The sequence below is a fragment of the Macadamia integrifolia genome, chromosome 14 (genome assembly GCF_013358625.1).
Source record: "Macadamia integrifolia cultivar HAES 741 chromosome 14, SCU_Mint_v3, whole genome shotgun sequence".
Lineage (NCBI taxonomy): Eukaryota > Viridiplantae > Streptophyta > Magnoliopsida > Proteales > Proteaceae > Macadamia > Macadamia integrifolia.
Window position 1 is genome coordinate 1,034,431 of NC_056570.1, and position 62,883 is coordinate 1,097,313.

A 62,883-nucleotide genomic window follows, 5' to 3' on the forward strand; every position below is an offset into this window, starting at 1 on the left:
CATGTGATCCCGGCAGGTTTTGGGTTAACAAGTGTTAACTCGATCACCGGTCCGGTTCTGTATGGAACTGGGTGCGATAGATGCGGTCCTACATTGTTAATAAAAGAGATTGTCAACATGGGAACCGCTACCCTTAATTGAGGAATATCAAGGAAAGAGAATGTCTGTGCTTGATGGGGCAGAAATCTTGTAACAATGTTGTTTTTATAAATTGTTTACAAAGTTATTTTTTAATATGAAAAAATAATATTTATTTAATAAATTTTATTTCAAATATTTTTTTCAGCGTCCGATCATGTTCACAGAATCTCAAATAGACATGTAAAATGGGTTAAGGTTAGACAGTGTTAAATTACATGCCCTATAACTTTTTATGGGATATTGAAAAAGTGGAAGGTCTTATGTGCAAATTAAAGAGTTAATATTGCATAACCATATTTGGGAATATTAAATGGTTAATTATCTTTTTATTTATAGTAGTGGATAAAATATAATCTGATTATATTTGTCACCTATAATAAGAAACATAGCAATCACTTTTAGAATTTACATCTTCCCACTTTTGAAGCAATGTAGTTGTTCAATTTTGGAAACTATTCTCTACCATAAAGGCTTGGCTTGCTTTGTTTGGGAAACAAAGATTTGACCAAAAGAGAAAACCCTGAAAGATATTTTATTATATAAGGGACAAGAGAGAGAGAGATTTAAGTTTTTTGGAACTTCCTCTCTTCTTTCCCATGCTTTTTCTCTCCCTTCTTATCTCTTTTGTGAGTGAGTGTGTGTGAAGGAGAAAACTTTAATGGTGGATTGCTCTTCTCCAATTGAACATGGATCGTAGTTTAAAAGTGTTGAGATCGATCCCTACGGTTGCTCAATTGTTGTTCTAAGGTAAACCGTTTCATTCCTAATCCGATCCATTCCGTTGCACAATTGGGTTCCAACTAACAATTGTTTTTTTTTTTTTTTTTAATCCACAGCTTTTTTTTTTTTTTCTTTTTCTTGGTAGAAAGAACATATATTGATGATCATAGATTACATGCCTACCTGTTGAAAATGAATCAACAAAGAAATAAGGGATCAGAATTGGGCCAAATTATCCTATCCGTAATAGATAGGGTCCTCCTAGCAAGAGAATCAATGGTACAATTTACATCTCTTAAAAGAAACTGAAAAGTACACTGATCAGGATAAGTTGTGGGATGACAGGTATCGTCAACGTTCATCTTGATCGACAGGGCCGATCTTCAAATGATGTTTTGTAGACAAAGTTCGTCGTCATGATTATCACACTCCCTAGTAGTTGATATGCGACTTTAGGTATGGACTCCAAGAGACCTTCCGTGATAGCCAGTGCCTCCCCAACAAGAATGTCATTGGAAACAGTTGGATTAGATATCGCCACTCATAAAAGACCATAATGTTCCCTAATAATAAAACTATGGCCACTAAGTTTCTTCTCAGGAATCCAAGAAGCGTCACTATTCAACTTAAACCACCCTATTGGTGGAGGAGTCCATGTCAAATTAGGAATATAACTAATTGTACTAACTTGAGGTGCCAAGATGGATGGACCATGTGGGGCATTCTTTCCAATCGATTGAAACTCAACCCATGAATTCTAAGTAGCAACAATAACTTTTGTTGGAGACCATGTACGCTTATCAAGAATTAGATTATTACGTGCACACCAGAGTTGCCAACAAATGAAAGAACACAATGAGCTTGTTTCTCTTGCTACCTTCTTCCCTAGGGATGAAAAGGCAAACCATCCTCAAATCCACTGATGCAAAATAGCCTCTGCATGTACTACATAAGAGAGATTTCACCCAAACCAACTACTTGTACGAAGGGCAGTTGAGCAAGATGTGGTCAATCGTCTTATATGTTGCACGACACTGTAATCATTGGACATCAGCTAGAATCATCCACTAGTTGAGTGCAGATGTAGAGGCCATGCCATCGGCACAAGCCCGCCATAAAAAGTTTGGTGTCTTTGGGAGAGTGTTGTAGCTCCAAATAAACTTCCATACAACTTATGGTACTTCCTTCCATTTATGTCTAGATGCTAATGATGGCATAAACAACTCCTTTTCAACCCTCTGGTTGCATAATAAATTATAAGTACTTCTCATCGAGAAGATCCCTAACTTAGCAGACCCCCCATACTTGGTAATCAGTAGTAGCGAAGAAACCCAGTTGCAATTGTAGAATGGGTTCCATATCACTGGGATGGAAATAGTGCTCAAGGACTAATCTTTTCCAGCAACGATTAGACTGGCCTATGAAGTTAGACACTAGGGTAAAAGGGCAGTCTTCCAATGGTAGATATTGTAATTTCAATCCAGGTAAGGTTGGAATCCAATTATCTGACCAAATGTGCACCTTTTATCTACTTCCAATATGCCATAAAAGACCAACCTTGAGAACTTTACACCCTTTCATAATACTCCTCCAAGCAATGATGGGTTAGAACCCATATTTGCTTCCAAAAATCACACATGGGAAAATAGATCTCCTTCATAAACTTCGCCCACATAGAAGAGGGTTCACTCCACCATCTCCAAGCCACCTAGGATGGGTCTCTAAACCCCAGTTCCCTTCTTTTCTTAGACTGACAAATACTTAGCCAAGAGAACCAATGAATTTTCCTCCTGTCAGTACCATACCCCCAAAAGTAATTAGCCCCAACTTTCCTTAGATGTAGGTGTCGCCTCTTTGATGACTGGAATTTGTTACACCTCGCTATGCAATGAAGCAACCACTTCAGCGCTCAAACTTGTTTGCTCCTACAGACCTACCACTATGCTACTTTTTTTCTTCCTCTTATGAGCCCCCTTAGCACAATGGAAGAATGTATCATTTCCTCTTCTTAGACTTTGGAGGCCCAAAAGATGACTTAGAAAACATAAAGAAAACATCTTACGAAATAGAAAAAGGGTATTAAGAAAGGTGAAACTCCACCTGGACTCAAGCCAACATCATGTGAGAATTTCTCATTCACCAAATTTATTGTCTTTTATCATGCCAAGGTTTTCATGATCATCAACATCAAGCATCTCACATCGGGTGCAAAGACTAGGATCAGGTGTTGTCCACTCTTTGGGAAGGCAAGAGGGCACATTCCCGTTAGAGAAAAAGAAGTTGCCTTTCCAATCATACACTTTAAGTAGGAGTTCAACAATTTGACTTCGACATGGTGGTGATGACATACCAGGCATGCAGTTTCTACTTCCTCTTCAAATAAAACTAGCAAATGAAAATGGATAATACCAGGCTCCTCCCCAACTGGAATAGAGAGCAATAAATCCCAAGATGGACCTCCATGAGTTTGGAGTGAGCTGAGCGGAATCAATACCATAGTAGTTCAACACTATTATGATGAAGGGGTGGAAAGGAAATCGAAGCCTAGTGACTAGGGCATTTCTGTATAGGCAAATCCCTCATTAAAACTCATCGTAAGCTCTCTCGTCATCCGAGGGTAACCTCAAACCTATAGACTCTGGAATTTTATACCTCCCTCTCAATCCCACAATAGTTTTAGAACCCAATCGATAATACTCACCTTTAGGACCCCTTTTCACAGTTATGACAGACCCTATGTCCATCATCCTCACCTTGTCTGAAGTGCATTCTGGTGGAGCATTATTAATTTCACTCGAGTAATTGGCTATAGAGTCCTCCATTCCCCCCTCACCCGACCCGCGATCAACCAATACCACTTCCTTGAAAATGGATCTCTTGTTAATGTTGGGACCAACATGGATAGGCCATGCAACAACTTTTCTAGACATCCTCAAAAGTTGAATAGGGGAACCAAAGAAGAAGATCTATTGCAGAACAAAATGGAAGAAGATGGAATATGGAAGGAGAAATCTACTGCGAAGCTCTTTGAATAAAGAAGAAGTTTGAAGGAAAAAAAGTGGAAGACGAGTTGGGGTATGCGGCATCAAAAGAAAAGCATTGAAAAGACCTTAAAACCCACTTAAAATATTTGAATCGAAGCATTCGGCAATAATCCCTCTGAAATATTTTGATACATGTTACTGCTGAGAATCTGTATGAAGCTGAGCATGGATCCTGCACAAGCACAGAAGGCAGAGGCTCGGAGGTGGCTCCGGGATTAGGCCTCCGACACCCAAGTTAGAGACCCACAGAACAGTGTTTTTCCAAGAGTAATGGTGTGAGTCTCGTCACTTACCCGTTTGTCTTTTAGGGTTCCCTCTTATAGGATTACCTCTTTTCCGAATCCTATTGGGATATGTCTTCCTACCCTTGATGTGGAATATTCCCTATCCCAGTATCTTCTCCTCTTCATATAGTTAGATTCCTCGTGGCCTTTATTAGTTAAGGGGGACTCCAGTCTCCCCCCTCCTGGTCTCTGGAGTTATGGTCATAGTGGATATCCCTCGGTTGGGTGCCACGTGTCCTTCCCTTGGATGCCACGTGTTTGTTCTTGCTTCATTGGGTGACTAATTTGAGCAAATTAGTAGCCCCCTTACTCCCACTAGGAAGCCCTTTCAGTGGGAGTAACCACGTCTTCTGTTATTTTCCTTCTCTTTCATATGCTCCTTTGGCCTTCTTCCTTCAGCTTTGGCCTTCGTCCTGCTCGAGACAAAGACCTTCGGTCAAGTCTGCTCGGCCTTGATCTGAGCCCCCAACCAAGTATTGGACCTTCGATCAGGTCTGCTCGGCCTTGGCCTGAGCCCCCAACTAAGTGTTGGACCTTCGGTCAGGTCTGCTCGACCTTGGCCTGAGCCCCCAACCGAGGTGTTGACCTTCGGTCAAGTCTGTTCGGTTTTAGCCTGAGGCCCCAACCAAGTGTTAACCTTCGGTCAGGTCTGCTCAGCCTTAGCCTGAGACCCCAATCGAGGTGTTGACCTTTGGTTAGGTCTGCTCGGGCTTAGCCTGAGCCCCCAACCGAGGTGTTGACCTTCGGTTAGGTCTGCTGGGCCTTGGCCTGAGCCCCCAACCAAGTGTTGACCTTCGGTTAGGTCTGCTCGGCCTTATCCTAAGCCCCTAACCAAGGTGTTAACCTTCGGTCACGTATGCTCGGCCTTGGCTTAAGCCCTCAACCAAGTGTTGACTTTTGGTCAAGTCTACTTGGCCTTGGCCTGAGCCCCCAACTGAGGTGTTGACCTTTGGTCAGGTCTGCTCGGCTTTAGCCTGAGCCCCCATGTAAGTGTTGGACCTTCGATCAGGTATGCTCGACCTTGGCCTGAGCCCCCAACCGAGGTGTTGACCTTCGATCAGGTCTGCTCGTTCTTGGTCTGAAACCCCAACCGAGCTGTTGAGCTTCGATCAGGTCTGCTCGGCCTTAGCCTGAGCCCCCAACCGAGGTGTTGACCTTCGGTCAAGTCTGCTCAGCTTTGGCCTGAGCCCCCAACTGAGGTGTTGAGCTTCGATAAGGTTTGCTTGGCCTTGGTTGAGCCCCCAACCAAGGTGTTGACCTTTGGTTAGGTCTGCTCAGCTTTGGCCTGAACCCCCAACCGAGGTGTTGACCTTCGATCAGGTCTGCTCGACCTTGGCCTGAGCCCCCAACCAAGTGTTGACCTTCGATCAGGTTTACTCAGCCTTGGCCTGAGCCCCCAACCGAGGTGTTAACCTTCGGTCATGTCTGCTCGGCTTTGGCCTGAGCCCCCAACAAAGTGTTGGACCTTTGGTCAAGCTTGCTCGGCCTTGGCCTGAGCCCCTAGCTGAGATATTGACCTTTGGTCAGGTATGCTCGGCCATGGCATGAGCCCCCAACTGAGGTGTTGACCTTCGGTTAGGTATGCTTGGCCTTGACCTGAGCCCCCAAACCGAGGTGTGGTCCGAGGTACGGTACTTCGCTCATGTGCTTTGCTTGTATGTGCTTCGGGAATGTCACACAAATGACGTGTACTGTAATTAATGAGGCTGGGGAGTCGTATCGCCGCCCCCTTGCCTACAGATAGTGTCACTTTCTCTCATTTTATCATCTTCTCCTCATTTCTCAGACCTTTCGTCCTTCATCCTTAATCATCCTTTGATCTTCGGTTCGGCCATAGTGATTTCAGAAGTAAGTTAATGTCTAGTTCTTTAAGTAGTGGTCCCTCGTTTTCCAAGGGTGCCGCGTTTAGGCACCAAAGTCCCGGGCGGATTCTAGGGATGACCTCGGACTCGCCCTCCACACCCACATCTTCGGGTGCCTCCTCTTCTTCCACCGCCAGTGACATGAGTGGTGAAGGTATCAGGGAGGGGCTTCCTAAGTCCCGAGCCCAGGAAAATGAGTCCCTGGTAGTTAAGGCCAGGACATTGTGTCCATCATGACCGAAGATAAACTAGTGGAGCTTCGTGCTTCCTGTAGTATCCTAGACGAGTTCATCCTTCGGATACCGAGGCCCGAGGATAGAGCTAGCTACCGAAACCCTGAGGAGCTTTGCTTTTATCGGGATGCCTTTAAGGCTGGGCTTCGGCTTCCTCTCCATCCCTTCTTCAGCCAAGTGTTTTGGCACAATGGCATCTGTCCAACTCAGCTTACCCCAAATTGGTGGCGACAGGTTCTCAGTTTTATAATCTTCTTCTCCTGAATGGGGAGACCCCTCTCCCTTCCTCTCTTCCTCAATTATCTATCTCTCGGTTCTAGTAAGAGGGATTCGGGCTGGTACTACTTCTGCCCTAGGAAGGATCTCCAGCTTTTGAACCGATACCCGACCACAATAAACGGTTAGAAGCTAAAGTTTTTTTGTGAGGGCGCTCGAGGGGTTCCCCCTCGGTAATACTTGGAACATCCCTGATCTGAAGGACATGAACTCTGCACCTGCCCTCTTCGGGATAGATGCAGAGTCATTGTCGATTGCTAAGGACAAGACACTCCGTCGCCCTGTCGAGCCCAATAACCTCCAATTGGATGCCTTTCTATTCTGGTTCAGGCTTAGCCCGGGTGAGTCCTAGGTTTGCCCGAGACTGTTTTTTGCTTCAGATTGTGTTTTCTTTTTATTGATCTTGACCATCTTCATTGCAGTGCAACTCTCTAGAGCAGAAGCCAGGGCGGCCACGGCCGAGAGGCAGGCGCAACTGAGGGAAGCCAAGGCCTAAGATGCCCAGCAAAGACAATAGAAGAAGGGGAAGAAGAGTGGGGCTTCTACTTCTGATGCCCTCCCAAAGATGAAACCCAGAGCTGACGGTCCCATTGTTGATGCCATCCAGGCTCTAGCAGCCCCAGACGCGGTATATCCCCTCCTTGGACTGCCTCTCCTGATATTGATTTTCGAAGCCCAAGAGCGAGCCAATCTCGAGCTGAAGTAGGTTTCGTCCCTCGGTGGTCCATTAAGGAGGATGAGACACTGTCCATCGGGCAAGTTGCCCAAGAGCTCATGTAGAAGGGGAGCCTGCCTGAAGATGCCATCGAGGCCCAAAGCCAGGGGACCAAGGCCATGGTCACCAGCACTTGTGTGTTTATGGCAGTGGTAATCTTTAGCTTTCGGCTTTGAATTTTTTCTTTTTTCATTATGATCTTTTTCTAACTGTTGATCTCTTTCAGGCTCAGAACTAAGTGGGCCAGCTGACTATTCAAGCAGAGGCCCTGGCCCGGGAACTTGAGGTCTCCGAGCTCGAGAATTCGGCCCTCGACAAGGAGTGTACAATCCTCCCGGAGAAGATGGAGCATCTGGAGGCCGATCGGAAGCTCAAGGAGCTAGAGGCGCTGATGGCCGTAAAACTAAAGGAAAACGAAGCCCGAGCCATCGAAAACTACAAGGATTCTGAGGATTTTTGGTAGGTGGTCAAGCGTGCCATTGCCCCTGGATTTATCATGGGTGCTACTGACGTTCGAGGCTGGGTCCTCGAACATCACCCCGAGATATCTTTTGAGGGGAGTGGCCTCATCTTCGAGGAAGAGGATGTTGGCACAGCTCCAACTGCCACCGAGGTCGCAGATGACGGAGAGAGTGGCAATGAGGGAAAGGGGATCCAGTTGTCTCATGAGGTCGCTCTGACTCCTGGGCATGGAGACTCTGATCAAGATGTCACCGACCCTATCAAGGATGAGGCCATCCTCCCAGCAGATGCTCCATGAGGCACTTCTTTTTTTACTTTGGCCTTCGGCCCTTTTTTTATAACTTCGGCCTTCGGGCCATTTTGTATTTTTAGTCTTCGAGCCTATATGAATGAACTTATGGATCTTCTAGTTTTTCACATTGTCTTCGTTCCCTCTCTTTCTTGCGTTTCCATCGTTTAGACTCGAATCCACAGGACCGTCAGGGTGCCTTTGGCCCATAGATAAGGTTGAAGGCCGAAGTTTTTATGCCAATTTTTGCCAAGTATAATTTGTGCTTCGGGCTATCCGAAGCACAGAGAATGCCCTGGCACGCTTTTCGATATGATGAAAGCCGAAGCTCCCTCATAAGTAGTTTACCAAGTCTTGGGTTTCCACTCGGATTCAACTAAGACTATTTCCTTCGCGTCCGAAGGTTAAGGGATGCAACTAAGATGTGGACCTTTGATCAGTTTATCTTGGCTTTGGCATGAGTCCCCAATCTGAGGGAAAGACAATGAACTTCGGCTTGGACCTTCTGTTTGATCTGCTCGGCCTTGGCCGGAGAACCCAACAAAGCCTTGGACCTTCGGCCTGGTCTGCTCGGCCTTGGGTTGAGCACCCGACCGAGGTACACTTTTTTATCCCCAACTATTACCTAGAATCGATTGCCGTAAACCAGCTTGTATAAAAAAAATCCCCTGAAACCCTCGGGGATGGAACACTGCAAATTGAAAGTGTTTAAGAAGCCGCAAACATTAAGTGTAAAATGGAAAAATGACTAACAAAACGACTAAGCAAGCATATAAATGTGCACGCCACTGCTACTGATAGAATTTCTCAAGTTCTTCGAGTTCCATGATCGGGGTACCCTTTCTCCCCCCATAGTCTCCAGGTGATAAGACCCTGGTCGTATTATCCTGGTGACTCTGTAAGGTCCTTAATTTGGAGCTGACTTTCCTTGATGCTTCGGGTCTGATACTTCCTCCCTTCTTAGGACGAGGTTGCCCATTCTGAACTCGTTCCTTCGGACTTTTGAATTGTAATGCCTCGCAACCTTTAGCTGGTAGGCTACGATCATTTCTTGCGAGGCTTCTTATACTTCATTCAGGAGGTCTAGATTAGCACGAAGCCCTTTATTCTTTTCTCCTTCATCGTAGTACTAAACTCGATGGGTCATGGCTCGTACCTCCACTGGGAGCACAGCTTCGGTGCCGTAAGTTAGATTGAAGTGTGTTTCTCCAATGGCGGATCTTTCAGTTGTGCAGTAAGCCCGAATTATGTTGTTAGATCTTTTGCCCATAACCCCTTGGCATCATCCAATATTTTCTTTATTCCTTGGAGCAGGGTGCCATTGGTTACCTTTGTCAACCTGTTGGTCAATGGGTAACCGACGAATGTTTTCCTGTGGTCGAAGAAGTCCCTTATATTCTTTTCAGATATCGTAGTACTTTGGCCTCGGCCCACTTCGTGAAGTAGTCTACCATCACCACAACAAACTTTCTTTGCCTCGTGGCTAGGGGGAATGAGCCCAGGACGTCTATTCCCCATATGGCAAATGGTATTGGGCTTGATAGGGAGGAAAGCTCGGTAGCATGCTGCCGAGGGACAGGGGCAAACATTTGACACTTAACGCACGTCCTAACGAACTCTTCTAGGCCTTTCCTCATGGTCGCCCAGAATAGGCCCTACCTCAACACTTTGTGGGCAAAGGCCCGGGCTCCCAGATGTTGGCCACATATCCTTTCGTGTACTTCTCAGAGTGCATATTCAGCATCGATAAGGTCCAGGCGCTTGAGGTATGGTGTGGTGAACCCTATATTATACAGCGTCTCGTCCTTCAATAGGAACTGTGTTGACCGCATTCGTACCTTCCTCACCTCTTCCCTATCCTCGGGGAGCACCCCTTCCTTCAAGTACTTGATTATGGCATCCATCTAGCTATGGCCATTCTCACCAACGGGTAACACCTCTTGGGCACTTTCGATGCTTGGTTGGGGTAACACTTCAAAATACACTGATCGTTCGAGGTCTGTGAAGTCAGAGGTGGCCAACTATGACAATGCATCTGTACTGGCATTCTCCGCCCGCGGCACCTACCTTATCTCAAACTCCTTGAAGGATGCCACTTTCTCTTACACCGTCTTCAAGTATTCAGCCATCCTTTGTTCCTTGGCTTCATACTCTCCATTCACTTCACTGTGCACCACCAACTCCTACACCATCAAAGCCCGTGCCAAATTAATTACGGCTGTCAGTGCTTCATACTCAGCTTTATTGTTAGAGGCACTGAAGTCGAATCGTAGGGCATACTCGATCTTGAATCCTTTGGGGCTAACTAGTATGATCCCTGCACCGCTTCCCGCTCTGTTGGATGCACCATCCATATACAATATCCAAGTATTTTTTGCCAGAGCCTCGATAACCCCCTGGGTTCATCTGGGAGGTTATCTCGGCTATGAAGTCTGCTAGGGCATGTGCTTTTATCGTGGTTCTCGATTTGTATTGAATATCAAATTCTCCCAACTCTATGGCCCAGTTTACCAGGCGACCGGACATATCCGGCTTCTGCAGTGTCATCTTTAGGGGTTGGTCCGTGAGAACGCATATCGCGTGTGATTGAAAATAGGGCCTCAGCTTTCTTGCCGCTATCACCAGGGCGTATGCCACCTTCTTCATCTTTCTGCTTCTTGTTTCTGCATCCAAAAGTGTTTGACTAACATAGTATATTGGCCGTTGTTGTCTTCCTTCTTCTTTTATCAGTACGACGCTTACCGTCACTGCCGATACAGCTAGGTATAACTGCAAGGTATCCCCAGTGTTTGGCTTCTTTAGTAGTGGGGGCGTCACTAAGTACTCCTTCAGCTGTTCAAAGGACTTCTCGCATTCCTCCGTCCACTCGAACTTTTTGGATCCCTTCAAGGTTTTGAAGAAAGGAAGGCATTTATTAGTTGATTGAGACATGAAACGTCCTTGGGCGGTGACTCTACCTATCAGCTCTTGGACTTGCTTCACATTCTGAGGTGACCTCATATCTCGAATGGCCTGTATTTTCATCGGGTTGGCTTCAATCCCCCTCTCCGAGTTGATGAAGCCAAGGAACTTTTCCGATGCTACTCCGAATGCACACTTCGTTGGGTTCAGCTTCATGCCGTATTGCCTCAATACTTGGAATGCCTTCTTTAAGTCTCTGATATGGTGTTCTGCCTTCAGGCTTTTCACAAGCATGTCATCCACGTACACCTCCATGGTCTTGCCAATTATCCCCTTGAAGATCTTATTCACCAACCTTTGGTAAGTGGCCCCCATATTTTTTATCCCAAAGGGCATTACTTCATAGCAATACAATCCCCCTTCGGTTATGAAGGATGTCTTTGGAATGTCGACTTCACACATCTTGATCTAATTGTACCCTGAGTACGCATCCATGAAGCTCAGCACCTCATGTCCCGAAGTGGCATTGATGAGAAGGTTTATCTTCGGCAACCTCTTCATCTATCTTCTGCTGCCTCTCAGGGGTAAAGGTCCTCTTCTTCTGTTGTACCGGCTTCTTAGTTGAGTCAACACTTAGATGATGCTCTATTACCTCTCGGGCTATTCCAGGCATGTCCAAGGCTGACCAGGAGAAGATTTCAAAATTGTCTCGGAGAAAAGAGACGAGCTTTTCTCGTTGTTGCCTTGGCATTAGGGCCCCAACTTGGAATTGGAGAGTGTTATCCCCTTCTTCGGCATCAACTTGTGTCAGCTCCTCAGTCAGTTCCCCCCTCTGATAATTGGTGTCATCGCACAAATATTCTATCAGGAGTGCCTTGCCTGCATTTTCTTTTCCCCATAAGGTGGTGGCGTAGCACTTTCGGGACGTCTCTTGATCACCTTGACATTTGCCAACCCCGTTCTTGGTTGGGAACTTCATCTTGAGGTGTGGTGTAGGGACGACGACCCTTAGCAGGTTTAAGCCAACTCTTCCTAGTATGATGTTGTACGCTGAAGTGATGTCCACTACTAGGAAGTTGATCATGATTGTTACTTGGCAATCTTCGGTGCCGGCCCTTACTGGTAATTTGACCGGCCCCTCTACTTTGACCGGGGCACCCGAGAACCCTTACAATGGGTGTTCGACCTTCTTTAACTTTTCTCTATCTAGGCTCATCTTCTGAAAAGCTTCGAGGAAGAGGATATTAGCTGAGTTGCCGTTGTCCACCAAGATCCTTTTAACTCTGCAATCGGCTAGGGTCATGGTGATTACCAGGGCATCGCCGTGTGGCATCTGCACCCCTTCCAGATCGTCATTCGAGAAGGAGATAACCGTCCCCGTCTTTGCCTTCTTGTTTGACCATTCAGCCACATACACTCTTCTTGCATAGGCCTTTGCTTTCCTGGCCGAGATAGAACTTTCTCTAGTGGAAAAGCCTCCACCGATAGTTGTTATAACCTTGGTTGGGCTTCTATGATCATCTTGGGGGTGATGTTCAGCTTCATCGGGTGTCTGATACCTTTGTCGTTCCTTATTACCTCTGCAGTCTGGCCCCCTTTTTCACAGCGGCCTCTACCGTCTCTTTGGCGGTTATCCTTGCGGTCATTGTCGTCTTGGGCATCCTCCTTTTCGCGGTCTACGAATCAGCCCAGATATCCTCTTCGGATCATTCCTTCTATTTCTCCCTTCAGGTGTCAACAATTTTCGGTATTGTGGTCGTGGTCCCTGTGGAAGTGGAAATATTTGTCCATGTTGCGCCTCTCAGGATGTCGTCCCATCTTCCCTGGCCACTTTATGCCTCTGGCTTCTGGAGATTCTTTTATTTGTATTAGCACGTCCGTCCATCTCCGGTTTAGGGGCACATATCTTTCAAACTTCTTCGATGGACTGGGTGCCCGATCACGTTTGGACTTTCGTCTCTTGCCCTCAGAAGGCTTGTCATCACCTATTGAGGTCCTTTTCCTCCCCACCTTCCCTTCAGCTTCTTCGTCAGCTTGAAGGGTTTCTTCCATCTGAATGTACTTGTCGCACTGAGCCCTCAACTCAACGAGGTTCCTCGGTGTATGCTTCACTAAAGACATTTTTAGCTCTTTGTCTTTGACACCTCCCAACAGGGCCGTGAACTCTTCTTTCAAGTCCAAACCTCTGATAGTGATCTTCTCCTACTAGAAGCGCTTCATGTAATTTCGTAGTGACACTCCCTCATGCTGTTTGATGTTGGTCAGGTTCAATATGGTCTTTTGAAGGGGTTGGCTACTGCAGAATTTCTTCACAAATAAGTAACTTAAATCACCGAAGCTGTGAATTGATTTCGTCGGTAGGTGATTGTACCATAGCCTTGCCGCTCCTCTAACTGTCAAAGGTAAGGCAAGACACATGATGTTTTTAGAGACTCGGTGGAATTGCATTGTGACCTTAAAGCCTTCCAGATGTTGATGGGGTCCCCAGGCCTGTCATATGTGTCATACTTGGGCAGACGAAACCCGACTGGGAGCGGATCCCTCATGACCTCATCAGCTAGAGCAATGTCATTAGTGAGGTTCGACACCCGAGTTCCTGTTTGGTTTTCTGCTACCTTCCGAATTTTGTCATTCAGGTCTAGGATCATCTGCTTCAACCCTAGGTCTTCATGTCTCTGACCGTCTCCTTGGCGTGGTTCTTCATGCCTAGCCCCTATGGTGCACCGCATCTTTTCTTTAGGTGTGGGGCATTCCCTTGTTGCTTGGTTTCGAGGATTTTGACAGATCTTATCGACCCTGAGCTACTTCGGTCCTAGTCTTGAACTCGCTCTAGTTGGACATGGGAGCCTCGCGCTGCTCTATTGGTCTTTTGAGAGATGGCCTTGGAGACCTCCTTCATTGTCTCGGCTATTCGGTCATACTTCTCCTGAAGGGCATTGAACTGCTCCTTAGTCACATATTCCTGTGCCCCAGGAGGGGGTGGAGGATTACTATCTCTATGCATCGATTGTCCGGTCGAGCGCTGGTCCCTTGCGAAACCTTCCCGATCATTGTTTCCCCATTCTTCACCGATGTCTGCCAAGGGGGGAGAGATTCTGAAGGTTCCCCCTCATTCATATTTATACTCGGCACTGCTCTTGTTTTCTTACAATTGTTGGTTTTCCCCACCATTGCTCTGTCGTTCACATAGATGATGCCAATCTGTTACTGCCGAGAATCTGTATAAGGTTGAGCGTCGATCCTGCACAAGCACAGAAGGTAGAGGCCCAGAGGTGGCTCACACCATTACTCCTGGAAAAACACTATTCTTGCGGGTCTCTAACTTGGGTGTCGGAGGACTAATCCCGGAGCCACCTCCGGGCCTCTGTCTTCTGTGCTTGTGCAGGATCGACGCTCAGCCTCATACAAATTCTCGGCAATAACAATCCACATAAAGCTACTACCAGATGGGCAAGTTGCCACATCTTATTAATGAAAAGTTGAAACCTTAACTGGATTCCCACTAAGAGGATGAGTAAGGAAACTTGTTCAAAAAGACACCCTATCACTCCATTTTCCTCCTGTTGGATTAAAAAGTGTGGGGGCATATGATATGCATCAAACGCATATAAGATCATCGCATGCTAAAGATAGGTGGCACTATCTTGTTAGAACAACGCCACTTGGCAATGGACCAAAGAGAAAGGCCAGCCTCTCCTCCCTACGAGTTTACTCAATCTAACTATGTCGCGTGTAAAGGGACTCACAAGAGAACATACAAGGGAAGAATCTCATAATCAGGCAGTTAAGATATTATTCATTTGGTAGCGACTCAAGGGCAACGCTCAAAGCACATAGGTAAAGATAATTCTCTCTCTAACCCTTTTTCTCTCTTGGTCCTATAACTCACATCTGTTGCTCCATACTGATTTACGCATCAGAGAGTCCCCCTGGAGCACAACTCCAACCATCCGACCATCTCTTATGTCTATTTTTGTCTCCCTTTTTTCAATTACAACTCAGTTATCTCTTTTAACCATTCTACATCCCAAAACCTTTTCTAAAACACGTGTGTTCGAGTAGTCAAGCAATAGAGAAGGTGACAAGGACTAAACTACCACAAAATCACCCAACTTCTTTTTCAAATGAGAGACACGAAACATAGGGTGTATATATTTAAATCCAGGCTGTAAATCCAATTGATAAGCCATTCGTCCTATCTTCTTGATTATTTGATATAGGCCGAAAAACTTTGGGGAAGGATTTCTTTTAAACTTTTCGAGATCCCATTGTAAATTGATGGTAAGGCCATAAACATTAAAAAAAAAAAAATCCCCAACTAAATACTCCCTTTCAATGTGATGGTGATCAACAATTCTCTTCATATGTATTTGAGCATGTAAGAGACTTTCCTTGAGATTTTGCAACATATAATCCCTAAATTGTAATGAACTTTCCACTTACTGCATTTTGGTAGTTCCTGGTATGTAACGTAAGAGAGTAATGAAGGAAGTGGAGTCCCATAAACATCTTCAAAAGGAGATAGTTGGTGGCAGAGTGAGTGGTGTCGTGGCACCATTCAGCCCAAGCAAGGCACCTTGTCCACTCATGGGACGATGACTACAAAAACACCTCAAGTATGTCTCTAAACATCAATTTTAAACTTTTATGTTTTTTTTTTTTTTTTCCTTTTGAAGGTTATAAGAGGTACACATCTTGAGTTGAGTTCCTTGGAGACGAAAGAGTTCCTCTTAAAAAGAACAAGTGAACATCAGATCATGTCACTCACAATAGAGCTTGGCAACCCGTGTAACTTGAATACATGTTTAATGAAGGCTGAGCCATTGCTATTGTTGAATAAGGATGTCCCAAAGTGATGGAATTTGCATGCCTAGATAACATGTCCCTAGCACGTTATGATTTTTTATTTTTTCTTATTTTTATGGGAGAGAGGAAGTCCCTCTATGAAATCCATAGAAATATCAGTCTAGACTTTTTTCTGGAAGGTGAATTGGTTGTAGTAGCTTAGCTGGTGATGTGTTTGTTGGGGAAATAACATGAAGGATTGTCTCCTCACGGTAATTAGAACACACAAATATATAGATTTACCGTATATATGATGATTAATGGAACACACCCATCTCATTAACTATAAATGGGAGTAGAGGAGTACCTGTGTGTAGGTTGGGAAGCCTCCATAAGTGCTGATCATGAATCTAGGTTTCTCGCGCTTGAAGATTGGTCCCACGAACAAAATCACAAACAAAAGCCATCTAGTGTCTTTAGCAGTCTCACACACAGATCTCTCCCACAGCTCTATAAGCAAATTATGTCTCACTATGTGAGTGCAGGGACTATAGAGTCTACATATAGAAGTCCACCAACCCTAACTACTCTCACAATAGTTGGGCTGGGCCTATCCCTCAAAGTGGGCCGAACCAATATGGGCCCATATGGACCACCCATGTTAGTGTGGCCCAAAACCTAGCAGTGTTTTCTACCTTATGCCTCTGACATATATCACACTCTATAATGCATTTCTTCACATCACCACGAAGCCCTACCCAAAAAAATGAACTTCAGAATCTCTTCAAGGTGTTTTGATAACCCAAATGCCCTAGTTGTAGGAGCATTATGTGATTCTTGGAGAATAAGGAAACATAATGGTGATTCTGATCTAACATAAATCCTGCCCTTATGAATTACGATGCCATCATATTACATATTTGTTGGAATCAGATGTCTGTTGTTGACTTTGTAGTTTACTTTATAATATCAATTTTTGTGTGGTTTATAGACTTGATGTCATCGATCCAATTGGGTAGTGGAGCAGACAGAACTCGTAAACTAGCATTGTTAGCCCATCGAGAAAGAGCATCAACAACAACACTCTCCTTCCCTTGTACTTGACATGGTACTTATAACCAAGTAATTTGATGAGCCATTCTTGTTGACCTATAGTAGTTATACATTGCTCAAAGAGGTACTTTAAACTTTTCTGACAAGTCCTTGCGATGAGTTTATGGCCTAGAGTGTCTCCATTTGTGCACTGCAATTGTAAGCGCTAATGGTTCATTTTCATATGTTGAGAGTAGCCAATGGTTGCCCTTCGAGGCATGACTAAGGAAAGCTATAGACTGATCAGATCGCATCAAAACAATGCCCACGCCTCGTCTGGATGCATTGCATTCAACCACGAAGGGTTGTGAGAAATTAGGTAATACAGACACAAGAGGTTGTGACATTGACTCTTTGAGCTCATTAAAAGCAAGCTTAGCTTCTTCAATCTATGTGAAGTTATTATTCTTGTGCATTGATGTGAGGTGGAGGCAACAATCTTACCTTAGTCCTTGATGAATTTATGATAATAACCTGTCAATCCAAGGAAACCATGTAAAGGTGATGGAGTTGACAATAGTGGTTATTCAAACATGCACTCAACCTTAGTAGGATCCACTATAACACCTTGGTTGGAAATGAAATGCCACAAATAATTAATCTCTTAACAACCAAACTTGTATTTGGATAATCACCGTGAGGGGACGATCCTTTGGATTAATTTCCTCAACAGTTGCAAGTGCTCCAAACATTTTATTGTACACCAATATATCATCAAAAAACATAAATATAAATGATCACAGGTGGGGCCTAAAAATGCCATTCACTAGACCCTGAAAAGTGGAAGGAGCACCAAAAACTTGTAGGCTACGTTTGGTAGTCATCATTTTACGGGAACAAGGAAACCGAATCTTCCATTTGGTGTCCACATTTCTTTTTTTAGTTTTTTTTTTTTTAAATGAATGGGATTAAAAAAAAGAAAAGGCCAGAAACGAGAAATTTTGACACACGAAACATTAATTTTGGAACAAAATGACTACTAAATGCAGCCGTAATGTCTTCCATGAATTCTAAAGGTTGTTTTCAAAACATCTTGTTTACATACCCTGATTTGTTGATGTCCATATCGTAAAAATCCAACTCTTGTACACACACTGAATGTGGCATGTATGTGCTGTCAACATGGTGTTGACATTAGTTTCAATAGTGATGTGGTAGAGTGTAGATGTCGTGACAATACAATTAGTATTGGTCTCACAGAGTTTGGCCCTATTGGGCCTTATCCACCCCCGAACAAGGCTTGGGCTAAGGTTTCTGGTCCTTAGTGTGGGTAAAGGTTGAAAAACTTTGGTTGGTGCGACAGCTCCCAACCCGCTCAAGTAGGGGAAGGCCGAAGGGGGAGACCGACCATTATGAATAGGGTAATTTACAATGCCACCCCCTAGAGAATGCCAATATTAGAAAGACACTCCCTGCATAATACCAAATTATACTCAGACCCCTACCATCAGTCGTTGTTACAGAATATACCTTATATGCTGATGTCAGCTAGTATATATATATATATATATATTTATTTAAATACCAAAATACCTTGCAAATGAAGTACCTCTCTCTCTCTCTCTCTCTCTCTCTCTCTTGTTTTCTTCCTTTCCCTGAAAACCAAAGAGAATAAGCTAAAAAATGAAACCTCTCCCCCATCTCTATCCCCTTCTCTCTGGTTTCATCATTGCCATTTCTAATCCTAAAAAGAAAATTAAAAATCGGATTTTTTTTTTTTATGGTAGAAAAATCATATATGGTTTTAGCTTTGCGAGAAGATAATGACAAAAATGAATACAAATTTGATTAAAAAACAAAATCAATGTGGTTTCATCTCGACCTCTCAAGGCATGAGCATCTTGGGAATAACTCTACGAGAAGACAATAACATGAGAAAAGTCAGTTGTGGTTGTGATTAAGAAACAAAATAAAAAACAACTACTCCAAAGGCTCACACCACTACAAATTTTCCGTCCAATCTGTATTATCTGTTTTTACAGAACTTTCCGTACAAGAGAAGAAGCTCACCTGAGGCAGAGTACATGCCGACCGCTATTATAAATAGCTTGTGAAACCAAACCCATCAAGCCGATGCTTCCACCTCCATAAACCAAATCAATGTTCCTTGCAACCTTCAACAACCAAGACAACAAATTAGACAAAAGTGAATACAAATTTGATTTTCCTCTTCCTAATGAAGAACCGATTCAATAGAGAGCGTTATCCATGAAAGTACATTTACTTATGTGGGAGACCAAATGTGGACGGTTTCTTCATTAACTTACTTACAGAAAGGGGAAATTCTGCTTGAACAATTTGAGAAAACTAAGGGCCCGTTTAATTTTGTTTCCAGAAACGGTTTTTTCCGTTTTTCTGTGCTAAAAAACGGAAACACACCCTAAAAACCGTTTGATTTTTCTGTTTCGTTTCACTTGTTTTTAGAAACATAAATAGAAATTTATGCCTATTTTTGTGTTTGGAAACAGGAATGGAGAAACAAGTTAGACTTGTTTTTCTATTTTTAGAAACAAGTGGGAGCAAAAAAAATGTGAAAAACCCGATACTTCACTCTACCTACTCAAACCCCAACCCATTGTTGAAACTTCTCACTATCTAGATGCGGCAATTCCAACCTAGTTGTGTGAAACTTACATTTTCGGATTGCCTTCATCCTTCTAAAACTCATCTCCATGAAGCATACCTACAACTCTAACGTTATGCCTTCACTCGTGAATTGCATTCCTATAACGTCGTTCCTTAACTCATGTTTTGAACTCGACTAGACTATTGAAAACGTTTCAGGAAACAGAAAAATCAAACACCATTTTGCAATTCCAAAAATCGTTTCTTAGCACAAATTTTTTTTTTTCTATTTCTGTTGTTTCTAGACACAGAAACATGATAAACAAAATCAAACGAGCTCTAAGAACAGAGGAAACATAACACATTTCAAGAGAACCAACACTCGAAGCAAAACCCATGACGCAATTGGTATAAATAGACCAAACTCAGCTTAACAAAGTAGAAAGCATGAACAAACAAAAATCCTTCAAAGAAAAGCTAAATCCATGATGTAAAATTGATTTTCTATCAAGATCCTAAGATAAGAATAGTAAAATAAATAAATAAAAAAAAAAACTTGAGAGAAGAAAGAACAGAGAGAGCAAAAGAAGTCTGTCCTGGAGATGCATTACCAATTCACTCTCAAGTTCTATAGCAGCATCTTGGTAGCTACTCTTCTTTCCTTGATTACTTCCACAAAAGATGCAAATCCTTTTAAACTGATCAAGATTGGTTGGCAAGAAGGTGAGCTCTTGGAGCAGACTGGACCATCAAAACCAAAATCTGACGCAGATGCTCTGGGAGTGAATGAGGAAGAAGTTGAGGGAATTGAGTAAAAGTCCAATTGGACATGTGTTTTAGTCAAAAAGATAAAATAGTTATTTCAACTTCTCATTTAACAGCAACTGACGGTAGAAGATTTGAGTATAATTTGGTATTATGCAGAGGATGTCTCTCTAATAATGGCATTCTCAAGGGTGACAGTATAAATTACCAATATGACTAATTGACTAGTCTCTCGCCTCGAGGACCTCGCAGGCGCAGCTTTCTCCACCCCGACTCTCGCCATCGGCACAAGCCCTGAGTCCTACACTACGTAAGTTAAAATCTGTCCATATTTTTTTTCCTCCTTCAATCTGTAATAATTTTCATTTTTACAGACACTCTGAAAATCTAGAGAGATAACAAGAATTCTCATCCTCTCCTTTTCGATCTGAGTTATTTAGTTTCTGTACTCCACGCCTGTGCACCGCTAATTCTTTCGGATGAGATAGAGAAGGAGATCGATCTTCAAAATCGCCAATGGTACTTCAAGATAATTTATAATTTATAATTTATTCTTTTTTTTTTTCTTCCACCCCTCCTGACGTTGTCTTAGTTTCTTTCCATTTTGGTTTGCTGAAAAGAGAAAATTCTGTTTCCTATTTGATGTCTCTGAATTTTCCGTGTCGAATTGATTTAAGAAGCTGTAATTTGAATTCTGCTGCGCTACTGGTGTCGGCTTCTCTATTTTGCTGTTATTACTCTTAACATGCGGAGCCCTCAATATATAGATATTATATCTGTAAACAACGTTCATTAATGTCGGATGTACGAAACCAGTTCCTGGAATTAGGTGAGCATTAAGGGCCTGGGGACTTCTTCTTCTTCTTCTTCTCTCTCTATTTTTTAAGGGAATGGGAACACATAGCAAGTAAGGAAATAGTATTTTGTGTGTTTAGCAATCAGTTACTCCAGAAGGGCTCCAGTCTAATTAGTGAATACAGTTTTAGAAGTGGCAAGAAAACCTCCTCGAGGACATTGAGGCTGGACAAACTAGCACAAGCAGAGTTAGAAGGTATAGCATTAGCTATCGAATTAAGGATGTATGGAGATTGGAACAATTTGTCTTCAATTGATGCACTGCTTGAACTCAGAAACTCTGGCCTTGGAACTTATTTGCCTTGCTGTTTGATATCCATTCACTTTTAACCTCTTCGGAGGACTGTAAGATAATACACATAGACAGGAGAGAGAGAGAGGTGAGGGAGGTGAGGAAAAGGAGTGCTGATCAGCTCCACACAAGCTATATTATGCCATATGTGTTTACCTTTTTTTATTTTTAATATCACAAAAATAATTGAGACCCATATATCTATCACTCATACAGTTTCTATCATTCCCACAGTTACTATCAGGGTCAATCAGGGCCAACACTGCCTAGCCTGGCCAAATCAGGGCTAGGTTAGGCTGGTCTAAGTTGAGCTCGGCAGGCTTGGGCCTGGGCTGAGGTAAGAGGACACAAGGTTGGCGTGGGGTTTCACAAAACCCGGCCCAACCGAGCCCTGTTTCACCGCTAGCTGCTGGAAGCTTCAGGCAGAAGCAGCATCAAAGTGCATTGGCAGTGAGCAGAGCAGGCAGTGACATGGCAGTCAAGGTCAGCTTGGTAGTTGTTCAGAGGCTTCTGGATGTGTTGGCTACTTGGTTGTGTCTGGGAGATCTGGCAGTAACTAGGAAGTACTGAGTTATATTAGTAGGGTCAGATAGTACTGGAGATGTTACATAGGTGTTGTAGCTCTACAAATGTGTACTGATGGTGATAAATGCATCCCAAGGTTCACAGAGTGACTTGGCAATGTTAGTCAGTGCCTGGACAATGCGGTGATGCATTATGTTGATGAATTGCATGGCATGCTATAAAGGTCACATGGATGTGATGTTATGATGTGAGTCAATGAGGAGATGCATGTGTAGGGATGTTTGAACGAAGGCATGGTCATGAAGCATTGATGAGGTATACTGTTTTGATGACATAGCAAGGTTGTATGAGGTGGTAGCATGATGAGCCACATGGCGCAGCAAGGTTGTGGCCATATAGCACACAGCCTAGCGAAGGGTACGACGATGCAGCCCAGGCAGCAAGCATAATGGGGGTCATGCATAGCATGTGGAATGGACAAGGCAGCTTGGTACCCTCAACCATGGGGCTTGCTGGCATGGCACCAAGGCATGGAGGTGCTATTGCATAGCGTGTGGGCGCCTAGCACATGAGGTTCACATGGTTTTTGTTGGTTGAAACCAGGTAAATCTCAAAATTGGTTAACTATAGAGTTTATCACAACATGTTCGGTCTTATGCCTTAATGAGGCTTTGATTGTGATACAAAATCGATGCTCTCGGTAGGTTTTTCTTTGAGATTGCATTTTGGCCCTTAAGTTGTTTCTAGAATCTGGGGGACCATAGGATGGATTCCCAATGCAGAAGACACCATTTCGAAACTTTTAGAACAAGGCACAGCCTGTCCTCTCTATCATATCCAGACACGAGGCGCACTATTGGTCCGATGTAGGAATCTATCGTGTGCGGCTCTTCATAGAATCAGATGCGCAATATGGTGTGGCGCGAAATATGGTAAGCATGACCTAGATTGAATAAAGGCTCTTGAGTGGCAGTAGCGGGGTTATGTCATTTTATCAACCGTTCAGGGGTAGATTGCATATGGCTCATATTAAGGCCAGTTTTTGGAGGTGCATCCGACGGCCCACAGTTGAGCCGACAAATCGTGACAAGGATCTCAATTACAATTTTAAAGAGTGCAAGTTCGTAACGTCACCAAATCGGCCTAAAGGTTCTAAATTTCCTTCATCTTTTCTAGGAATGCCTAAAATGTGCCTAAACTTCATTTGGCCATATCTTGGCCAATTTAAGGCCAAATGAGCCCATTCAAATTGTGTGTGCTCACAAAACTGAGAAGAAGCTGCTGGACATGTTAGTGAGAGCTGGTGAGTGCCCCTAAGCCCTTGAAATTACAAACAAATAAGAATGGGGAAGAAATGAGCTTTGAAGTTGAAATAAAGCCATCCAACCTTTTCCAATGGATGTATTGAAGCCATGGTCATGGCCTAAGGAGGTGGGTAAAGCTTATTGAATATCTGGAGTGGTTTGTTGCAAGAAAAGAGAGGAAGAGAAAGAAAAATGAAGAGAGCAAGAGAAGAAGAAGCGTGTGTGCCAACCCCAAGCCCAAAATTGAAGAGAACATTTATGAGAACTTGAAATGAAGTGTGATTCGCATTGAGTCCCCCAACCACCATTCTTGTTGTTATTGAAGGTCCATTGAAGGCACCAAGATGTTGGTGATGCTCTGGATGAGGTGTGGCATGAGTGGAAGGTGAAAGTATTAGAGAGACTCCATGCACCTACAAGAAGTGTATTTGCTCAAGGGGAGATGCCCCAAAACCTCTCAAGCTTCGGTTCTTGTGTAGAAGAGCTTCTTGAAGGTAAGTTGACAGTGTTGGCGTGGGGAGCACACATGGACTTATTGGAGAGACATCAATGCATTGAGGGAGCTGTAAACAACTAGGATTACATCGGGGAGGTAACCTACATTTACAAGTTTCCATTTTCACATGACCAACATTTGTGTTAATTGTGGGGGGACTTATATGGTGATTGCATGCAATCCTTGAGCTTGTATTGGGGCATTTTATGAGCCCATTTTATGTTTGTAATTAAGGGTGTCAAGTGGGGAGCTTAACATGGGTATTGATAACATCCTCACAACATTGACTATGGAAATGTGGGGTTGTTAGACGTTACCATTGCCATAGCATTGGTTGAAGCAGGGGAGAGTGCTCACGAGTTATTTTGTGGCTAGAACACACCATCGAGGTTTGAAACCCTTTGTCACACCCTGCTCCCGCTAGGATACCTGCTGTGTGACTAGGACGCTCACATGACCTCTATCTCTACCAGGATCTCTGATAGTAGTACCTTAACCGTCATAGTCCATTATCAAACCAACTAAAATAAATGTAGCGAAATCAGAGTGTATATATATACAATGTCGACTTTAAGTATTGGGGAAAAGCTAAATATTAAATATATTACATTAACGTGTTATTCTTCTCAAGAGAAATTATCAAGACACACTTATAATATCCAAAATGATAACATCCAAAAATATGGCATTAACAGCAATGGGCGGAATCACCCTCGGCTCATTGTTTAGTGTAGGCACAACTATCACATGCACAATCTACATTCCTTTGGCCTTTGGTGTCCATCAATCATCGCCATACTCAGCCATGGAGGAGGTGTCACTGCTTATGGGCACGATTGTACCTGCATCATCATCTAAAAAGAAACATGCACATGGTGTGAGTTCTAACTAGCTCAATGATGGATGGGGTTCATGCAAGCTGTTACATATAGTCTATGAATGTGTAATGATGTTGTTCGTTTTATTATTATCCACCTAACATACATTTAAGTCGGGTTTATGCTATTACGATGCATTAGGTAGTATCCCTTGTCCTGGAAATTGCACATCAGTACCCTAGTGTATATATATAAGTAAATCATTAGCCCTATCCCTCTGTACAGCCGGATAAAGACCTGTACTGGGTCACAGGCAGACCTTCCTTATAGCCTCACTGAGACCCCACGCACTGACCCCCTTTACTGGGCCAGACATGGGTGACTGGTAGGTGACAGTACCCACTAGTGGGTAGGGCATTGGCTACAAAATCAGTGGTCGCAGAATCTGCAGACATCTCACCAGTAGGTGGGTTGCAGAGCCACCAGCCTGCCGCAAGCACCTGTCGATGGGCTTGTTTTGCAGAATTTTCTGCCCAGCCTGCAACTAGCCTTGCTGTGGCTGATCAGCTTTGGCTGAGCACAACCTACTTTACCCCAGCTCTGAGCAATGTAAGGAGATCCTAAGCCATCTAATAGGGTTCAATTATATACAATTTACTTCCCAATTACAGCATGCAATTAGTCCAAGTAACAACCATGTTGAATTTTCCAGATTTGGAATGCATGCATGTACTCAACTCTTATCCTGAGCTTTCTATCATTTGTAATGACTCATTTGGAGCTGGGCAGCCCTAAATATCGTGGCTGTACCATATTCCAGCTCCAATTGAGTCCAATTTGGAGGAATTGCATGGAGAAGAAAGAGAATTGAGGGATTTACACAATTCTCAACTAAAATTCAGCACTTTGGGTTGCTGGGATGCAAGCCTGGGCTTTCCCCCAAATTTACCTTTTATCTTGGAGCTGGGCAACATTAGGAAGCATGGATTTAGAAAGACATCACAAGAATTAGGAAGAGTTTGAGAAATTTACTAGATTTTCACTTGAAAAATTCAGCAAGAATTAATAGTATAAGTAAAACCTCGAATTGGCTGGTTCAATTTGCAATTCTCAACTCCAATTACTACAATAATAACATGCATGGTCAATTCACAAAGATGGTTGAGAGTAGGTTTGGGTCTTTGAACCCACTCTAAGCTGGCAAATTTAGCAACTTAGGCTGATATGCAACTCTAAGCAGCTATTGCTGATCCCAATTCCTACATGCATGCAACTCCTAACATGATACTAATAGTTTCAGAACCCTACCCAAATTAAGCTAGGAGAAGAAGCTTACCTAATGTGTAGCTTGCCTTAGGGAATCCCAAAATGCCAAGGCAACTCTCTTTTCTTCTTCCTTCTTCTTCTCCTCCTTCTCTTTCTCTCATTGCTGCTCCACCAGAGTTTGGCAGTAAAATGATGAACTGTAATTGAATATGCCCTTTTATAATACAGCCCAATATAGGCCTTAGGGCTTGTTTGGCTAGACTACCTTAAAACTAAAAATCACTTTAATTTTTAATTCCCATTGGTGGACCCCACTGAAATCTGACCTATTAGGTACAACATGGATAGTTTGAGAACCTCTATGTGTTGGGTAAGTCGAGGGCTCTAGGGACTAGCACAGTGGGCACCACAGAGGTTTAATGCAATTTTTCCAGCTCAATCCAAACCCCCGCAGGAAATATTTAATAACTTATCACTTTTGATTCCATTGTTCATGAAAAGCTTTCCAGTGTATTTGGCAGGAGGTGCACTGGCAAATGGGGTCATCTTTGGCTTCCAAGTTCCAAGTACTTCACCACTGCTAACCAACCTTCAGAAGTACTTCTCACTTCCATTTCCTTTTCTGAACAGTTGAAATCAGAACTGTGTTAGACCAGGGTATCACACCCTCCCCAAGGAACATGCCTATTGTTGTCTCTTGGGGCCTTACCTCTTCTTTGCTCTCCCCTGCCCCTTGAGAGTCGTCTTCTCTTTGTAATTAGATTTGTTTCTTCTCTTGCCCCCTTGGGGTCCCTGTTTTTTCTCTCCTTTTGGTAATGAATTTATTAAAAAAAGAAAAAAAAGAAAAAAAAAAGAAGTTGAATCTGAGAAACTGAGCCTGATTTGATGGCTGAAACAGAAATAGGGTTGATTCTTGAATTAGGCCAACAATAGGGAGATTTTCAGATCTTAGGAAATAGGCCTCAACCAAGGCTGATCTGCTTGTCTATGGTGCCAGGCTTTAATGAACCAACAGATTTGGAGATCTTTGGTCTTCAACGTGCTGCCAGAATTCCCCAGGAAACCAGTATCATAGGGACTGGTTGTGTGTGCTGCAGGGCCTTTAATCGAAGGTTTTGTGGAGAATCAGAAGATGATCAAGAGCCTAACCAGTTGTCCTGGTTGGGCAGAAACAGAAAACAAAATGGGGAGAACACCATAGTTGTCACGGCGTCATGGCAACCCAAGGCGGTGGAGGGGTGGCTAATCGATTTGGCAGTGAATCGCCCGCTATGGCGTTGCCATGGCGATCAAATCGCCCATGTGTTATATTTTATTTCCCCTATTTTCTAAAGTTATTTTGTATGTTATAATAAATATCCTATGACATAAAAAACCAATCAACGTTAAGCAACATCAAGTCATAAAAATCAACAGTCACACTCACATCAAGTCATAAAAAATCAACATGACTTATTGATATTTAGAGAAATGCTCTTCTTCTTAATATTTTTTAATGGTCGAATGATTTTATTTTTAGATGAGACTTTTTGTATTAGGTATAAACACAAAACTAGCTTTCCAACAAGTCTAAGATTACTTAAATCTGAGTTGTTATGACAAAGTTATGTTTCGGTCAAACTTATTTTAAAGTATACGAATGTTGTTACTTTGCCTAAATGAAAATAATTCTATTTACATCAAAACAGAAGATTATCTTACTGGACTTTTGATTTTTAGCAATGTTTTACTATGATAAGATTTATAAAATTTTCAGAATTGAGAAAAACCTTAATATTCGAAAGTTGAAAATCCCTCTACAACCAAAAATCCAGTTTTTGTTCTTGGACCGGGGGTTTGACTTTTTATCCTTTTGGAATTTGATTATTAAACTATTTTTATTGGATTCAAATAGGGGGCATTTGCTTATTTATGAATAATATCTTAAGTACTTAAATGGTATTTGGCATAAATAAGGGTAAAAAATATAAGCCGGCATACATTACAACAAGGCGACAATCGCCTAGGCTCCAGGCAAACCGCCTGGAAGCCAAAGTGGTGCCTTGGTGACACCTAGGCGATGCCTTGACAACTATGGAGAACACAAGGAGGATCGAGTGGAGAAGAAGAAGAAAGGAGAAGGGGGGGGGGTAAGGGTCTCTCACCTGAGGTATCTCACCTCTAGCCTCTCAGGACAATAACATTATAGAAAGAAAATTCTATTCAACTTCATTAAATCGTGGTGAAAGGACTAACAGTCCATTACAATTTATAGTGAGTAATGACATTGTCCAACTTGTAACAAAATAAAAGGAAACAAAAGGACTGAAAATAAAGAAGGAAACAAATCCCGACTAACAACCAAAACTTGCAGCACAAGACTTTACTAACTTGACCGAAACTTGCTTTCTAAGAGTCTAAGGCTAACCAAAATAGAAACTTATTGAAAATAGAAACTAAACTAAATCAGCAATAAAATAGGATAATATGGACCCAAATCACTGTTCACATGAAAATGTTCCATGAACAGTAATTCGTGAACAGTACATTTTTCCCCTGAATTCTATCCTGGTCCTCTTCTTCTTCATGCCTTGATCTACATCATCTGGATTGCCAAAAACATCTATCAAAGTTGATGTACAGGTGGTTCCAACAGATAGGGATTCTGAGCCTTAGATTCTTAAACTGGAATGAGGATGATTGATTCCCTTTAGGCCGCTCCCAGATGATGTAATTAGATGCTATTCCCGGAAGTACATCAAAATTAGAAGCTTGTTGTGTAGCTTGGTAATAATCAAAATCATTAATCCTGCATGGTGTGCACTTTAATCTTGACCATTTGAAGCTCTTCTCATCGACATTCTTCTCTCTCTCTATCTCTCTCTTCCAGTTCTTGCATATCAATGAACGTGCTATCTATTAAATTTGAGCATAAATTGGCCAACCATATGGGGATTATCTTGCTAAGATATTGAATTATATGAGAAGTTTCTGCTACATTAGAATGTAGCACATCTGCTTGACTGTTATTTGTTTTCTTGAGTTTTCAAGCAACTTCAACTTCTCAGCTATTGTGTTTCCTGTGCTCTCTCCTATGGTCTGTAAAATATCAAATTGTCAAAGTAATAATTGGTTTATTTTTCCTTTAACCAGTCACTTTGTCTTTTACCACTGTAAAGATGTTCATGGCTTTCCAAAGATTCGTTGTACGTGTTTATTTCGCTGAACCCTAGAGGATGAATGGGCCAGAAGCCAGAGCTTAGACCAAGTTAATTGAATGATGCATAGACTCGCAAATTAAGGTGTAAATCTTATTGATTGGGCTTGATCAAGTCTGAACTCAAAGCCCCAATGGGTTATATGGGTCTTGGGCTAATCATTCTTGGGTTTTCTGTTGTAGTGGGTCGGTTCTATAAGCCCACATGATGGGGTAGCGAGTCCTGTACGAGATTCTAGTTTTAGTTTCTATTTTGTTTAGTGTCTAGAGTCCTTGGTTAGTTTCTATTATCAGTTCAAATAGTTTCTATGAGTTTTATTTTGTGTTTACTTGGTCTTCAAGTCTTAAGAGTTTAGGAAAGTTTTCTAGATTTGGAGTTAAGTCAATTTAGTATGTTCGGGAGAGTTGTGTTCTCACAGCTACTGTTTGCTGCTTTAATCTTCTTTTGTTTCATTGCTATTTTGGTCACTAACAGGTCAGATTGATACTTCTATTTCATCTCCCTGCAATATCCTGTTTTGCGACCTTCTTTCAGTCCATTTCTTCCTATACCTCCTTCAATCCATCTCTGTTTCATCCTATTGTCCCCCTGCCAAACCTTCCATTGAGTCTCACATCCAGAGCCTTCTACTTCCCAAACCAGTACGCTTTCTCTGTTCTCTCCACTGCCATTGAAAGGCCAATTGAACCCTTTGAACAATGATGGATTTCAGCCATATTTTGGGCACTGGTAGACTTTTCCTAAGTGTGGTTCCACACTTCAACCAGAGTTTTAGCCCTATGTGAGGCTTGGTTGTTGAGGGAGATCAATTCTCCTAAATTTTTCCTACACTAGATCTTGTCTTATTACCCTTATTTTGGTGCTAATTCTGTAATTTAGGGATCGGTATTTGCCACCACTCACATTGTTTCTTGTGTATGATCAGAAAACTGGAACGTGGCTAGTGACAACTGCTTATGTGAATCCATTTAGTATGCAATATCATATTGCAACATGTCAACTGAACTGTTTAAATTGGATTGATTGATTATTATATCTTGAAAGATCTTGAAGAATGTGTAGAATTGTGGTCAAAGCCCAACATGTGAAACCATGGTACACAGTTTCGCCGAAATTTCGGCCAAAACGTTTCTTTGGCTGTAGTATTCATAACTTCAAACGAATCATTTGGTTTTGCTAGTGAAGCTTGGAAAACCCATTTTTATGCTTTCTTGGCCAAATCACTATTGTACAAGGGTCCAAAGTCAAATTGATGGACTATCATTTTGGGTTTGATTTTTGAATATCTAAGGGTTCCACTATATTTAGAGGGGCCTAAAATAGGGTTTCAGAGAAGTTTAAGGACCAAATTTGGCAATTTGCAGAAAAAAGTATACATATTTCGACCAGGCTTGAAACCGAAACCTGGAACATTGTGTGAAACTACTCTCGGTTAAATTCAAAAGTAGGCTTACCACTCCTTGTGAGTCTCAATCATGTCCAGTAACTTGTTCTGCCATTGTCTGTTTGAAATGACTCCTAATAAGACTAAGATACTGTCATCATGACAGGTGTACCACTCAAGTTTTGTTAATGAGGAAGCTATAGCAAAAGCTTGTGGGTGTCCTCTGCTTCCTTTGAAAAGCCATATAAAGGGTCCTGCACCAGTTTCAGATCAAGGTTAATTTTTGTATAAATTTTTTTTGAACTGTGGCCGAAGCAATTTTCATCAAGTTTTTGTTGAAGCTATTGGTCACAAATTTTTTTACAGATAAAACTGACATCATTGATGAAGCAATCACATTCTTTCGTGCCAATGTCTTCTTCAGAAACTTTGATATCCAGAGCTCAGCTGACAAGCTTCTCATATATTTGACATTTTACATTAATGTTGCTTTGAAGAGGCTTGAGGGCTGCAGAACACTGGCTGAGGGGACCAAAGCTATCATTAACTTGGGTCTAGAGAAGGTCCCTGTGCCTGGAGAGCCTGGTTTTCCTTTTGCGGGACTTTTCCCACTTTCTGAGTCTCAGCAAGAAGCAGGTAAAGCTCCTTTCTCCGTATCTTGTTATCTTCAGCAGTCCATATGGGAGAGGCATTTGTAGATGAAGTATTCAAACAGAAATATTGACGAATGATACTTGTCAATTAGATTACACTGGCTTCTCAGTCTAGTATGCATGGTCATCTTTAATACCATTGCATCATTATTAAACTGATGGGAGGAGGAACTCTGTCTGTCTAGCATTCCCCACGCCCACACACAGCCCATGTTTTCAGGGGGGCGGTGTGTCTTTTCACAGCCCTCCTGAAAAGAGCGGCTGTGTGTGGGTGTGGGAACGCTAGACAGACAGAGTTCTTTTTAGAAGCATCCTTACAGTGTAGCTTTACTCTTGATATTTGGCCTTGAAAATTTACAACCAAATGGCGTTTAATTATGTAATCCTCTTGATGCAGATGCATGGTACTCCAAGTACCCTCGCAGGAGGAACCGAGCCAGGTCCAAAATTTTTCCCACGGTTCCCCATTGAACCAGTTTTTGGTTCAAATCAAACCATGTGGATTGGTGTTTTCTTGGTTTTCTGAAAAATCAGAATTGTGGTGTTAGATTAGAATTTTATTTCTCTTATTCATAGTTGTCTAGGTATTCTATCTTCTGACCTCACTTATCCAGCAACTAAACCAACTTCATTCTTCAATTTGTGGGGGCTTGAAAGCCTTTACAATATATCTATAAAGCTGTAAAATAAAAGAGAAAAAAAAAATATACTAATTGGCTGAGTTGGCAGTCTATTGACACAAAACTGACCCCTAATTCCTGCTTTGGAAGGTATTCTATCTTCTCTCAACCATCTGATAGCAACCTAATAGATAAGGCAACAACAACAATAACAACTCAGTCTTTTCCCAACTACGTGGGTCGGCTCCATGGATATGTCAAAGAAAAAGATAAAAGGTAGAAAAGAGAAAAAAGGGGGGGGGGGCAAGGGGGGGGATGATCAAGAAAATAAATTAGGCACTGCAACACCTACGGGTCATCCCACCTAAACGCAGTCTGCAACATGGATCTTTGTCCTCCAAACAGCTCTGTTTGATGTCATACTAGGGTCATGACCTAGCTTCTGCATGTCTTACCTTACCAACTCATCAGTGGTCATTTTAGGCCTGCCTCTAGCTCTTCTAGCTCCTTCCATCTGGATTTGATTACTCCATATTGGAGCATCCCAAGGCCTCCTTTGAACAATACCACCTTAAGCGGCATTCTCGGAGCTTGTCCTGAATCCCAAAGCCTCCTAATAGATAAGGCAACCTCTTGCTAAAAAAGAGGAGAGTCCTACACTGAAATAAAAACTAACATCTAGATTTATTTAACAATAAAATAAAAGGGAAAGAAACTCCTTAGAATAACCCATGATATGGAGAAGATCTTGAACCCCTCAAGATATTCAAATTGGCCCCACAAGATAGGGTTCCTGAAATTCAGGAAAACTACAACTACAGGCCATAAAAACTTGTCCAATTAACACCATGAATTCTGGTATCTTGAAAGCCAGATCTGGACCATTTTTTGAACCGCGAGAGTTGGTTTGAGCCATATGAACCAAACCGAACCAAACAGTCCTGGATTACACCCATTGTGCGCATTCGTAGCCTATGATCAGGTTGGACTAGAATACTATTTCCAATACGCAATTTCAGTTTATTTTCTTCAGTTTTTAAGAGTCATTGTTTCTTAGGATTCTCCATTTCTAGGGTGTGTATATGGGAGTTTCCTGTTTTGTTTCTACTTTATTTCTTTTCCTGATGATTAGATTCAGGCTTTCCTAGACTAGTTATCATCAGGGTTTAGATTTTATTTTTTTATTTATTTTTATAAATAGGATGTAAAGCTCTATTGCCCCACGATTTTTGATGAATGATATGTTGGCTGATGCCTTTTGGTTCTGTGAGATTCCGAGTTCTTCTGCTGGGGTGATTCGGTAGAATTCCTGATGCAGTTGGGCAATGGATTATCTAGTAACCTTTTGACTTTGATTTATTTCCATTTTAGAGTTGGAACAATTTATGTTAGCTTGGGATTCAAGTTTATTTGAGTAGGATTTTAGTTTCTAATTTAGAGTGGTTTCCATTTTCAATTAGCTTCATTAATTTTCTTGTTTTTTCCTATATATATATATATATATTTGGGTGAATAAGAAATTCAAGGGGGGGGGGGAAGGGAGGACTATGCAAGCCCCAAGGGGCAAAGAAAAAAGAAAAAATCAACGTAAGGGCCTACAACCCACAGAAAGGGGGGGGGGGAATCAAAATAGAAGATGATAAAACCCCAAGAGGTTAAAATGAGATTGTTCCTGGGGGAACTAACAACCGGGAGGGCAGGATGAGAGAAAGTTGGGAGGAGTCCTCGAAGTAGATGGCATTCCAAATCTTGTCAAAAAACCTGGGGTTGGAAGTCCATCTACGGAGATTTATTTCCATCCAAATGTGGTTAATTACCAACCCGAAGGCTAGTTTTCCAGAATTGTCGCATATGGTATTGCCTGCAAAGGTCATGTCAATCAAAATCCATTCTCTAGAGAGGGGAAGGGGGAATCTCTTGGAAGACCAACAATGGGTAAGGACTCTTTTCCAGACAGAGGTGGAAAAAGGGCAATAAAAAAAGAGGTGTTTAACATCTTCAAGACCATTCCAGGAAAGACAACAAGGATGGGAAACATGGATGTGATGAGAATTGAATGTTTGTTTTTTCTTTTATATTAGTCTTGTAAGATGATGGAGATTTAGAGTTTTTTTGGAGAATTGAATGTTTGTTTTTGTTAAAGCTATGGCTGCCATGAGTTGTGTGGAACTCCCTCCCCTTCCCTGACCTTCTCTTCTCTATCTTTTTTCCTTTTTTGCTTGCTGTCCATGCTCTGTTCTGGGCGGTGATCTCAGGTGTACAGAAAGTGTTTGCTGAACATTGAAAATCCATCGTTCAGGTCTGAGATTTGGACCGAAGGTTGCTACCTCCTAGGCGAGACAAACGCTAGATGATCTCCTCCAAAGTTTGGTCCTGCTGGTGAGAAATCAAAATCAGATTCAGATCTGAGCTTTGTCACTGCCAGACATAGTTGCAGGCTCGAAAAAACACTTCTGATCTGGGGCTGGATTCATAGCAAACTTGCTGTTGCGACCCTTCGACTGAAGTTTCAGCCCAAACCGAACTCTCTTGATGAAGCTCCATCGGTCTGAAGTCCTCCCATCTCTTCCGCCCCTGTTCTGATCCAAGGTTGAAGACAACCCATTGTTAGTTGTTTAAAACCGTTTTAATCTTACTCCCATAGTTATTGCCCTTACGTCTATTGCCATTGAGTTATTGTCCATTCCAGGAATACCCTTTCGTCTTCAAAGCACTATTCCACTTACTAATCTGTCATCTTCTTTTTTTGTCCTTATCTCTTTTTCCATTTGTGTAAGTCTTACCTTTCTCTTATTCCCATATGATTGCCCCCCATTTCCCTCTTTATTACACTATGCCACCAAGCTGTTGCCATTCCTAGTTTGTCCCTGAACAAATAAATGAAAAATTCCTTAAAATCCCTTCGTTTCTTTAGTTGTCAATAGCCCTTTGAGAATTCTGGTATATTACAAGACTGCCATTGGTTATGAAATTTATGCTATTTGTCAACTAAGTGGGCCCTAGGTGATCCGATTCCGATTGTAAAATCCGGATCCGCATCAATTACGGTGGTGATTCCTTTGTCACATATCTTCCATCTTCTCTATCTTTTTTTTATCAGTTTCAAAGATCAGATCTTATTTTTTTGTCTTGCTCAACTCTAATTCCTCTTATGTTTTCTGTTACACTTCAATTTAGCATCTCAGTTCTGTTCTAGTTAATTTTCTTTTTCAAAGTTTCCATCTTCCTATCAACTTTTAGGTATGATTTCTTAAAACTTCAAGTTATGGTTTCTGTTTCGGGTTCTATTTTTAGAATTTTATATAGCTGTTATTACTGAGTCTTTGTTGATACTTATCTTCTATTCTGATCATCATGGTTGCTGTTCTGAACATTCTACAATCGGCCACCATATTCTGGTTCTTTAGTTATCCTACCTCAAATAGGATTTCTTAATTATTGAGAATCAAGACATTTGGATTGTTCTCGTATTTTAATATTCTTTTATTCGACCATATCTTCTGGCCACATCTGACTAGTTGTTTTTGCTGATATTTGATTTCTCTCGAATCTGGGACTTGATCCCTCGTATGCGAGTCTGGGTTTTTGCTTGTTTCTAAACCCTATCTATTACGATTTCTTAATAATTGAGAGTCAAACCATTTGGATTGCTGTAACATTTTAATATTATTTTATTCGACCATATTTCTGGCCACATCTGACTAGTTGTTTTTGCTGATATTTGATTTCTCTTGAATCTGTTAGTCCCGTGTATGCGACTCTGGTTTTTTGCTTGTTTCTAAACCCTATCCATTAGGTGGTTAGATGTCCATTATTTAGTATTAGAGCCATGGCTAGAATAATTCAAGGAATCCTAACATGTTCAACCTTCAGAATTCTATAAATTAGCTAGTTGGAAATTTCAGACAAATGTATTACAATGTTAGCCCTCAGTACGTATTTTATTTACAGATGGTCTCTGAGGAATGTTGATAGTGTTCTGATATCTCTTTGAACCGATCTTTATGATCAACCGTACTAATAAACATTGCTAGTTGCTTGTCAACTCTACAGACCAACTATCTTTCAACGACCCACATTGTCGCATTAAGATACAGAAGTTGAGGAAGATATGTTGTTCTATCTTGTATTGTTCATAACACCTATCTACATGTCTATGCAAGAGCTCATGTAACCGTTCGGTGCTTGTCAATGCATTACCTTGAATAGGCTTTCTAGTGTGTAGTTAACAATATGCAGAGTAGTAGAATCGTACACATTGCAATATCTTCTTCTTTATTGTCACTATCAATCTCATTCGTGTGTGCACTAGGCACATGATCACTATGATTCATTACCACAACAAAATCCTAGGGTCTCATTAAAAATGTACTCAATTAGTAAATTAAATAAGCCAATGGCTCGACCATTCGTAAGTCATTCAAGTGTCATTCATGAAAACTATAAAAGTACTGTAACAGTACAATCATCCATAAACCATCCACACCCCCACCCAAAAAAAAAAAAAAAAAAAAAAAATAGTACAGTCATCCATAAAATCATTCCTAAAAAAAAAAACCACAAAATGCAATATTACAATCATACATAAAACAAAAATAGAGGAAAGACATGATCAGTCAAGCATGTTTTATAAGTATGATCTTCCGGTATGTGGGGCAATGAATGAATGCTTCTCTCCAATTTGGCTGTACCATAAATTTTTTACATTGCCCTGTGCAGGTTTCATCCCCCACATTAGTGACGGTCTCAAGCACATCTATGGGCTTAGAAATGCTAAATGACTGTTCAGGGGTTGGTGTGTAAGACCCACTAGCTTGCCTCTCCAGCCTTGATCTACTGATGTATTGAATAGCTTTGGAGGCCATTATGAACTTGAGCTTCTTGTCATGGCCTTAGAGCTTCCTAAGAAACCGCGACGGCACTTAGCACTCTTGCTAGCACCAAGTCAGCCTTACTATGTTCCTTAAGGGAGTTGGGAATGGAAGTAGTGAACACTAGAGGGTTTGAGTGAAAGAACTTTGTATTACACTAGAGAGCTTTCAGTACAATGCTTGAATGCTCACTTGCTTAGTGCCTTAGCTAAATGAGGCACTCCTATTTATAGGCAACCAAGGTCTCAAAGAATGCTTAGATGTTTACACTTGTCCTTCATCCAATGGTTAGGAATGTTCCAATTAAGGAGACTAGAAACTTCCCACCTCCTTAATGGAGAATTCTAGAATTCTCCCATTCTCTTAGCTATGTACAACTAACCTCTAGACTCTTCCTTGCTTCTAGAAGTCTCTTTACACTACCCCACACAATGGTAGAATTGTCTAGAGAAAGGACATCTCTTTAAGTATCTAAACTTCCTACACTTCGGTAAAAAGATCTAGAAACCTACCTAGCCCAATGAACCAAGTCCATGGGCTGTGAGCTTGGCTCGTGGGGCCTTTGTTGGGCGGGTTGTGACACTCTCCCCCACTTAAGTCGGCGATGTCCTTGTCGTGTCTTCTTCATGAAACCTTTGTATATGGTCTTGGAATTTCCATAGAGAGTTGCCAACTTCCCAACATGCCTCGTTCTCTGTGCCCCTTGCACTTGACTAAGTACTCCCTCTTAGGAGGTACTCATCTCCGAATGACTTGATCAATGATCATGTACTCAGCCTCCTTGTTGTAGGAAGTAGTTATGGCCATTGGTGCCCTTGTCGACGTTCCACGACTTGGGTCTTCCATGTCTTCATGGTAAGACTTCTGTTAGTGCAAACACCAACTAATACGAAAATAAACAAAGACAGATCCACATAATACACAGAGATTTAACAAGTTTCACACACTTTTATGTGTGCTACATCCTCGGGCGAAGAAGTAGATGTTTCACTATGCAGAAGAGATTACACCCAAACAGCGGCGAGAAAACTCGCTCTGAAACCCTAGCTCGGAAAACCCCCAAATTACAATGACTTGCTCAACAAGACGATAGTACATTATATACTCCTCCAAGTCGCTGGTTGATCCATCGGGTGAACCCCCAAATTACAATGACTTGCTCAACAAGCTCAATGATATCAGTGCTGGGCTCCAGGCTTCCAATCACAGATCTCAGAAAACTTCCCATTCGGGTCGCCATCAAAATATGTCGGATCGGGTCATTCTTCAAAACGGGTCAAGAATTCAAGACAAACTTAACAAATCTCCACCTTCGCTTGAATTCTCCTCCAATAGAAAACAATAGCTGAAATCTTCATCTTCTCCAATAGCCCTCTTAAGGGCTGAACTCTAAGGCGGCAAACGCCAAGTAAATTCGAGCATTGCTCGAACTTACCAGCACACAAAGGCTTGATCAACATATCAGTTGGATTGTCTTCAGTACCAATCTTCAACACTTGAATATTGCCTTGAGCAATTATCTCTTTGATGAAATGATACCGAACATCAATGTGCTTTGTCCTCTCATGATACATCTGATCTTTAGTTAAGTAAATAACACTCTGGCTATCACAATGGACAATAGTGACCCCATGATCTATGCTGAGTTCTCCCAACAAACCTCTGAGCCAAATTGCTTATTTAATTGCCTCAATCATTACCATATACTCTTCTTCAATAGTAGATAATGCAATTATAGCCTGCAAAGTAGCTTTCCAATTAACCGTACTTCCTTCAAGAGTAAATACATAGTCTGTGAGTGACCTCTTCTTGTCAAGATCACTTGCATAATCTGAATCAACATTACCAGATAAATTATCACCATTCTTCCCAAACTCTAAACAAACACCAGACGTCCCTTTCAAGTACCTAAGAATCTACTTCACTGCTTCTCAGTGAGCTTTACTTGGACATGACCAGTATCTGCTCACCATACTGACAACATGTGAAATGTCAGGATGAGTGCAAACCATATCATACATAATGGTGCCAACTGCACTAGAGTATGGAACACATGACATGTATTCTGCCTCTTCATCTGTCTAAGGTGATAGAGCAGCTAAAAGTTTAAAATGAGATGCAATAGGATTACTTATAGGTTTGGCATCTTTCATGCCAAAGCGCTGCAATACCTTCTGAGTGTACTTCTATTGAGATAGCCATATGTTCCTTGCTTTTCTATCCCTCTAAATCTCCATACCAAGGATCTGCCCCCTAATATTTTATTTCAAATTCAAAACTTAATTGTTCCTTCAACCTATTGGCATCATTCCTGCCTTTTGCTGCAATCAACATATCATCAACATAAAGCAACAAATATATGAATGACCCATCATAGAGCTTTTTGAAATATACACAATAGTCATATTGACAGTTGCAGTATAAAAAACTAGCCATAACTGAATCAAACCTTTTATACCACTGTCTAGGAGACTGTTTCAAACCATATAAGGACTTCTTCAACAAACATACATGTTCCTTCTTACCTTCAATAACAAACCCTTCAGGTTGATGTATATAAATCTGTTCTTCCAGTTCACCATACAAGAATGCTATTTTCACATTAAGTTGCTCCAACTCCAAATCATGTATAGCAACTAAAGCAAGTAGGACAATAATAGAGCTATGCCTAGCAACAGGTGAGAAAACATCATCAAAATCAATTCCTTGTACCTGACTGTAGTCCTTTGCAACCAATTGTGCCTTATACTCAGCATCTTCAACACCTAAGGCAGATTCCTTCTTTTTGAAGACCCATTTGCAGTTAACAATTTTCTTCCCTGTTCTTGGCTTGACAAGCTCCCAAGTCTGATTTTTATGTAGAGATTCTATCTCCTCATTCATGGCAATCAACCATTTTGTAGAATCAATTGAAGTAACAACTTCATAATATGTTGCAGACTCACTATTTTCAATTGTATGTGCAACAGACAATGCATAAGCAACAATTTCAGCATGCCCATACTTTTGTAGTTGTCTAATATTCCTCCTTGGTCTATCCCTGGCAATACTGTACCGCTCTTCTTCTTGATTCTCTTGAGCATCATCTCCTTCAGTAAAAGTAGGCAACTGAACTGAAGTAGATTGTGCTTTGTTTGAAGATAAACCACCAACTTCATACTCCACCTTCTGTCTAAAATTTTATTGACCTTTATCATGATGAACAAGAGCTTCTTTCCTAGGATGTGTTGGTGTATGATCTCTTGTGTTCCGTCATAATTTAATCCAGGGAGTACTGGTGCAGCGCCTCGACAGGCAGAACGACGGATGTTTCTTTCTCTGTAATGCAAGAAATACTGAGAGGTGTGAGTACGAGCACTGTAACCCTATTCTCCATCGATAGTGAAGCAGGATCTCATCTCATCGAGGACGTAAGCAATCTTGCCGAACCTCGTAAACCTGTGTGCATTGTTTTGTTCTTGTTTTTCCATTATCTTCTGCATCGTTTTAGGGTTGCGTTTCTACAAATTAGAATAAGAGCTCTAGGTTTTCATTTTCTAGGATTTACTATCATGATGGCAAGGAAGGGATCGAATGTCAATTATGATATCGAACGGTTCAATGGGAAGAACAATTTTACCCTTCGGCGTCAAAGGATGAAGGATCTTTTGATACAACAGGGTTTGGCGAAAACGTTGTTGGCGAAGACGAAGAAACCTGCAAAAATTATTGACGAAGAATGGGAAGAGATGGAGGAAAAGGCTATGAGTGCTATTCGATTGAATCTTTCTAATGATGCTCTACAATATGTTGTGGGTATCGAATATGCACTATAGTTATGGGTGAAACTTGAAAGCATCTTGTTCGTGAAGAAGCAATTGTATTCTCTACAGATGGAGGAAGGTACAGATTTATTAGAACATCTTAACACGTTCAATCAGATCGTAAGTAAACTTGCAAACCTGGAGGTTAAGATCGGGGATGAAGAAAAAGCATTACTGTTGCTATCATCGCTCCTAGAATCGTATGATCACCTGGTAACGACTGTCTTGTATGGAAAGGAGACCCTTGAGACAGATGAAGTCGCGGCTGCCCTCATCTCCAATGATACAAGGAAGAAGTCTAGCAACATGAAATCTCAAGGAGAAGTTCTTTTCGGAGGTAACAAGGAGTAGGAAAGAGGGAGATCAAATCAGAAGGGATCTGGGAAGAGTCGATTGAAATCAAAAGGGGCAAAGACAAATGTCTCTTGTTACTATTGTAAGAAGGAAGGTCATCTGAAAAGAGAGTGCTTGAAGAGGAAGGCAGACTTGAAAAAGAAAGGTGTAGATAAGGCATTTGAGGAAGCTAGCGTGGCTGATAGTTTAGATAGAGATGATGGGGATGTACTCTCTATATCATTAGGTAAGAATCAACCTTCTGATTCTTGGATTTTAGATTCTGGATGTTTATATCACATGTGTCCACATAAGGATTGGTTTGATACATATCAACCATGTAATGGTGGATCTGTCCTAATGGGGAATGATGTTGTTTGCAAGACCATTGGGATAGGCACTATCAAAATCAAGATGTTTGGTGGGATAGTAAGAACTTTAGCAGATGTGAGACATGTACTAGAATTAAGGAAAAACTTAGTATCTTTGGGGGGCACTTGACTCAAATGGCTGCAAATTCATAGCAGAAGGTGAAGTTCTCAAAGTTATTAAGGGTGTTATGGTTGTCATAAAGGGATAGCTAACTGGAAACCTATACAGACTTATAGGGAGCACAGTTACAGGTGGAACATATGTGACTATAGATGCAGAATCTGATACAGATGATACTTATCTGTGACATATGTGGTTAGGGCATATGGGAGAAAGAGGATTGATGGAGCTTCATAAAAGGAAACTATTGAACGGAGTGAAACTTGTAAACTGAACTTCTACAAGTATTGTGTGTTCGGGAAACAATTCAAGGTTAGTTTCAAAACTGCAAAACATGAGAGTAAGGGGGTGCTTGATTATGTACACAACTATGTATGGGGTCCTTCAACAACCAAATCTAAAGGTGCAGCAGAATACTTCGTGACCTTTATTGATGATTACTCAAGGAAAGTCTGGATCTACTTCATGAAGCATAAAAGTGAGGTGTTCACTAAATTTAAGGAATGGAAGGCTGAGGTAGAAAGGAAGACCGGAAAGAAAATTAAGTACTTAAGAATAGATAATGGAGGGGAGTACACGTACAAGCCGTTTTTAGAATTGCGCAAAGCTGAAGGGATTACACGTCATTTCACGGTTCCAAAGACGCCACAACAAAACGGTGTAGCTGAAAGGATGAATATGACACTTCTAGAAAGAGCTCGGAGTATGAAGCTGAATGCAGGGTTGAAAAAGAGATTTTGGGTAGAAGTAGTAAATATGGCATATTTTCTCATTAACAGGTCTCCATCAAAGGCGATTGATTGTAAAATTCCCCAAGAGGTATGGACAGGAAAACCTGTAGATTATTCTATTAAAAAAAATATTTGGTTATCCAGCCTGTGCTCATATAGAGAGTCAGCAACATTCCAAGTTAGACTCAAAGTCTATGCAGTGTATCTTTCTTGGTTTTGAGAAAGGTGTAAGGGGATTCAAGTTGTGGGTTCCAAGTTCATAGAAGGTTGTGGTTAGTAGGGATGTGTTTGATGAGTCCTATATGGTGAAGTCAAATTGCAGTTCACAAGCAGTTGATGAAAATAAAGAAGGTTCTACTGTGTAGGTGGAGTTACGTGAGTTAGAAACAGCAAGAGAGAATAAGTCATCCAGAGACTTACCAGGACAACATGAAACAGTAGAAGTTCCTTATACTGTGGCAAAGGGTAAATGGAAGCGAACTCAAAAAGTACTTGTGAGATACGGGTTTAAGGACATGGTTGCCTATGCCCTCACTATGGGTATAGGTGATCCATCTTCCTACCATGATGCTTTGAGTAATGCGCAACATGATGAATGGATGGTAGTTATGATGGAGGAGATGATGTCTCTATAGAAGAACAAAACTTGGGAGATTATTGATAAACCCAAGGGTAGAAAAATCATTGAGTGTAAATGGGCCTTTCGTAAGAAAGAGATAACATCTGAGGAGCGTGAAAGGTATAAGGCTAGACTTGTAGCCAAGGGCTATACACAGAAGGAGGGGATAGATTACAATGAAATATTCTCTCCAGTGGTGAAACACACTTCAGTCCGGGTACTACTTGCTTTGGTGGCCATGTATGATTTGAAGCTTGAATAGCTTGATGTGAAGACTGAATTTCTTCATGGTGACTTCGAGGAACAGATTTATATGGAGCAGCCTGAAGGTTTCAAGGTGTAAGGAAAAGAAGATCATGTTTGTCTACTTAAGACCATAAAGCAATCTCCTAGGTAGTGGTATAAGTGCTTTGATTCCCATATAATGAAGTTTGGCTACACAAGAAGTGAGTATGACAGTTGTGTTTATTATAAAGTGTCAAGTGATAATTCCATTATTTTGTTGATGTTTTATGTTAATGACATGCTCATTGTTGCAAAGAATAACATGATATAGTCTCTTTGAAGTCTTTGTTAAGTGCTAAATTTGAGAAGAAGGCTCTTGATGCTGCTAAGAAGATCCTTGGCATGGAAATCCTTAGAGATAGAAATGCAGATAAACTTTGGGTAACTCAGAAGTGGTATAGTGAAAAGGTGCTAGAGTGTTTCAACATGGAAAAGGCTAAGCCGGTTAGCACTCCGTTAGCTAACCGCTTCAAGTTATCTGAAAGGGAATGCCCTACAATGCATGAGGTGGAGCAGATGTCTCAGGTCCCCTATGCTAGCGCAGTTGGGAGTCTCATTAATGCTATGGTTTGTAGTAGACTGGATTTATCTCATGCAGTCATTGTTAGCAGATACATGAGTAATCCAGGGAAGGGGCATTGGAATGCAATTAAGTGGATCTTCAGATATTTGAGCAAGACTAAAGATATAGGTGTTATGTTTAGTGGTAAGGGAAGTTCCATAGAATTGGCGGGTTATGTTGATTCTGACTATGCTGGTGATTTAGACAAGAGGAGGTCTACTACAAGGTATGTTTTTACATTGGTTGGTGGACCTCTATCATGGAGGGCGATGCTTTAGTCTACAGTTGCATTGTCCACTACAGAGGCAAAGTACATGGTGGCAGTTGAGGCTGCCAAGGAAGGAGTTTTGTTAGCTGGATTGGTTTGTGAGTTGGGGTTGGAGCAAGGAGGTATAGTGTTACATTGTGATAGTCAGAGTGCCATACATCTTGCAAAGTATCAGGTGTTTCATGCAAGGACAAAGCATATTGATGTCAGAAGGCAGTATTCACTTGAGAAAAATTCATACAGATGTTAATCCTGCATATATTTTTACCAAGCCAGTTACTACAGAGAAGTTCGAGTCTTGTTTGGACTTGATTAATATTACTCATTGTTGAAGATGAGGGACACACCAAATAGGTGCGGGTTTGTACCTCTGATAAGGTACGGAGATGAAGATGTGTACAGGTTATCTTTACAAGAGGCTCAACAGAATTCAAGCCGAGGTAGAGATTGTTGGTGTACAATGTCTTGCATTCTGTCATAGTTTAATCCAGGGAGTATTAGTGCAGGTGCCTCAACAGGCAGGACGGTGGTCCCACTAGCCAGTTAGCGGGCCGTGGGGGTTGCCCCTTGTATTGCGGGGGTGTACCCCCCGCTCGAATTTTTTATTTGAGAGTAGTTTTGTACTTTCCGGATTAGGGTTTTTTGCTATATATTTGTAGCGAGGGTTTCTTTCTTTGTAATGCAAGAAATACTGAGAGGTGTGAGGACGAGCACTGTAACTCTAGTCTGCATTGATAGTGAAGCAGGATCTCATCTCACCGAGGACATAGGCAATCTTGCCGAATGTCATAAACCTGTGTGCATTGTTTTGTTTTTTTTTCCATTATCTTCTGCATCGTTTTAGGGTTGCGTTTCTATTGGATGCAATATAGTAGATTCGTCAAAAGTAACATCTCTGCTAATAAAAATTTTTGGAGACTTTGAATCATGACACCACAACCTATATCCTTCCACTCCAGATTCCTACCCAAGAAAAATGTATTGTTTAGACTTGGGTTCTAACTTCCCTTCATTCACATGTGCATAAGCAGGACATCCAAATACTTTTAAATTGGACTAGTTTGCAGGCCTGACCAAACTTCCTTTGGAGTCTTACACTCAATAGCTGTGCAAGGAGATTGATTCATTGGCAAGGTTGTTGTGTTAACTACTTCTGTCCAGAACTCCTTGCCTAATCCTGCATTTGATAACATACTCCTTGCCTTTTCTAACAAGGTTCTATTCATATGCTCTCCCACTCCATTCTGCTGGGGTGTTTTAACAACTGTGTGGTCCTGCAATACCTTCATTTGTGTAGAACTCATTAAAGTCACCTTCACAGAACTCTAGGCCATTATCGGTTCTCAACCTCTTAATTTGTTTCTCGGTCTGCTTCTCAAACAAATTCTTCCACTGTTTAAAAGTGGCAAATACTTGATTTTTGTGCTTCAAAAAATAGACCCAAACTTTCCTAAAGAAATCATCAATGAAAGTAAGAAAGTACCTTGCACCAACCCCCTTTGAAGCAAGCCTAGAGGACCTCCATAGAATTGAATGGATATAGTCCAAAGTTCCCTTGGTCTTGTGAGTAGCAATACTGAAATTGACTCTCCTCTGCTTCCCAAACACAGAATGTTCATAGAACTCCATTTTTCCTATACTCTGACCACACAACAATTTTTACTTAATGATGCCATTCCTCTCACTTTTATGGCCTAACCTCATGTGCCATAAATTTATGACATCCGATTCAGATATAGATGATGAAGCCGCTGTAACAGAGCTAGTAACTATAGTACCCTGTAACATACAAACTGCCAACCTTAATTCCTTCCATCAACAAGTGAACACACATGCTGATCTTCATGACTCTACCTTCAACTATATAATTGCACCCATTTGAATCAAGAATGCCTAAACTGATGAGATTCTTCTTTAAATCGGGGACATGCCTGACATCATACATATTGATCTTGATTGTTCCAATTCCAATGTTCTACAAGAGGCATTATTTCCCATTAACAAAACTCCACCTCGAATTGATTCGTATGTGGAGAACCATTCACGATTGGGACACATGTGGTAGGAATAACCAGAGTCAATAATCCATTCATCAGTCACCAAAAGCATCAGATTCACTCTCATCTTTAGCAATACTAGCTTTTGCAGAATCATCTCTCTTCTGTTGATTTTGGACACCACCACTTGCTTTTTGCTTATTTAAAAGCTTATAATAGTCAGATTTAATATGCCCCTTTTTCTTACAGTAATTGCAGGTTAAATTCTTATATTTAGATTTCGATCTGGCCTTCTTTTTGTCACCATCTAAACCCCTTTCATTTGTTCTACCTCTAGCTATCAAATCAACACCCTCAGATTTATTGGTTGATGTCAACTCATCATCAATCTTCTGCTTGCTTAGTAGATTCGTTTTAACATCCTCAACAGAGATTGTCTCTCTACCATAAATCATGGTGTCCTTAAAATGCTTATATGATGGAGGCAGAGAACATAATAATAATAGGGTCAAATCTTCATCGCCTATTTTAACATCTATCATGTAAATCAGTAACAATAGAATTAAACTTAGATATGTGAGATTTAATGGAAGTACCTTCACCTATATGAAGGGTATACAGTTGCTGCTTCAATCTCAACTCTTGGTGAGAGATACTCTAACTTCACCTACAACTCCGAAGCCGTCTTCTCTGAGAGAACTTCCTATAGAACTTTATTCGAGATACACAATTTAATAGTAGAAAAGGCTTTATCATCCATCTCGTTCCAATCATCGGACATAGTTGCCAGTTTCTTTGCCCTCCCAAATAGGGGTTTTTTTTTTTTCAATCCCTGCTGTGTAAGAACAACCATCATTTGAACCTGCCATAGACTAAAACTGATGTTGCCGCTGAACCTTGAAATATTGTATTTTATTGATGTAGAAGCCATGGATCAAAGTAACCCAAAGCTCTGATACAAATTTTGATGTAGGAGGATACCCAGACAACTAGGATTCCTACAAATATTACTCACGTGGACAGAGGTAGACTCACTGGGGTTTAGAAAGGGATTGAGATTAATAGAGAACAGCACAATACATTAATTAGCATGCATGAATTAGAGGACTATTAAATAGAGTAGCAGCAATCAATACTAATCTAGAAAGAAAAGCATATAAACTACCTAGGCTTCAAGTGGGAAATATGGGGAGGAGAACATGGCAACATAATGTAGATAGGCACAAATCAATTCAAGAATTCAGAGAGTGAATATCATGCTCTTCCTTACATCAATCAACTACTAAAGAAATCAGCAGCATTCTTAATCACAGAAAATTGATTACGAAAACAGCAGTAGTATGTAAGTTCAGCAGGATGAAAATATAAGAGTAACAATAACGGGTTTGAACTCAGCAGGATAATTCTAAAGGACAGCAGGAAATAATAATGGCTGAAACAGAGGTTAATTTCAGTCTTCAATGGGATCAACTGGGTGGTAGTAAACAGTCAAGGAAGTGGGGATGGGGGTGAGGATCTACTTACCTTAACCCTGTCCCGTTCTGAGGAAAAAAGGAGAGGTCGAAGTCCTCCCAAATAGAGGTGCAGCCCACCTTATTTGATGAAGGGAAAACTCCAGTTTGTTGAAGAAGTGTTCAGCGGCATTCCGATGGGGCTTTACGCAACTGAGATGGACCTCAATCGGTAGTATTCAGCAGCTGCAGTAGACGTAACAGTGACCAGAGAATGGATGCAGTGAAAGAGAAAGAGAATGGGAAGGAAAATCGTGAGAGAGAGGGGAGGTGAGAAAGAGAGAGAAGATCGAGAATGAGAGACGAGAGAGACAGAGTCGTTGCCTTCTTTGCTTTCAATAATCATCAATTCATTCCATTAGAACCTTGGCCAATGGCCTTACATAAATAAGAGACTAATTACTAAAAAGAAAAGATTATTCTAGGAATGCTATTTCATAAACAAAGAAACTTTCTAAAAAGAAATCAATAGGATAATTACTTAGTTTCTTAATTAACTTAAAGACTCAAATAAACAAAATCCTAGAAAATAAAACTATTAAACTATCAGATTTGGTGGGGGCCACACAATCTTGGCAAAATTTGGAAGGAGAGGACTCGATCCAGCGCTGGAAAGGCTGGATCGAGCCTTCCTTTCTTCTTCTTCCTTCTTCTAATCCCCAACCACAAAGAAGGTTGGGTCTTCTTCTTCTTCCTTCGGTTATATGTCTTGATGTCCCCATAAAATTTGTTAGAGCGAACATCAACTAATACGAAAATAAACAAAGACATATCTCACAATGCACAGAGATTTAACGAGGTTCATACACTGATGTGGTGTGCTACGTCCTTGGGCGAAGAAGATGTTTCACTATTCAGAAGAGATTACACCTAAACAGTGGTGAGAAAACTCGCTCTGAAACCCTAGCTCGAAAATCCCCCAAATTACAATGACTTGCTCAACAAGATGATAGTACATTATATACTCCTCCAAGTCGCGGGTCGATCCATCGGGTGAACTCCCAAATTACAATGACTTGCTCAACAAAATCAACAAGATCAGTTCTGGGCTCCAGACCCAACCCCTCTACTTCCATCACAGATCTCAGAAAACTTCCCATTCGGGTCGTCACCAAAATATGTCGGAGCGGGTCATTCTTCAAAACAGGTCAAGAATTCGAGACAAACTTAACAACTTCAGTAAGTTTATATGGAAGATTGGATGAATCTTTAGCTTGGGAGGTAGGCTCACCTCATCCCACACCGTGCCCACCTTCTTAGGGATCTTGAATGGGCCTTTGTATCGGTGTACCAACCCCTTGTGCACCTTTTTTAGGGACTTGAATTGTTGAGGTATAAGCTTCACGAGTACCAAGTCCACAACCTTAAAGTTTTTTGGTCGCCTTCCTTTGTCAACCCATTCTTTATCTTTTTAATGGCCCTGTCTAAATATGACTTAGCTATGTCAAGCTTTGTTTGCCACTCCTTAGCAACCTTAAACGCCAAGGGGCTCTAACGACTATCCTTTGTGGCCTGTCATCACCGTGTGTGGCGTTAAGGGTTGTCCTGTGCAATCTCAAATGGACTTTTGATTTATAGCCTCACTTCATTGGAATTATAGGAGAATTGAGCGACATCAAGCAACTTGGCCCAATCACGTTGATTAGTACCCACAAAGTGCCTCAAGTAAAGCTCCAACAAGCTGTTGATGTGCTCTATCTGTGCATCGGTTTGGGAATAAAAGCTCGTTGAGAAGTGTAGTGCTGACCTCAACAACTTGAATAGCTCCGCACAAAGCCTCCATGTGAAGCGAGGGTCTTGATCACTGGTGATTGATCTTGGCACACCCCAATACTTGATAATATGCTTTAGGAATAGCCTTGCCGGCTCTTCCACCATGCAATCACTTGGTGCAACCACGAACGTACCATACATAGAAAACTTGTCAACCACCACCATTATTGAGCCACACCCCTCTGACTTGGGTAGGGCACTGAAGAAGCCATGGAGACACTCTCCCATGGTCCCTCTGGTATGGGGAGTGGCTCTAGCAATCTCCTGAGTGATTGCTGCTCCACCTTGTCTTGTTGGCACACAAGACAAGTCATCACATAAGCCTCTTCGTCATCACACATCTGAGGCCAATAGTATGCCGTTTCCAACAATGCCCGCATGCGCAGTTGTCTTGGGTGACCAGCCTATTTAGTATGTGGCATTCACGAATGAGATTTCTCCTCAGATTACTCCACTAAGGCATGTATAGTCTCCTTTTCTTTCGTAGAGCAGGCCATCTTGCTCCCAAAAACCTTCGTGTCTTGCCTCCTGTGCAAGGGCAGGTAAGCTTTTAGCCACAAAATCGTGTTGGAGGCCTTCCTTGATCAAGTCTAGAAGTTCCCCCTTCGGTTGGCTAAAAGAAGCCAACTCCGCCTTCCTACTAAGTGCGTCGGCCACCTCGTTGGCCTTGCCCGGCTTGTACTCGAAGGCGAAATCGAACTCTGCCAAGAAGTCTTGCCATTTAGCCTGTTTAGGACTTAACTTCTTTTAAGTCTTAAAATAGCTAGTGGCAACGCTATCCGTATTCAGCACGAACCTTGAACCAAGTAGATAGTGTTGCCACGTCCGTAGGCAATGCACCACCGCGGTCGTCCTTCTTGTGGACTGTGTAGCGTCGCTCCGTCTCATTCAGCTTGCGGCTTTCATAGGTAATGAGGTGTCTTTCTTGCATTGACACCCCGTCGATAGCAAAGTCGAATGCATCTTTATGCACCTTGAATGGCTTGCTATAGTTGGGTATGGCAAGCATTGGTTCCTCCATGACAACCTTCTTCAAGTCTTCAAAGCTGTCTTGACATACGCCTAACCAAACCCATGGTTTGTTCTTTCGTAAAAGGTTAGTGAGTGGAGCTGCCCTCCTTAAGTAGCCTTGAATAAATCGCCTATAGTAGTTAACTAAGCCAAGGAAAGACCTTAGCTTAGGCACCATGGTAGGTGCTTCTCATTATTGAATAGCCCGCACCTTGCTTTTGTCCATTCGTAGTGTCCCGCCTTTGACCTTGTGACCAATGAACATCGCTTTCTCTTGTGCAAATGCACATTTCTCCTCCTTCACATAGAGTTGATTGTCCCTTAGTTCCTTGAAGATGATCTTCAAGTGTTGCACGTATTCCTCTAAGGTGTTACTATAGACAATGATGTTGTTGAAATAAACCACCACGAACTTGTAAGGGTAGGGGTGGAAAATCTTGTTCATAAGTGTGCAGAATGTAGCCGGTGCATTAGTGAGGCCGAAGGCCATCACCAAGAACTCATAAAAGCCATAACGCATCACGCATGTTGTCTTGGGCTCATCTCCGTCGGCAATGCAGACTTGGTAGTACCCTGACCGCAAGTCCAACTTGGTAAAGTATTTTGCCCCACCAAGTTTGTCAAATGGATCAGCTATCAAAGGAATGGGAAACTTGTTCATGATAGTTACCTTATTTAACACCCGGTAGTCGATGCATAGTTGAAGTGATCCATCATGCTTCTGTTGAAATAGAACCAGGGCGCTAGAGGGAGCTTTAGCTGGACGAATGAATCCCGCATCAAGTAACTCCTTGAGTTGCTTCCTTAGCTCCTCCAACTCTGGCGTTGACATTCTATAAGGTCTTATTGCTGATGGCTTGGCATCGGGTTCGATGGCATGATCCACCTCCCTTCTAGGTGGAAGTCTCTTAGGCAGCTCAAGTGGCATAACGTCCTTGAACTCCTCAAGGACCTTCTCAATCGGTTTGGGTAGCACCTTAGTAGGACTGTCTTCCTTCTGCTCCAATAGAGCAGCCAAGTATGTTGTTTTTCCGTTCTTAACTCCTTCCTTTAGCTGCATGGGTGGAAGAAGTTTTGGGCCGTCCTTGGTCCCTTGCACCGTTAGGACCATGTGTGGAGCTCCTTCCTCCATGATGCAAACTGTGGTAATGAATGGCATGGGTAAGGCCTTGACCCTTCAAAGGAAATCCATGCCAAGTACCACTTGAAAATTGTCCACAGGCACTATCGATGTCATTTTGAGCCCTTGAGCAATACCATGCATGTATAGGACGAGCTTAGGAGTTGACAGCCTTGAGCCATCGTCCCTCTTTGGACACCCTAAGTCTGGGTCTCTTCACCTCCTCCATTAAGACAAAGTTGTGGGTAGCGTCTGTGTCTACCATCGCACAAGTGGGCTTACCATTGACGTGCACCTCCACGTACATTCCCTTCTGAGAGGTTGTGGCCTTGACCGCTGTCTTGGCCTTAATGGCACTCAGCTGTTGTAGGGACCCCATATGTGCTTCATCCTTACTTTTCTTAGGGCCTCCATGGTAAGGCTTCAGTAAGCTAGCATGGAAGACTGGATGAATCTTTAGCTTGGGAGGTAGGCTCACCTCGTAGGACACCTTGCCCATCTTCTTGGTGATCCTGAATGGGCATTCGATCAGCATACCAATCCCTTGTGCAGCTTTCTTAGGGACTTGAATTGTTGAGGTAGCAGCTTCAGGAGTACCAAGTCCCCAACCTTAAAGTTTTCTGGTCACTTCTATTTGTCAGCCCATTTCTTCATCTTTTGAGTAGCCTTGTCTAAATATGACTTGGCCACGTCATGCTTTGCTTGCCACTCTTTAGCATCCTTAAACGCCGAGGGGCTCTTTCTTGTGTAGCTTGTCATCACCGTGTGTGGTGTAAAGGGTTGTTGTCCCGTGGCAATCTCGAACGGGCTTTGATTTGTAGCCTCATTTCGTTGGAGATTGTAGGAGATTGAGCGACATCAGTTGTGCTGATTAGCACTCACAAAGTGCCTCAAGTAAAGCTCCAACAAGCTGTTGATGCGCTCTGTCTACCCGTCGGTTTGGGGATGAAAGCTTGTTGAGACTAACCCCAACAACTTGAATAACTCCGTCCAAAACCTCCCTGTGAAGTCATAGGTATCACTTTACATATACATAGGATTACATAATGAGATTCAAGCTACAATATGAGATCCTAAGTTTTAGAGACATCCATTTGATGAAGTCAATGTGTATCCTCTTGAAGCTCTTGACCCACTGATATTTTGACGTTCTCCAACTGGATGGACTTACTCAAGGCCCTTGATGTCTATTAAATATATTACTTGCTGCCGTGTAGGGACTTACTGAGGTGCTCTTGATGATACCAATGATGTTGTCACTGCGTGCTGAACATGGACTTACTGAAGTGTAGAAACACTTCATGATGAAGGGGTGGGATTACACAAGGGCATATGATCACCAATGAAGTTGCCACTTGCCGCCACACATGGGAAGGCCAAGCTCATTAGAGACTTGACCACCTAAGGATGCCACACAAACCATCTTGCACACCATGAAGCTTAAAAGGTGAGGTTAGATGAACCCAGTATAGTAAGCTTTTTTCACATTAAGACACAAGTAGGAATCACCAAAAATACATATGAAAATGTATGTGTCAACACTTGATACTAATTGATATAGTCGAATCTTACCTTAAAACCTCTAGAAATACTTATTTTTGAAAAATAAAAAAATTATGGATACATTGAGGCAAATGGATCCAACGTTGGTTGAAAATTACACATAATGTGTAAAATAAATTAATGGATACATTTCATTTTTTTTTTTTTCAAAAATAAAAATTATGAAAAAATTTGTGGATACTTTAAGCCTTGGTCACACTACCATCAATATTTCGAGTGGCGGCAGTATTGCACTATGTTCGGTTTGTGCACAATATCATCTTGGTTGCACTTTTACCTGAGACCACTTCCAACTCTTTTGAATGAGTCTGCAATTCCCTTACACATATATTTTACATATTTCTTATTTGTAGTGTTTGATGCTTCAAAACTGTATTTTGAGTGCATTCTTAGCATTTCCACGTGTCTTGAGTGTATTTTGCATCTCTGATATGACACCTTTTAAAATCAACTTTCTGATATGATACCTGACGTTCTTGGTCTGGAATGCTTTGAAATATCTTTTTTGATCTTCTGTTCTGATTCCCCGTCATATCTGAACTTTGGACTCAACTTTATTGAAACATATTATTAATTTCTACTCACCTGCCTGTAATGATTTTTGTCCCTAACCTGTTCAATCTCACCCTTCATTTCAATGCTGGCTGTTATTCGTTCTGTCCTCCAGTCATCTTATAACTTCTGGTTTGGTGCCTTTGAGCTTCCAAAATCCACCATCAAGTTTGTCGAATCCCTTATGTGCACCTTCATTTGGAAAGGGGTTGACTCTACCAAATTCCTCCATCCCATAAGATGTTCCTCCATTTTCCTTCCCAAGGCTGAAGGAGGCCTTTAAGAAGGATTAAAGATGCCAGCATTGTGGGTATTCTTAAGCTTGTCTCCAAGCAAAACAACATTTGGATCTCTTGGGTCTACTCCTCTCTTCTCCGGAAAGACTCCTGCGGACTGTTTCTCATAGCCAGGATGCCTCTTGGGTGTGGTGCAAAATCCTCCAAGTCAGGCCAATTGCCATAAATGCCATCCATTGCAGTATAGGGAGTGGTCTTTCCACCTCCCTTTGGCTTGGTAATTGGCACCTTGATGGTGTTCTCTATCTGAAAGTGGGGCCTAGAACAGTTTACTCCTCTGACCTAGCCAAGGACACACTACCGTCTGTTATGAAGAGGTAAGTTCGAAGATTTTTGACTCCTAAGAATACACATGACCTGATCTATTTAAGTAAATAAAAATTCCAAATGTAAAATGCACTCTAATTTATTATCCACCTACCAAATCTATGCCATATGTTGCTCCGGACTGTTAATGAGGATCTCATAATTATCTTACACCAGCTGCTGCATGACCCTATGCACAGAACAATATAGGCAACCTCTGTTATTGGCAATCCTTGTTATCCTGTTCAGCATTTGTGAGTGCTCTACATAGATTGAAGGCAACACTACAAAGTTTGATTCTAACAAAGAAGATATAAATCAATGAGGTTCTGAGTGACACTGATAAGCTTAAGGTGGCTGAGGGTAAGTGATGCAAGCATAGAGACATGTATGTTGTCCTTCATATTTGAGAGCTGCACATCCTATGATCTCATGATCCTATATTTTCGAATGTTCTGTATCCTTAAGCATTTTTAGTTGTCAAGTTTTAATCTACACTGATTGACCGAAGGGTTTCCTTTGTCTTTGTATTTTAGTAATAATATTTTCTCTTGTATTTCTTGCCTTTCCTCTTTTCCTTTTCTTTCCCTTTTTAGCCTTCAAGCATATTAAAAATATAACTTGGGTATTTTGAGCTGTGTAACTGATAAACTAATGGCAACTTTTGGTTAAGTATCTAAAAGCCAGTGGTTTCCTTTACTAACTTGATCAGTTTGGTAGTAATCTATGACAAAATATCTTTATATTTACCTACTATGGATTTATACTGCTTGAACGCAGAGCTATTTAGGGACTATCTGAAGCAGATAAGGGAGGAGACAAGTGGAAGACTACTCAGTGTTGCATACAGGCCAAATGGAACTCCAAACAAATGGTGGCTGGCATTTGCCAAGAGGAAATTCATGAATATTATTGTCCCCTAAAGCATTGTCAAGAGAATGGTACTCTCTCTAGGACTTGGAAGTCCTACAGAAACCTCATCAAGAATGACAGATTTTCCTGGATGATCTGTATTTTCTTATTGCTTGCTTTCCAGCCTTTGGTCTTTCAACTTATTCTTCTCTGCAGAATCTTGTGTTGTTGATGAGGTCATTAAGAAGAATATGTATTCATAAAGTCATGGTTTTGTGCAGGTTATAGTTCATCCCATAAAAAAGAGACATCCAATGCAATATTTCTATATCATACAAAATAATGTGATCTACACTAAGAATAAAAATTAGAAGTTCATTAGAGACATCACTAGATACATTGGTCTTTCTCTATAAAATGATGCAGTCAGAAACAGTAACAAAATGACCATTACCTCTATATCATTGTTTTGAGACATGAATTCTTGTTGAAAATAATGATCATAGTCACAGTAACTATTCGTAGAAATATTCTTATTTTCGTTAGTGAAGGGAGCCATTTAATTCTTTAATTCTTTAATTTTAAAACTTGACAGCTGATTTCCTATAGATTGATCGAGGCAACCTTAGGATCAATGCAGATAGTTACAACTAGAACCCTTTATGGTTCCGACAAGAAAAGATGTGGTATACGTGTTACTAGATTAGAACTGACACTAATGTAAGTGTATGTGCTATTTCGAAGAAGTATTAATGTGTATGTGACGTGATTGAATTGATTAAATTGTGTATTATTTTATGTGCGATGGTATATAGATACTAAACAACAACAAACTTAGCCTTAACTTAATGGTAAATAGATACTGAATTTATTAATAAACGTTGACATTTTATGTGTGCTGGTTGCCCTAGGTATGACCGTAAAATGTTCAGAAAATTAGGCATTTTGTTCTTATGTTTGTCACGCTATATATTTTTGCAATGATATTGTAGAATATAAGCGTGATCATTCATATGGTATGTATTGAGCTTGATCGAGATTCTTGTTACATCTTGTTTGTGTAACAAGATTTTTTTATAATTGTTTTGTTCTTATACCTGAGAGGTCTTTGTCATTGTAGATGCGCATTGTGCTTCTGTGATGTATCAAAGGTTGACACCTACGCTAACTACATATCTATTATGTGCTCAGTGTGCTCTGTTGTAAATGGAAGGGATGCTCCGAAGGTGGTGGCAAGCGATTCGATACGCTATTTCATCCAAAAACTTTAGGAATGAGGATCTCAATAAACACATTGCATGAATCTAATAATGAACAAGAAGTGACGTGTTCCACTAATGGAATGCAACACTTGAACTTGATCCACGTCAATTGCACCCTCTCCAATGTCAATTGCACCCTCTCCAATGGCTGTCTCCCAAGCTTGGAGAGGAACAAAACTCATATTTTTCTCTCTTCAAGATTCTAAGTCTAAAAAAGGGTGTACTTAGTGCACGAGGCACTCACCATTGCGGAGTCTGAGGAGGATTATAATGTATGCAGCCTAACCCTCGCTTTATGGAGAGGTTACTTCACGACTCGAACTTGTGACCATTAGGTTGCAATGAAAACAATATTACCAGTGCATCGAGATCCATCCTACCTTCAAAATTCTATGTCTAAGTTTGTATAATGTGGTGCAATTAGATATCAGCCAAAGCTGCTCTTTAAATACTCATATTGTAGGTTGTTAGAGATCATCTATCATTAGCTCTAATCCTATAATAGAGCAAGGTGAGTCATCAAGAAGGACAACGGGCACAATCAAGAGCATACCACAGAGATAGGTTCAACAAAGACAAAATGATAAGGCAAACACAAACATGTCAAGGGGTGTCAAAATCTACCCCGAACTGATAGAGTAGACCAATCGATAAAACCCAGACCAGAACCAATCCTTATTGGGCAGGTTTTGGACTGAGTTATTATAATGTGATTGATTGAAAACTGGACTACACCAAACTGACCGATACCAAACAAAATTCAAATCGATTGAAAAAAAAAAAAAAAAAAAAAAAAAAAAAAAAGCATTGATTATGAGGTTATAAATAAGCGAATTGATTATTCATTGATTTCACTATTAGAGAGAAGGTTTTTGGTTGTTAGAGGAATTGTTACAAATCAAAAAATATGAGATTATGAATAGAGAAATTGATTTGTAAATTGTAACAATGTTTCCATTGATCTTCTTGTTCACCATACAAAATTAGTTGGGCAATCAAATGAATGCTTTTTTCTTTGGGTAAACAAATGAATGATTTGATAGTAGGGTTAATTTTGTGATTTCAATATTAATTAACTTCTTATTAATAAGTTATTCATTGGTTTCAATATTTATTATCTTTCTTACAATGATAACACAAATTTCATTTCTAACAATGATTTCACTATAAACTCTATTTATCTATTGATTTCAATGTTAGCGATCTTTTCCTTACAATTTATAACATGAACACATCAAATCAATTTCCTATTCCTAGTTGTCTACTTGTTTGACATGGGGAAGATGATTTAAAGTGTTTGTACCAAATATATTCTCATTACAGGTTATGAGTGTAAGATTTCATTGTGGTTCAAGCATGAAATCAAACCGATCTAAATCAGTATTGACCTGATATTGGAAACCCAAAATAAATTCAAATCGTATTGGATTGAAATTTAAACCAACTGAAAATCGAAGGTCCTTACTGATTTGGTTTTGGTGTCCCTCATACCAAGGTCAAAACCTATTCAATCCAACTAAAACCGGCCCGAATTGTTTGTTTAACACCCCAAGACATGTTAGTTACGAGTAGACATATGAGAAAGGCAGAGAAGTAGAGTACACAAGAGAGAGAGAGAGAGAGAGAGAGAGAGAGAGAGAGAGAGAGAGAGAGAGAGAGAGAGATGAGCTATCAGGCATCCTAGGCAGACAGAGGCCATGTAAGGCCAAGACCAGTTGAGTATGGCAAGCTCAACAGGTTCACCCACCAGGTTTTCACCCATAAGAGGCCGAGGTAGATGGCTCCTATTACTTGGCACAAACAATGACTTAAAGTTCGCACTGATATACATGGATATTTCTATAGGTGCAATGGATATGGTGTTAGATTTTATATCTATTTTATTATATTTAAGTTTCAAAATGAAGTATTTTTTTCTTCTTTTTTTTATGTGTTTTGATTGTCTTATTATGGTGTGGGACACTTGGGGTCAAGGTAGTGAAAAATGGTCAATAACACCGTATGAGAGCCCTAAATTCCATTCATGGCCATTACCATGAGTGGAGAGGTAGGCAAAGATAATTGATTGAGATTAATTTCATTTATGAAATTAACTCTTAATTCATGCCATAGGTTATTGCCAAATGGAGGTAAATGGTCAATGTCATTATATGAGTGCTCTAAAGTCCATTCATGGTCACTACCATAAGTGGGGAGATGAACTAGAAAATGGTCAATAACACCCTATGAGAGCCCTAAATTCCATTCATGACCATTACCAAGAGTGGAGAGGTGGGCAAAGAGAATTGATTGGGATTAATTCAATTTATTGGATTAATTCAATTTATTGAATTAATTCCCAATTCATGTCCATATGACATTATTCTCCAATTAACTTGCCATTAGTTGGAGGTTACTCTTAGAGAATCTAAATGGGTGCAAGGGTTGGTTTTGGGTGTATATAAACCCAACCAAATACCTTGCAGAGACATACATTCACACATTGATATTCCATCCATTTCTACTTATTGTAACCATACAAGTTTTTCTCTTCTTTCCATTTTCTCTAAGTCTTGTGTAAGGTTAGAGGGGGCTGCTGAGCTGTAGTACTCCTAGAAGGGACTAGAAGAACTGCCTCATCTTCTAGTGGGAGGTTGTTTTATCTTGAAGGTAGAGGTGCAGAACAACTCTTGGCAGTAGAGGGCATCAATTACCTTAAAGGCAGCATTACAAGTGTGACTCAACCCCAATTCTATTCGAAGCTTCTTCAGTTGTGGTGGTCATTCAGCATCTATTTCAAGTATTTCTTCATCTCATTTCAGCTAATGATCAACACTACGATATCATAGTTTCTACTACAAAACCTTTGTATTGCAATTTGTATTTTGTAAGAAATTGTAATACAATTACCTAACAAGTTTAAGGTAATTGATCGTTATAAGATCCCATGGCTGATCTTGGAGATGCAAGCCTCAACAGAGGTGATGGCCCCAACAACAATGATGGTCATTCAATCACTATCATAGATGACGCTTCGAACAATAATGTCGTTGATGAAGCTATCAACGTAAGAGATCCTTCAAACATCAATGTTGAAGGTACAATCAACAACCAAGGATGTGGGGTTCATGTTAGCCACAATGGTAAGGGAATTCCTCATTTACCCACCATTGATTCAATTTTCACCAATGTTATCCCGTCGATAACTAATCTTATCCTGGATTTGGGTAAGATGAGGATTATCACTGAATTTGACAAAATTGAGTAGTTTGGAGGTCAAAACTTCAAATGGTGGAGGCAAATGATATTGTTTGCATTAGCCTAAATTGGGATGGTATTTGCCTTGACTGAACCCATGCTAGAAAAAAGCAATGATCCTGTAAAGGAGGGCAAAAGGGTGGTTTGAATTCAAGCGGATTACCAATGCAAAAATCGGATCTTGAATGCATTATCCAATGACATATACCATGTGTATAGTTCATTGGAGTATGCATATTGATTTGAAATGCTTCGGTAAATAAGTACTTTCTTGAGGATGTTGGCTTAAAGAAGTACTTGGTGGCTAACTTTCTAAATTTTACTATGAAAGATAGTGACACCATTTTGAATCAAATTGATCAATTTCAAATCTTGGTTGGAAAGCTAGCAAAGGAAAAAATGGTTCTACCAGAAGAATTTGTGACCGGTGCCTTAATTGAAAAACTTCCATCTTCTTGGGATGCTTTCAAGTTGTCAATGAAACATAAGAAGACGAACTTAACCTTGGACCAGTTGGTTGTAAGGATCAAAATTGAGGAAAAAAATCGGAACAAGGACAAGCGTGAAAATGACCTTAGGGAAAAAAACTTAAAAGCGAACTTGGTAGAAACTAACAAACAAGACAAGAAAATAAAGAATCGTCAAAACTTTGATGAGCCTTCTTTTAAGAAGAAGAAACTCACTTGTTATGTGTGAGGTAAGCTAGGGTATTTCAAGAAAGATTTCCTATTCAAGAAGAACAAATCTGAAAAGGTGAACCTAGTTGAAGACAATGTCTTTGAAGCTATGGTCACATAAGCAAATTTGGTTCAAAACCAAAGGATTGGGTGTTAGATACTGGAGCTACAAGACACATTTGTGGTGATCTGAAGATATTCTCCTCTTATTCCATGAGTATGGGAGACGAAAAGGTATTCATGGAAATTCCCAAAGTGCCCCTATTATGGGAAAAGGAAAAGTAATGTTGGAGCTCACTTCAAGGAAGACTATGGTTCTCACCAATGTCCTCCATGTGCCAGACATTAGGCGCAATTTAATTTGAGTTCCTTTGCTTAATAAAGTAGAAATAAAATTAGCTTTTGAGAGTGATAAGGTGGTTATCACTAGGAACAATGTATTTGTGGGGAAGGAATACCTTAGTGAGGCGTTGTTTGTACTAAGCATTGAAAATGTTATAATTGAGAAAGCTAGCACTTCTTCTGCTTACATTGTTGTCTCTACTAATTCTTTTGATTTGTTGCATGGTAGGTTGGGTCATAGTAATGTGAAGTATATCACCAAACTATGCAAGTTAAACATGATCACCAATAAGGTGGAACCCCCTGTGAACAAGTGTACAACTTGTGTAGAGGCAAAGTTAACAAAAAGCCTCATAAAACTGTGGATAGAAAGAGTGATCTCTTGGAATTGATCCGTAGTGACTTGAGTGACTATAAGTCATATGAGTCTAGGGGAGGAAACAACTATGTCATAACCTTCGTAGATGACCACTCCAGGGATACCATGATTTATTTACTCAAATCAAAGGATGAGGCCAGAAAGACATTTATATCTTACAAAATGGAAGTTGAGAATCAACTTGACAAGAAGGTTAAAAGACTTGGAACCGATAGGGACTCAGTATTTTAACCTTGAAAAGTTTTGTGAGAAAAATAGAATTATCCATGAAATAACCGCTTCATACCAACCGGAATCCAATGGGGTTGCCGAAAGGAAAAATAGATCTCTTAAAGAAATGATAAACTCTATGTTATTGAGTTCAAGTGTACCACTTGATATGTGGGGGGAAGCCATGCTAACAACATCTTATCTATCAAATGGTATGATTCTATTTGAGAAATAGTTTGGAAGGAAATCAAATCTAAAACACTTACGAATTTGGGGCTGTTTGGCTAAGGTATTATTACCGAATACCAAAAAAAGAAAATTAGGACAAAAAACATGTGATTGTGTGTTTTTGGGGTATGCTACAAATAGTACTACATACCGGTTCATGGTGATTAATGACATGGATGATGTTATTGAAACAAATAGCATCATAAAATCAAGAGATGTTGAGTTCTTTGAAAACATATTTTCCTTTAAGTCTAATTTATCTACAAGTAAGGATAGTCAATTGATTTATGGGGAAATGGAGTCAAATGAAAGGGTTACCAATCAAGAATTGGGCAATGGTAATGGAAGTCAACTGAGGATGAGCAAGCGATTCAAGAGACCCAAATATTTGAATGATGAGTGGCTTGTCTATTTAGTAGACAAGGATCCTCTTACATACAAAGAGGCTATTACATCATCGGATGCCATCTTTTGGAAGGAAGCAATGAAGAGTCAACTAGATTCAATCTTGGAGAATAATACTTGGGAATTGGTAAATTTACCAATTGGTTCCAAAACGTTGGAAACCAAGTGAATATTTCGAAAGAAACTAAAAAGTGATGGGTCACTTGATCGTTTCAAGGCTAGACTTGTAGTCAACGGGTTTAGGCAAAAGCCTAACATTGATTACTTTGACACATTTGCCCTAGTCTATAGAATCACCATAGTAAGGGTTATGTTAGCAATGGCATCAACACATAACCTGGTCATCCATCAAATGGATGTGAAAACGGAATTTCTAAATGGAGACTTAGAGGAGGAAATTTATATAAAGTAACTAGAAGATTGTGTTGTAAATGGATAAGTGAAAAAATTTGTAAGCTTCAAAAATCTTTATATGGATTGAAGTAGACACAAAAGCAATGGCATGAAAAATTAGACAAAGTTCTAATTTCAAATGGTTACGTTGTGAACAACGCTGAAAGGTGCTTATATAGCAAGTTTCATGGTGGTAAGAGCGTATTTATACTGCTATATGTAGATGATATGGTGATAATGGGAACAAACTTGAAAATCGTGAATCAAGCTAAGAAACCTTTGATGTCTAGTTTTGACACAAAGGACTTAGGAGAGGTTGATATGATATTTGGGATCAAGATCATCAAGCAAGCACTACAAGAAAACACATTTTTGGCGACAGAAAAAAAGCATCGCAAAAAATAAAAAATCGTTGCTAAAAATAGAGGCGACGGTTAATTTTCTGTCACCAATTCCGTCGCCTATACTGCGACAGCTAAAAATAGGCGACGGGAAAACATGGGTGGTTGGAAAAAATAATATTAGCGACGGAATTATATTTTCCGTCGCCTAATATATTTTTAGCGACAACAAATGCCGTCGCTTATAACTATATAAATAATAGACAAAATTCATTTATAGCAACCGTATAAAAAAATCCGTCGCAAAAAATGTATATACCAACGGTAATTATCTGTCGCCTAAGCCTAATAATAATCTATTTATAGCAATGGTATAATAAAACCCGTCGCCAAATATAAAATTAAAAAAAATTTAAATATTTATATTAGTAAATTTTACATATTATCTGTAAATTGTCCCTCTAATTACTTCAATATACATTGTCTTCATTCCACTTTAAAAAAATTCCTACAATAAATACATCAAACTTTAGACTTTGCATTTTTCATCAATTGGATTTGTCTTGCATACTCCTCCAAAGGATATTCACTACCTTTCATAGCCTTGCTTTGCCGCATCAGATTTAACAATATCCTGCAATATAGAAAAATTAACTTATGTTGTGTTTGAATGCTAAGAAAATAAAAAGGACACCTTTTAATAAATAAATAAATAAAAAGACACATTAGAGTGAAATTATTGGCTCTTAAACTACTATTAGGAATGCCTACTCAATCAACAATAAATGTATTTATAGTCTGTCACCAGATGCTCTTATACTTAAGTACTTTTACGGCCCGCAATTCAAAAGCATTACAAAACTCTATTTTATTATATTTAAGTTTCAAAATGAAGTTTTTTTTTTTTTTTTTTTTTTTTT

The 62,883-nt window shown here is 40.8% G+C and overlaps 1 protein-coding gene across 4 annotated transcripts; it reads left to right on the forward strand.

Annotated features, from left to right (window-relative positions):
- The first annotated feature begins 20,295 nt into the window (after positions 1 to 20,295).
- Positions 20,296 to 54,769, forward strand: LOC122061500 (actin-related protein 2/3 complex subunit 3). Of its 4 annotated transcripts, XM_042624777.1 has the most exons (6): positions 20,296 to 20,444; positions 20,509 to 20,653; positions 30,438 to 30,546; positions 30,638 to 30,907; positions 31,322 to 31,364; positions 54,418 to 54,561. In XM_042624777.1, exons 2-6 carry the CDS (start codon positions 20,651 to 20,653, stop codon positions 54,425 to 54,427), a joined length of 435 nt encoding a protein of 144 aa, XP_042480711.1. In that variant the 5' UTR covers positions 20,296 to 20,444; positions 20,509 to 20,650; the 3' UTR covers positions 54,428 to 54,561. The 4 variants fall into 4 exon arrangements, with proteins under 4 accessions (XP_042480711.1, XP_042480708.1, XP_042480710.1 ...); XM_042624774.1 differs by lacking the exon at positions 31,322 to 31,364 and having other exon boundaries at positions 20,300 to 20,444; positions 54,418 to 54,769; XM_042624776.1 differs by lacking the exon at positions 31,322 to 31,364 and having other exon boundaries at positions 20,324 to 20,444; positions 20,528 to 20,653; positions 54,418 to 54,769.
- The last annotated feature ends 8,114 nt before the right edge of the window (positions 54,770 to 62,883 follow it).

Excerpts from the sequence above, each read along its gene's own strand:
- LOC122061500 (XM_042624774.1), top strand. Across the intron at positions 30,547-30,637 it reads TGCACCAGTTTCAGATCAAG|ATAAAACTGACATCATTGAT; the intron begins GTTAATTTTTGT and ends ATTTTTTTACAG. Across the intron at positions 30,908-54,417 it reads TGAGTCTCAGCAAGAAGCAG|AGCTATTTAGGGACTATCTG; the intron begins GTAAAGCTCCTT and ends GCTTGAACGCAG.